General features: G+C 50.8%; 2 protein-coding genes across 2 annotated transcripts; both read left to right on the top strand.

The window, feature by feature from the left end:
- Window positions 1-10711: 10711 nt before the first annotated feature.
- SYT17 (synaptotagmin 17) lies at window positions 10712-49071 on the top strand (the record flags this gene model as incomplete). Its single annotated transcript, XM_082490811.1, has 8 exons — window positions 10712-10726; window positions 14142-14159; window positions 15542-15690; window positions 20797-20945; window positions 21373-21992; window positions 32998-33118; window positions 33908-34063; window positions 48875-49071. 8 exons carry the CDS (start codon window positions 10712-10714, stop codon window positions 49069-49071), a joined length of 1425 nt encoding a protein of 474 aa, XP_082346937.1.
- A 5464-nt stretch (window positions 49072-54535) lies between these two features.
- On the top strand, window positions 54536-62731 carry CLEC19A (C-type lectin domain containing 19A; the record flags this gene model as incomplete). The annotated part of the gene is made up of 5 exons (XM_082490545.1): window positions 54536-54626; window positions 60199-60364; window positions 60894-60987; window positions 61747-61879; window positions 62652-62731. The coding sequence occupies 5 exons, from the start codon at window positions 54536-54538 to the stop codon at window positions 62729-62731; spliced, it is 564 nt and encodes a 187-aa protein (XP_082346671.1).
- Window positions 62732-70231: the final 7500 nt, after the last annotated feature.

The raw sequence follows: 70231 nt of genomic DNA, 5'->3' as shown, positions 1-70231 counted from the left end.
GAAGATGGGAGTGACGGGGATTATGCTGTGAAGGTTACTAGCTATCAAATCAAGGATGAAAAATTACCCTTGTGATGGATCTGTAGTGGAGAAAGTGAAAGAGTTGCTTTGAAGAGTCTCGCTGTTCTGACAGAAACCCGCTAGCTGGAGAAGCAGAGGAAGAACAGGAGCGTAACCCAACAAGACAGCCCACTTCTCCACTGCTGTTTCAGTCCACTTCTTTCCAGTTTCAAGTAGGAGAGAAGAGAAACTTAGAGCTGAATTCACTGCCAAATTAGTGTGCATACTAGCCACGCTTCAGAGGAGGGCAAGGGAGAGAGTGACTCCCTGCTCACTCTTCCAATGTTTTATTCTGTGCAAAATTAAAATGCTGAAATACAATACTCCCATCAAGGGAGAGAGTCCTCGGGAACCATTTGCCCATCTGTCTCCTCTGCTTATGCCAGATGATCAGTTTGGGATCACTGGTTTTAAAGACAAGTCCCGGACGAAATTCAGCTAGGTTTACGTATGTTGGAAACTGCTCCTGATTTTCCCAGTTCCTGCTGGCACAGCACAGGGAGCTGCTCCACTGCCTGTGCGAGTGAAGCGCCGGAGCAGCAGCAGCTACAGAGGAAATGAGTCATTCTGCTATTTCTGTTGCAAAAGACTTCTCTGTGCTGTACAATGCATTTAGCAATGTATTCTTATGGCTTCTTGGAAATTCGCCTCCTAGGACCGCGTTTAGGCATACAAACATCAGTGTATTAACAGGCACATCATAGACCATCACTTGATTTTGAATAGGTTGTGCAGGCTTGGCTGCTGTGGGGAGGTGTTGCCCAGGGTCTTCCTCGAGCCGGTATTTCACACCGCCGTCAGCTCTGCGTCTGTCCGCTGGTGAGGGGCTGCTGCCAAAGAGGTGGTTGTAGGAGAGTATTAGTGCATCTTCTGAGCATCTTATTTTGTCATATACGCTCGGAGGCTTGTTTAAGTGTGTTTCAAAAAGAAGAAACTTGCTAGTCATAAGGACCGTGAATCACGGGCACTTCTCCAAAAAGTATTTCTGTATGGAGCCTGGAAGTGTTTTCCCAGAAGCTATTTGAGCTCAGCAGCCATTCAGACCCTACTAAAACTAATGTCATCTCCTGAATATTAAAAAAAAAAAAAAAAAAAGGGAGGGTGGTTGGGAGAAGAATAGCAGTAGACTCTGACAAACCAATAAACTGATTTCTCCCCTTTTGTTTCAGCGTGGTGGTTTCCAGAGTGCTGCAACTAGATGTTAAGCCGCCTGTTGGCAGGATGGCTGGTTTAAGAGGTATGGTGTTACCTGGTAAGAGAGCGTCAGCCCTCTCTCTATCTCCTCACTGCTGTCCTGGCAGGCGGATGACTAAATAAAGTGGACTGTCACTCAGCTGCAAGAGCGCAGGACATCTTGGTAAGAATTTGGCAAATTGTCTGTTTTCAAATCTCGCAGGAGTCTAACTTGCTCAGGAACAAAGCAAGTCTTGGATGAAGCTTTATGTTTGCCTGTGGATGAGTTTCTTCTAACAGTTTGCTCATCTCTTGGCTCTTTGAGTGGCTGCCTACCTTGAAGTGCAGAGTCTTTGGAATGTCCTGCACGCTTCCACTGGTCTGAGAGCGCTAATTCCAGCAGAGCAGCAGCAATGCATGGGGGCAACGCAACTGTCCCGTGGCGTTTACCCCTCACATTTTGTAGGTGCTCCTTAAAACGTTCCCACTTTCAGTATAAAGACATGGTGGGTGCCAGGGGGACGGAGCCTGGTAGCAAAACATGCTGACTTGTGTGGTTTTCTCCTTGGAAGCACTAGTAGCACTCAAACCGCGCAAATCCAGAGCTTGCGTGACCGCTGGTGTTTTGAATTTGCCTCTTGAAATCATTCTCATTACCCAAAATGTTTATAGGGGCACATAATGAGCTTTAAACACTCAAATAATTCCTCAAGGAAGAATCATTATGGTCTTCCAAAATGATCCCTGTGTTAAGTGGCAATTAAGAGCTAATTGTAATGAGATGCTGCGGGATGAAATTAGTATAAAACTTAGAGCGACAACAGAAGCATCCCCGTAGATAAGCTAGAGGGGAGATGGTGGGAGGGTGGGAGAAAGGGGAAAGTAGGGAGCACAGCGGCTATGCTGCATGGAGGGGCAGGTGCACCCCCTTGGAGCAGATGGAGACAGAAGAGTCAGCTCTCAATGGGAAACATGACGGCTTTTCTGAGGGCAAACTCTGGGATTTGCATGAACTTCTACGGCCAAAGCTTTCAGGGCTTGTAGCTTTTCTGGAAGAAGATGTGGTTTGAGCGCTGCTTTCTGCCTTGCGAAGTGTCAGCTGGTGAAAGCACCATTCACCCATCTCTGGCAGCTGGGTATGATGTCTGCTACCTGGAAAAAGGCCGTTTCAGTGGTGAAATTCGTCTCTATGGCTGATAGACCTTTATAGTGAGACTTCCATATCAAAGGGCTCTGGGAGCGCAAGAGTTTGAGTATCTATTTGCCTGACTGCTGTTGGAGTAGCTGCATGTGAAGTGTACAGGTATTTTATTTGAATAAAAATTCTTGCCCTCAGTGGTTAGCAAACACAGCTGCTCCAGAAACCTCCAAGTTGCAGAGCAGAAGTTAATTCTGGGTGGATAATGTGCAATTCTGATGGAACACAGGAGCCTGCACATGCTGGGAATCGCTGTCCCGGCTGCTCCGGTATGTCTTTGCCCCTCGAGAGCAGCTAGAGTTTATTTTCAGCAGATTTTCCCCCTCCGTGATGGGACCGGGCTTGCAGAGGAGGCAGGCCCTTGCAGCAAAGGGAGCGGATGGATAACTCCGTCCTGCGTAGTATTTTCATAACCTTTCAATGGCATCCCGGCGGAACGGGGACAGGATGGCGATCGCGCTCTGGCCACTGCCGCGCTGTTTCTGCCAGTGGGGGAGGAGGCCAGAATGAGATCGGATTTACTTTTTTTTTCCGTTTCTGCTTGGAAACTTATTTGCGTTGCTAACAAGGTCCCCAGTTCAATGCCTTAACAGGGTTGCTGCAGGGAGGGGGGCAAGTAAGCTTCCTCCCTTGGTAAATGCAGTCCTTGACTCGTATAAACTGCTTTTCCGAGGTCAGTGGGCATGCAGCTGGTGGCCCGTGATGGCAGGTGGTGCTGGCTGAGCTATTGGCACAGTGGGATGAGGCGGCAGATAGGGCTGGACCCGCACCAGGACATCACTCCGGAGCAGAGACGTCTTCCCTGACGGTGCTGCTTGATCAGCTGGAAGTTGCTGGGCGCAATATGGGAGAAGGAGCATAATGTGCTGCTCCCTATGCAATACAGGGAGCAAGCCCGAGAGCAAACGTATTACTGTCTAATCGATAAGAGCAGTTTTCTTCAGTCAGATGCCATGGGGAGCCCCCAGCGGCAAGGAGGAATTTTATCACCTGGATTTGAGCAGACTTTTGCATATGAGGTTGGCTCGGTCTGTGCTGAAGACAGGTTTGCCTTCCAAGTATGGCTCTCAATCTGAAGGGCAGAAAGCACAGTGTGTTGCTCTGTGTAGTGATTTTGGTTTCCATTAATGTCCTGAGAAGACATTCCTCATGAGAAAGAAATTTTAATTTGGAAAGGACTTGGTTTATTTATCTTGCCTGCATTTAGCTGGATTTACAGACTCCGTCTTCAGCAGAGCTGCGTCCTAGTAAAAACACTGCAGGGTAAACACATAGGAATGGGAGCAGGGAAAAAGAATCAAACAACAGAAACAGACGGGTGAAACTGAGGTCCCTACGAGGCAGAAATATTCAGCAATTCCATGTATTTCTCAGCTAGAGGACTGCAGTGCTTTAGAATGCAAATTACCCCTTTAACCCACCCAGTTTAGCTCTACTGCGTAATACAGTATTTTGCACATCTGCTTAATGAGATGGCAAAACCAGATGTAACGGTCTCTGCTGCTGTGAGGGGACGATTGGAAACGGAGCCTTTTGTAATAAAAATAGTCCTGCCCTTTAGAACCCGTTGAATTCTGAAGTTGACATGGGCAGGTTTTAGCAAATGATGATTTGGTATTTGCAGCTGAATGATCCTAAACTCATCCCCATAGCTGTTCCTTCGCAGCTCTGAAGCGGTTTTATTGCTGTTGATACTGTGTTTTTTTTTTCAAAAAGCTTTAAGCAATCTTTATTTTTCTGTTTTGGTTATTTGTTTCATAATTTAAAAGCTTTTCCTTACCAGCCATATTTACATGGGCTTGGATAACTTTTGGTACACGTTAGAGCTGCACAGCCCGGGGCTCGGTTAGAGCCCTGCTGGTGTCGATGAAGGAAGTGTGCTTGACCACATCTGTTTCTGTGTTAACTTACGCCTTTAGGCCACTTCTGGAAAGGAGAAAACTGTAAATGCCAATTCCTCCCCCTCCTCTTTCTAGGTTTGATATAGGTTTTAATGTTCACATGAATAGGAAAGGAGCGTTTGAAAATGTGACTTATTAAATCAGTGTGAATCAAATGGGAAGAGTCGTAGCGCAGTTATTCGAACAACTTCCAGGGGATGTGGCTGTTCTTCTAAAATAAGTCACCTGTGGGTTTGCAGTGCAACCAAAATTCTCAGCATTTATCCTACAATTTTATCCTTGAGTCTCAGAGAGATGACCTTGAGTGAGTGTGAGACTGAGTTTGCCTTATTCTATAAAATCCCCCACTCTGACCTTTTTAGGAGATATCTTCTTACTTTTTAAGATGGGCACTGGAAGTATCTTGAGTATCTTTATCTCTAAAGTTGTGTCACTTTGGAGACCTGGGTTCTGTCCCCCATCTGCTCAGCTCCCCTCGCCGGGGTCCTGCTGCATCCCCCCGGGGCTTGGGAAGCTGTGTCTGCAGCTCCCATCCAGCTCCTCTGGGTGGGAATGACTCTCCTGCTGGATTTTTCTTCCTGAGAAAGGGAGATACTACTTCTCGGCTTCAGAGAGGCTGATGTTGCTCAGTCATTAGATTAGAACAAATACTAAGCAGGAATTTTCTACAAAAATAGAGCTCACTTCCTTAGGTATTTGCTTCAGTGGGGACTGTGAGAGATTCTCTCTGTAATGATTTATATTACAAAAATAGCTCTGCCCTATGTCTGCAAACAGTTAGAAATGTGAGCCTGGAAAAGAAATCTCGCAGCTAACTCCTCAGCCCTACAGCTTGAATAGACCAGTCGGAAACAACATGAATTACAAAAGCAACTGAAAAACTGAACTGCCCCTATAAATACAACGTTCTCTCCTCGGAAGTCTGAAAATACTCCGGCTTTTTAGCATGACCCAAAGTGTACAGTATCCAAGTTTTTTTGGCCTCAAAGCAGGGAGTGAGTTCCAAAGCAGAAGAGCCCTCCTGGCAGTGCCGTGCCTTCTCCGGGGGACTCTCCCGCTGCTGAGATTGCACCGAGTCAGGGGGGACCCTGTGAGCAAGCGAGTCCTGGGCCACAGAGGTCCTGTCGTTATTGCAAAATTAGGTCGTCAAAAGAACATGGCCTCAAATTCATATTTACACATGACCTAGCAGTCACTGGTTGCCTTCAATACCGTCGGTGGCGCTCGGCTCACACTAGTGACACCGCGTAAAGCCACCGAGGGCTCTGCTGGGACGGGACTAGTGCTGAGACGTGGTCAGCGTGTTGGAACACCGCACGACTTAACCGGGCGGCGACGGCTCCCTCTGGGCACGGGTTTCCTTTGAGCAGGAACTTGGATTCGAGTGCTCGCTACAATAATATGCGGTGCCTGCTTCCTCGGAGGCTGCGTGCCCTTTGGCTGTGGTTTTTATCTCTGTTTACTATAGAAATAGCTTTAGTAGATTGTGCTGTGTCATTCAGTTCCCTGCCAGAATGTATGTTAAAGACAAAATAGAAAGCGTGCGAGTGCAAGAGAGTAGCTGTAATTTTTATGGCACGAGCAAGGCCATTATAAATTATATGAGGCAATGAGGATCTGAGGATTTTAGATCAGATTTAGCCACTTTATCTGGAGACTTAAGAAAAGAGAAAAATGTGCTTTTACTGCTATTGCCAATTAGGGAGCTGCCAGGTGGCCAGTTAATAATCCAGATGCGCCACAGAAGATGCAGCATCAGCAGAAGCTGTTTCTGAAGTGAAGCAGAAAAGCGCTTTCGAGGGCACAGCGACAAGGCGGGGGAGCGCCAGTGCTTTCCTCCAGCTACGGGCGCGAGTGGCGTACGGGGGATGTGACAAGAAGGAGATCCTGGGGTAGGTAATGCCAAACCAGAAAGGGCTAAGAGCTTAGAAAAATTGCAGAGAAGGAGGATGTCATACGATACGGCAATGTAATACAGAGAACAGTTGGCTACTGAAAACGCAGAAGCCTGGGAAATCGTATCTTGGCTTCACATCGGGCAGATTCACAGGCGTCCACGGAGTTGATGGGCTAATGTACAGATGGTTGAGACCGACGGCTGGATGAGTCATGGAAATGGGTTGTAGCACCTTCCCCTTTTGTCACTAGCTGGAATCAGTGTCTGTCACACTGATGTCAGCCCAATTCCTGCTGGAAACTGCATCATCACTGGCACAAGCCGCGCTGCTACGACCCTGGCATGCCGCAAGGGGCCAGAGCTTGGGCCAGAGGTGCTGGGGGCCCGGGCTCCTTGCTGACCCCTGGAGCATGCCAGGAATGATCTGGGAGAAGGGGATAACCTTTCCCGACTCCAGAGCAAGCTGTCTGGGCACACTCCTGTGTGGGAATTCAGGAGAAGGGATGGAAGGGATCAGCACGTGAGCCCGGGCGGGCAGCCGGCGGGGTTTAGCTCGCACCTTTGCCATCTGCAGGAAGCAGAACTCCGCTCAGATCACGTCAGGCATTTTCTGCACTTGTAACAAAGCACAACACAGACCCTGACACCACCTCCATCCTACCGCTAGAATCAATAGTTTCCTACGGCTGATCCTTGCTGCTGAAAGACTGTGAGGTGTGGGGCCATCAAGGCAGAGCCATCCTGCCCCAGAGCAAACGTCCCTCTCACTCGCACTGCGTGTCCGGTCTCTGCTGGGACATGGCTGTGGGTAAAGACAGGTGAGTAGAGTTTGCTGCTTTCTACTTCGCCAGCTGGGGTACATCTGCTTCTGGCAGCCTGGCCTGTGCTCACAAATAGGGCTATTTACCCATTTTTTTCCCCTGTGTGTCACTCCACTGCTCAGGGTCTCTGTATCAGTGCCCACTGGCCCTTCATCTCTCCCAGGTGCAGGCTGCAGGGGACAGTCCTGCTCCGGTTGCCCAGAACCTCTTGAATGAAACCTCATGAACTTGCCTCTTTAGGGTACAAACCCAAGGTGGAAAAAGGCCTGAAAAAACACAGAGGGAAACTGCATTTCCATGAAACCCGCAAGGAGACAAGCACGTTGCTGGAAGAGTGAATTGGAAGAGCGAATTGGAAGAGCGAATCAAAGATGCCTTTGTTGGAGGGATGATGCTGTGGGGGAACGAAGCTAATCCTATAATGATGAGAGAAGCTGGACCTTTATGGGCTGCCAACAGCAGTGGGGAAGCACCCGCTCCCAATGGCTTGCCATTTATAAAAACATCTGGAGATAAGAAGCTTATTTTTAGGCAGAGAGGTAGCCAGCTATTCCAGCAGGCTCAAGTGACGATGATAAGGATTTGGTGTATGAAGAACAGAGTAAGACATCTCATCTTATCTTGCACTGCTACTGTTCTCCTTGCTTTCCCCCTTGTAGCAGACAGCACTGCCAATTGCTTTAGGAGGATTCAAATGAAAATCCTTCAAAATAGCCATCAGATTTTTTTTTTCTTTCCTTTCTTCACTTTTCAGTGATGCTTTTCTCCCTTAACTTCAAGGCAAGAGGCAGCTGAAAGGCTTTGATGAGGGTTTGGAAGACACCTGTGGACATGGCATTTTGAATACGGGCAGCCCTGGTTTTGGTTTGTCTGAGAAGCTGCTGAACTGATTTGCTATGCTGGAGGTAGATTTTGCTACTTGCTGGGCTGGTTGTAATGATTCAAGCGCGTGCTCTGGATGTGGCTGATGTTATTCCCAATGTGGATTAATATCAGTAAGAATAGAAATCTATCATAAAATCACATTCTGCAAAAGCAGCGTTAATCACCTTGTTTTCTGCATAGAAATTTTGCATTTGCAAGCCTCGCCATCTGCATCGCAGCCATTACATGTGGGAAGTATGGAATGTGTCTTATCAGACACAGAGCGTGCACAGCAAAGGACATCCAAAGGTTATGTTGTCATCATGTCAAATGGATCTGTTTATTCTGAGTGCTGTAGCAGAGCTTAATCAGAGCATCAGCCATATGCAGATTTGAAATTAGATTTTACAATAACCACCTGTCTGCTGTTTCGGATCCATCATATTCTTTGGGTTAGAGCTGTGTTTGCTTAGTGAATATATTTGCTGAGAGACCGTAATCTAAAAGCCTTCAAGCAACAGTGTAAAAGGCACTTAAATGCATGTATATGTATGAGCGTGCAAGGGAAGCACTTCTATCTTATGGCTTTGTACTACAGTCTGCTACTAAAGCATGGGGGGGGAAGGCATTTTTCCATGTAAAACCCAATAGTATTAGCAAACCCCCCTATAAGACTTCTTTTTCTCTTCTTTTTGGGTTCATAATACTTATATGTGCCAGCCAAAAAAAATAGTCAGTGACAACTGATGCAGCATTGGACCTTCCGTTCTCTGTCCAAAACGTTTTTGAAGGAGTAAGTACAAACATGCACATAGTGCTTATAGAGCGAGGCATGCCATAGTTTTCATGACTCACAGCATTCTGCATTTAAGGAGTCAAAAAAATCTGTCTGAAAAGTTTAAGCTGCTCGCCACTACGTCGTAACACGGAAAAAGAAATCCATGTGCTCACTTATTGCAAGCTGCATCAAGGCAGTGGTGAGTCAAGATGAAAAGAGCAACGATATTCAAAGTAAAGGCTGACATTTTAAACACTCGCACTTGGAAGGAAGTGGAATGAAAAAGAATTGCAGAGCAAAAATTGACAAACAGCTTGTACCACAGTTTAATCATATGCTCAAAACTGCCTGAAACAACTAAGTACTACGGGGGTTTTTCTTGCTTATTGCCAATGTGGTAATTATTCTTCTAAAGCGGTCGCTGCTCTCCCGGGGGAAAAAGAGAATTTATTTTTTTAACTTCGAGTATGGCCCTTCCCACGGAAGTCAACGGGAGTTTTTCAATGAATTCAATGAGAACTTAAATGGGCTGTTAAATGCCATCAGTAATGCAAGAGCTTCCCACAGCCATCCTGCCCCAGAGGCTCCCTCCTCACCACAAGGAGCAGCAGTGACCTGTGTTTTCAGGCTGTCCGGCACCTGAAGCGGTACATATCCCCTTCTCCAGAGCAGGAGATGGTTTTGCCATTCACCACAGTAAACTGGAATGTAACGGGGCTGGTGTGAGTCAGGGAAGTGCCATGTAGCACTCAGCTGCTGACTGTCCAGTGGGGCTGAGCTGTAAAACGCTGCCTCTTGCCTCTCCGCCTCTGGCCAGGGTTTAGTGTAAATCCATGTGCCAGGAAGGTGCCAGAAGTATAGCTGGAGAGTTTTGTCCAAAGCTGAGGGCAGGAGCCTTCGTTTGCAGCAGCATGTAGGGAAGCCTGTAATTTGTGTGGTACCAATGTGGTGCTAAAGAGGAACAGCCCCAAATCTCCACCTTTCCTGTGCTTTCCAAGAGTTTGACCTCAAAAGAGACCGCTTTCCTACTTGAGTTCCCCAGGTCCAACCACCCATGCGGTGGGATTTGCCTGAGAAGGTCCCATCGCTGGTCCACATCTCCTCTGGCTAGGACCTGAGACGCCAGCACGAGGACGTGAAGCCAAGCAAGGTGACGCTCAGTGTGGTCTGCGGGTTAAAAGCTCGCTCCTTACTCCAGCCCCTCATCTTCGCTTGGGGAGATGCGACTATATACGTTTTAACTTTGTTCATAAGCTGACAGAACGGCCGCATCCCTGTTGAAACTCTGGTGTGCGTAGAGCATCTCCTCTTGCAGTGAGCTCTTCGGAGGAAAAACTGCTGTAAAAACTGCTTTATCAGCCCAGGCCACCGCTGCCGCCCCGCACGGACCCGGCTCCGCTCCCACCGACACCTCCCGCGCTGCCGCCGGCTCCGCGGGGGCCGGGCTGGGCCGTTCCGTTCCGCGCCACCCGCGGCGGTGTCCCCCGGGGGCCCGGAGGGGTTTCCAGCCCTGAATTTCCGCGCCGGGCCCTCTGGAGGTCAGTGTTCGCCCGCGCTGCAGCCGACCTGTTGCACCCGCGGCTCACACCACACCGCGCCGCGCCGCGCAGCCCCGCGGAGGCTCCGCGGGCAGAGCCGGACCGGGCAGCAGCCGTTCTGCTCGGACCCTCCGCCGCCCCCCCCCGGCCCGTGGGGCGCAGACCCCACGCGTGTTTTACCGACCCCATCCCGGGGGGGGGGGGGGGCGGTGAGGCGCGGCGGGTCTCCCCGCCCTGACGGTGCCCCCGACCCCCGCGGTGCTTACGCGGCCGCGGAGCGCCGGCGGAGACGCTCGCTCGCCCGCGGGGTGCTGCGGACGCCCCCCCCCCCCCCCATCCCCCGTGTCTCCCCCCCATCCCCCGTGTCTCCCCCCCTTCCCCCGCCCGGGGCGGTGCCGCACCGCGGGGCGTAGCGCGGCGCGGGTGGAGCGGAGCGGAGCGGAGCAGCGCGGCGGGAGGCGCCGAGCGCGCCCCACGGAAGATGGCGTACATCCAGGTGGGTGCGGAGCGGCGGCGCGGCGGGTCCCCGGGACGATCCGCGTCCCTTTTTTTTTTGGGGGGGGGGGAGGTTCTCGTCTGGGGCGTGTGCGGGGGACGGGACGGGTGGCGGTGCGGCGGCGGCCCCCCCCCGCGCTCTGTGCCCGGTGCGGGTGCGCAACTTCGGGTTAACTTCTGGGGAGGAGTTGGCGGCGGCGGCGGCAGCCCCCGGCGAGGGGCGCAGGCGGGGCCGGGGCAGGAGCGGGGCTGGCGGCTGCGGTGCCCGGGGGGGCGCCGGGGGAGGAGCGGGTCCCCGCGGGGAGCGGCGGGCAGCGCTCAGCCCGCTCTGCTCTCTGCCCCGGGGGGAGCGGGGTGGCCCTGGGTGCGTGCGAGCCCCAACAGGGGCTTCTTGGGGGTGGGGGTGGCGTAGAAGATGCTGAACCCCGCGGGCGGACCGAGATGCGCTGGGGGCTCTGTGTCCCCCCCAGCCCGGGCAGACCCCGGCGGGGTGGGGGGGCACAGGCGCCCTGGGCTGCGGCCAGCCCCAGCCTTCGGCGCGATGGCTGGGACCCCCCACCCCAGCGATGCGGGGCTGAATTAAATTTGGGGGCCGGTTGAAACCCGGAGCGATTTTCCCCTCCGGCCCTGCAGTTCCCAGCTGCCTGTTTTCCATCCGTAGCTCCGAGCGCTGCCGCCCAGTTTTAAGATAAACCCCCGCGGAGCTTTTCCAGCTGCGGGGGGAGCCCGGGCGCTGGGGCATTGATGGGGATACCCGTTATCGACGCCACCCGTGCCCCCCCCGTCCCGCGGCTCCGCCTCCAGCCGCCCCGCCGTGCCCCCACGGCCCCCTTCCTACTCGGGGCAGAGCCGCCGAGGGGTGGGAGCGGGGAGCGCTGCCCCCGGGGGCCGGGCTGGGGCCGCCCGCGGGTGAACCCCGTACGGCCGAGTGGCTGTGGGGCCCCCGGGGACCCCCGGCTCAGTGGGGACCACGAGTGGGGCCGGGCGGGCCCTCCGGCAGCGCCGCCGTCGGGGCCCCTGTGTGCGAGGTGGGGACACCCGGGTGGGGGCGAGGGCAGCGGGGACACCCCGTTGTCCCCACACTGTGGTGTTGGTCACGCTAGGGTGGTGGGAGGCCAGCCACGGGTGCGTGGCTGGGGGGGACCCCACTGTCCCTAGGCTGCGGTGTCCGCTGTGGTGGGGCTTGTGAGCCTTCCCTGGGGGTGTAACTGGTGGGGCACAACATGGTCTGTCACCAGTGGGGACCCCCCGTGCTGCAGCATCCCTGCAGACATGGCTGTGGTAAGGTGTTGTAGATGGTCCCTTGGCCTGTTTGTGACCATGGCTGTGCTGCTTTGGAGGGGGCAGCCCTCCCCGTAGGCCCGGGCAGACTGGGGGGACTGGGCCCCCTCAGCAAGGTGTGAAACGGGGATGCAGCCTTGCCTTGCACCCGACTGTGGGCGAGGGGGGATGTGCCTGGGGCGGCCGCGGGCTGCCTGTGACGAGGGTTCACTCGTGGCTGGAGGTTCCCTGCTGAGTTGTCCTCTGCTCGGCCGGCTTGGGATGACATGGCAGGGCATGACGGTGTCTCTCCAACACCCAGTTCTTCTCCTGGGTGTGCTGAGCACCTCGCAGCAGCTTTGCTCCCCGGGATGCCCCCGCGCCTGTTGCATCCTTCCCTAAACCTCTGCCCTTCCCCAGCCCCGACCCTGCTGTGCGGTGTGAGCCAGGTGGATGCACACAGCTGGTGGTGTTCGCTCTCCTGTCATGGGTGCCTGCTTTTAAACCTGCTATAGCCCTGGTTACTCGTTACCTCTTCTGCACTTCAATGTTTAGTTCTTATTTCTGTCCTCCTATTATCTGGTGGAGATCTGTGGGTGGTCACAGAGGCGCTGTACTACGGCGCCTGTTGGAGCACTGCGTGTGCTCTTGGAGCTGGTGGCACACAGGAGTGGTTTTACGTCACCAGTGGCCGATTGTAACCAGGAGGGCCGCTTGACACAAGCCTACCGTGTGTCCCTGCGGGCTGTTGGGAAGTGTCACTTCCCACACACAGCACGTGCCACGGCATTCCATCGTGCGGCACCGGTCCAGCTGCTTCACTTTAGTGCAATTTAAATACTCTCGTTGCAGCTTTGCTAAACCACTGTAGCTTTGGCTGCATCTTTGCATTAATAGGGAATGATAAAGCCCTTTAAACCGTCTAGGATTTTCTTAAACAGTCGGTCCACGGGTATCTGGTAATCACCGTCTTGTCACATGGCACTGCAGCGTTTCCAGTCTCTTAAATTGTGTTTGTAACAAGTGGTGGCCTTTTCGCCAAGCGCTGCTTTCCGAGAGGTTTGAAAGGGAGGCTTCCACTGGAACGTGGTCCATGGGAGACTTCTTGGAACTAAAGGCAACTTCTGTGCCCCAGCTTCTTTATAATTATAAAGGTGCTCTTGTCCTTGTCATGAGCATAAAGCTAGAAGCCAATTTCTACAGGTGGAAAAGTAGAGAAGAGTGGTTTTTTTTTTGGTGTGGTTTGTTTTTTATTTTGTTTGTTGGTGTTTTTTGGGGGATTCTCTCTATAGAAAGACAGCCAAGACAGCTGGGAAACTTACACATTAGACAGAAAACGATAGGAAAGCCTTCAGCAGGCACCTGAAATGCTACTACATCTCCAGTTACCAATGAAGCGGATCCAGTAGCATATTCCAAGGGTGGCTTTGTGAATAAAACGCTGGCTTGCGATAATTTCTTCCTTTCCTGTAGATTTTCTCTGTGGCTTGGGGGAAGTGGCTGTAGTGCTGATTTTTGAATTGGCGTGCGCGACTCAAGTTTTAAGCACTTAACTTCTATTTTTTTTGTATTCTTCAAGTCACGTGTGAGGATGATACTGAAGATGCCCAGCTACCTCGAGTGATGGGTACATAATGGAGAGTATTCTGAGTCTGTGCCCCTTCCTAGAAACGTTACTTTTAACAGATTGGCATTGAAACTGCATTTATATGGGCTGAATCTGGATGAAAGCCTTTTGTTCCACCATGGCATCTAACTGGAAAATTTGGATATGGTTTGCTGTCAGCAGCAAGTAGTTGCTGCAATTAGAGACAGGTTATTAAAGAAAATAAGTGGTTGCATGTGATACCCTATTAGCAAGAGGCAGTGAGCGGGATTTTCATGCCCCAGGATGGGTTTGGGAATTTGGCTCCTGGGGAAGGAGGAGCAGAGGGAGCTTGGTGGGGAAGGACTGGAAGCAGCAGAAGCTGGTGCTTGGTCAGGAGACCTCTCCTTCCTCTAACATCTACAAGGTACTGTCTTGCCAGAAATCCAAGCTCATCCCAGGCCGGGGCATGTCATGGCAGAAAATTTAAAGTTATTTGAGCATTGCTAACCTGTTTTTGTCTTTTTCATTTTGTTCCCCTTTGCTTCATCCTGGATGTCTAAAAGGACAGTTGGAACCAATAAACGAGGTGAGTTAATCTGATGATTCACTCTCCGCTCTGTCTCCTTGCTCCATCCTGAGGGGATTGTCTCGTATTTTCTGACTCTTTACTGATGTCCTAGATAGAAGTAATGCACCGCATTTTGGGCTAGTAATTTTTTTTTTTTTTCTTGCAATGTTCAGATTTTGTTTATGGAAAAAAACTGTGTTGTTTTACTGGAGCAAAAAGAAATGTTCCTGTGGAACCTCCTCTGCAGATCTGCATTCCTCGGAGGAAACCCCTTTGCGTGGTGTGATAGTGCCCGGTGGCTGCACACTTGTGAATACTGCGAGTGTCTCAAGTGTTTTGGGCGGAGAAGATCTCACATTGCTTTATTTCTTCAGCTTCTTAGGAACATTTCAAGGTCACATACAATCGTAAAGCGATTTGACCCTGGATGCGCACGTGCTGTGCTCTTGCAGCTGCGTGTCTCCCCCCACCCCGTGACTACGGAGCGATGCCCTTTATTAGCAGTGCCCTTGTGCTGCTTAATGAGCCTTCTTACGAGCCGCAGAAGTTGGAGCTGGCGTGGGTGGGAAGTGGGCTAAGATTTGGTTTTCTGCTCCTCTTGAAGCCAGCAGAGCTTTGAAGTGGAGGGGCGGTTGTAGGGTCGGTGTGGAAATGGGGCAGCAGCCTGTTGCCCCTCCGCTGGGGGGGTTGTAGCAGCAGAGGAGCGCTGTTACAGGCGATGCTGCCAGTGCCACTCTGGAAACCGAAGAAATGAAATACTTTTCTGGGTCAAGTTACTTCTTTTATTAAAAAAAAAAAAAAATCATGGAAGGTTCTTCGTTAAATTAATCATTGTAGCAGAGGGGAGGCATGTGGATAGTGTGCTTTTGCTAATCCATTTAAGTGGCAAGTTTGTTGGACTGTGATGCTGTGTGTGTGGATCATACAAATACGACGTGCTGATACATCTACAGGGACAAAATGTGTTCTCGTTGCTGTGTTAATTAAATAGACCTTTGCCGGATTAAATCGGAGCTTTCACTTACCTTCTCTTTTTAATTCCTTTTGTTGTACATTTGCCGATCTATTAGTTTGTTGATGTGTGTGAAAGAATAAGCATGTTTCCACTCTAGCATATTGCTGTGCCATAGTGTTTTGTAAATCACCCTCTTGCCAACCTACATAATAATACATCGCTACTAGAGGGAAAATACCTGCGGTGAATGCTTATTTTCCTGCCTTGTTATGGCATCAGTGAAGTTGGGCTGGTAACTGCATAGCACTTGTCTGTTGATATAGATGGAATAAATATAGTTCTTAATGTTCTGTTGCAGAAACCCAAACATAAATACAGCTGAATGTTATTTCTCAATAGCTATGGATGGGTTGTAATCTTGTACTTTGGTTTCCAATGGCTTCAGGGGCTGCTCGCTAGAATCTCGGATCTCTTGCTGTGCCGGTGGACTTGTAGAAATTGTTGTCAGAAGTGTTTCGACTGTAGCTGTTGTCAAACAAATGAAGATGAAGTTGAAATCCTGGGACCTTTTCCTGCTCAAACTCCAGCTTGGCTGTAAGTTTAGATGCACGATTTCCTAGCTTTAACTGAGGAGTAGGGCTGCTCAGCTGCGATGGAGAGCATTGGTACGAAATGGGGATAGGACGTTCAGAGGATGCCATGTAGAAAGGAGGAACCGCCTGCTGAGGGTGGGAACGTAGGCTACTCAACGGCAAAGTGAAAAAGGGGCAGCCCTGTTAGCTCAAATGGTAAGGTTAGTCTTTGTAAAACGCTTTTCTCACGGGTAAGACAGAAGTTGTTTTGTAAACCAGCGTAGCAAGCCCGTAACTGGTTTCGCTGTGCGCCCTTTTCTAAAGATGCTTTTCATCTTCAGTCCTGTTTCCTCTTCAAATGGACCGGCCCTTTGGAGCACTTCAACTTAGCTGAAATGCTGATGAGGTTGTTTTGAAATATTTTCTCATGCTTGTGTGAAGGTGGTTATCATATAGGCAGATGAAAGGCGTACCTCCTGTGTGCTCTAAAGGGGAAAATCATTTAAAGTTTCATTTAGCAAGATTTGATCTCCTGCGTCATCTTAGTACTCTTTAGGTTTTCCTCTTGAATCATTAAAGAACAACAGAGGCAGCGCCAGGTTTTGTCTGGGGCTTTGATATCTATTACAACGAAAGTCAGTGAAGTCTTCCCTCCCTCTCGTTTGGGAACCTGCAGCACAGAGGTGACCCTGTGGAGGCGTCAGTGAAACCAAGAAGGGAGCAGAGGTCTCCTGCCTTTTAGTGGTTGCTCTGGTGGCTGAGCTGCCTTCTGTGAGAGCAGATCATTTGATGGACGCAGCTTCAGTGTGTCCAAAAGCTGCGGCACAGGCGATGCTTATTTATTGCATTGTATGATGCTCAGAAGTTGGTACCTAGGCACTGAGGCACTCACTTAATTTTATCTACTCCTGCGGGTACCTACTGTTACTCTGTGTCAGGTCTGGAAGGTCCATCTCTTGGTGCTGTGTGAAAGAAATTGTCTCATGTTTAAATCGCACTCTTGGCTATATACTCTTTTGAATCCAGGTAGACTAGGATGGTAATTAATACTGAAGCAATAAAAATAGAGATGTTCAAGATGTGTTAGAGTGGGTTTTAAATGTGGAACAGCATGTTTAAGAGTCTGATATGGAAATGAATCCAGAAATGGATTCACCTGCAATTAATGGGAAATGGAAACAAAATCAATGCTAAATAGGAAAGCATTGCGCGCAGGAGAGCACAGTGATGAGGTTGCAGTATCGGACGTAGAAAGATTGCTGCAGGAACAATTACATACTTGGGAATAAGTAGCTAGGCTTGTTGTGAGAGGATGCTTCAGGGTTTCTCTGGTGTGCTGAGGAGCAGAAGGGACATCATGTGTGTTTGGGGCTGTGGGGGGGATTGTCCCATGGTGTAGTTTTGACTGCTGGATCCTTCTGTCTGGCTAAAGGGGCTTTGTAAGCATTGAAGCTCTTTTCTTTTGATCTGAAAACTGGGATGTGTGGTGACTTTGCAGATGAGCTGGACTTTGCCACAGGCAGAGAACATGGAGACCTTTGGACTCATAAAATGCTCTCTCCAGCCTGTGTTGTTTTCCCCCAGTCCTGCTCCATCTGAAAGCCTCTACAATTAACTTACTGGAATGGCCATAAGCAGAAGACAATGCGCTCTTGGGAAAAAAAAAAAAAAAGCCCGGCTCTTCAACCATGTTGCGCTTTATGCTGCACCTACTCATGCTGGCAGGGTCCCTGGCACCCCAGCCTAGGTCACACATCCGTCATTCCTTCCAGCTTCAGGCGATCTGGTGCAGTTAGGGTCTCCCTGTTCTGCTCTAGAGCTGAGAGAAGGTGAGTTCCCAGAGGTGATGCCTCAGAGGGGCGGCAGGAACCGAAGCAGAGGACACATGAGAGAAGGAGCTTTGCTTGGTGACGAGCATGGGTGCTGCCATGCCTTAGGCTCACTGAACACCGTCTCCTCTGGCACCGTTGCAAATCCTGTAATCCGTAAGGACGGCTGTTGACACACGTTGATGTGGAAGCTGGATATCAGGTTTTGCTTGCTTGCAAAGGCTGTTGGCTCCTTCTCTCAAGCTGAGGTGGACCCAGGGTGGTGCCCGGGAAGATGGTGATGCTTTAAGCTTCCAGGGTGACTTTGTTGGAAAACGGTGAGGGAACCCAGAAATGAGTCAAGTGAGGAGGGCGCAGAGAGCAGAGGAGACACGGAGAGGAAAAGGAGCCAAGGGGATGTGATTGAGAGGAGAGGGAGAAAAAATGAACCTGTAGAGGAACAAGAGTCTGGAAGATGAAGAGGAAAGGAGAGTAAAAGGCAGGGGACAGAAACGGTGTATTTTGTTTGCTGGTCAACAGGAGGGCCACGCTCTTCGTGTGTGCAGGTTTAAGATGGAAGCGATCCCATGCAGCCTCTGCTGGCTCAGAATTCAGAAGCCAAAGAAGATTTCTGTTTTCGTTGTGTTGATCTTTTACTCTTAAATCTCCGTATGTGTTTTTGGAGGTAGGAAACAATGTCTGGAGTTAGATGTGCGAGCACAGTAAGAGTTTGGAATTGGTCTCAGAATAAGGTGTTTAATGGGTATGTCTTTAACTGCTCAGAGATCTGCGTATGCCAATTGACCCCTCATAATTTTTTTTTTATTTTATTTTTGAAAAGGGGGCTTTTGGATTGCGTGGAAACCCCTAAAATGGAAGATGGATTTGACACCACCATATTCTGCGTTTAGATGCATGCATTGAATTTGGGAGCAAATCGATTTATTGCATTCCCTGCTCGCAGCCTGGAAGTGTTTTAAAAATAGATCAGGTTTTTAGCTGAGATCTTTCCATCTTGCCACTTCTTCATGGCCCCAGGACACTGGTGTAACGCAGAATGCAATTTGTCCCTTCCTTACCTCCCCACCCAGTTCCCAGAGGAAAACTGCTTTTATCGTCTTCATTGCCTGTGCTTAATAATCCATCCTTTACTTTTTGCCCGTAGGTTTTCCCTTTGGCAGCTGTGAGACACCTCATTGTCCTGGAAATTCAGGAGGGAACGTTAAAACTGCAAGGTTAAGCCCTTCCTCTTGGGAGACTGTTGATTTTTCTCACTTTCTGAATTTTTTACATTGGCAACTTAGGAAAAAAAAAATCTAAACTGAAGTGAGTCTAATTGTGTTGACCTGAATGCATGGTGGCTTCTTGTTATTTCACGAGGAGCGGTTGCATCCTGGTCTTGGCAGAAATGGGCCAGGAGCGAGGGTGTGTGTCGGCGCTGACTGTCATTGAATATTCTACGTAAACCCCAAAGCTGGACCGTGCACGGTCTGCGAGACTGACTTGAAATCAGGACGCGACTCTCCTTCCCAAAGGTTCGGATTAAACAGAAACAGAGCTGCTTTAACCAGAGCCAAAGTTTATTTGAGGAAAAATTATTGTGGCTCAGTAGCAATTTCCTTACTAAAGGTCATCTGTATGTTATTAACTCACTATTACGTTTACCCGTTGTAGAACATCCGTAATGCCTCCCTTCCTGATTCCCTTTTCACCCGGCCTTCTCCTCGTTCTGTGCATTTGCTTCTCAAACACGAGTATATCCAAATGCTACCTGTGATTGTGTAGACCCACATTTAGGCATGAAAAAGCTATTTGTGTTCCAAGTACTGATTATATGTCAAACCACATGACTTGGACTGCCTTTAATGGGCTGCAGAGTTGTGCAAATATTGTATGCCCCTTTTAGCATAGGGTTTGGTTTTGATTATTAACAGGCCTTTTTTTTTTTTAATGTGGATGAGTTGTGTGACCGTGAATTGGTGAGATTTGCATGGATCCTGCTGTGAACTTTGTGGGTTTGGATAAGAATTTCCAGTTAACATCTATTTTCTATTTGGGGGGCCTTTTCTGTGAGTTTACTGCTTTTTGCAGAATATATTTATTGCTCTGCTCCAGTCATTGGTTACTAAAGCAAATGATTCAACATATTTCGTTTATACCCAACCGAGCCATGTGCGTAGAAAGGGTGAATCAGGAGCAAAACTCACACTGTATTCCCCTTTGCTTTGCTCATTTCACGCTGATGCTTTCCTTGTGATCTGCTGCTGTTTTTTGGAGTACTCTGTCTCACGGGTTAACCAAAAAGCTTATTTTACATGATGCGCTACACATCGCGTACCATTGTGCGATTTCATTTCCATCGGCAGCCGCTCCCCTCTGGACGTGCAGTTGGAGACTTTTATCTCCCCTAGTTGGTACCGTCAGCTCTTGCTCTTCTCTCGGTCAAGGCTGGGAGGTCCTGACGGCTCTTGAGGGCCACTGCGGCTGTGACACATTGAGGTTTTTAAACAGAATATTGTTTTATATGAAAGCAACGCACACAGAGATATATATAAAACCAAACTGGAATGGGAATTATGCGTAGACTTCTTTACGATGCCAGTCTTCTGTTGAGTCTTCTCAGAGGTGCTACAGCTCTCATCAAAACTTGCTTTGTTATTTAGATGCTGCCGACTTCCCTGCCCCCACCGAGACCCCTGGGCAGTAAAATTACTCTCTTGTGAGAATCACCTCTGGTTTATAGAAGCGGATAAAAAGCAGCCAGTTATTTAAAAAGGCGTGTCAATGAATAGCCCTTAACGAATTGTATTTCTGAGATCAAGTTTTGAAACCTTAGTGGTGTACCTGCAAAGCAATGTTTGACTGAGAGGGCTGCGCGGTAGGTTTGAGATGTCTGAGCACGACGGTTTCTCGTGCTGGTTCGTTCCTAGCTTCCAAAAGCATAGCTGTGAATTTACAGCAATAAGCTACTGTGTTTGGGTTTTGTGGTTTGTGGGTTTTTGGTTTTTCTTTCTTTTTTTTCTTAAAGACAAATATAATACTTCTGATCAAGGTCTTAGTCACACGTGCCCGTGTGGCCTGTGTCGTGCTCTAATACCGATATAACTGTTTGAAAGGCAGGCAGAAAGATAAAGAATCTGTTTTTTACATAGGTGTAAAGTCAGTTGCTCAGTCTTTTGCTTGCCAAATAGATGAGGAGATACCCTGCAGTGTCCAGGGATGCGCACCCAAGATAAGACCCAGAATATCAGAAGGCATTTTTATTCTGCGTATACTCCTTTTGCTGGGTTGAATCACCCAAAGGTCTCTCATTATAACAGGATAAGCAGCCAAAATGAGGACAAAGATGGAGACTCCGATAATACAATCAGCGAGCTGCCTCCCACTCTTCAGGATGTTTCCCCTGACAGACGGCGATCATCTTCAGATGCATCACGGTCCACTTACAGCCTCACCAGGCGGATTTCAAGTAAGGTCGTCCTTCCAGCTTTAATGTAATTCTTGTGGGGAAGAAAATCAAACTGTAGTGCTTGCTCTTTCATCTTTTAGACAGGGAATCAAGTCGAGTTGAAGGTACATTGATTAAAATCTCATCCTGTTCTGCAGGAACACAGTGGAAGGGGCCAGCCCAGTTTTTCTTGCTGAAGCGTATGCATGGTAATTGCACGTGAAAAGGGACGGGGAGGGAAAGCGTAGCTGAGCTTGCACTTCAGCGTAACTAAGGGTGCTATTAATTATTGGCGATGTAATGGTGAAAAGTCCCACTGGGGAGCCCGCTGTGCTGGGCATTGCACAGACACAGAATAGCTCTACCCAAAGAAGCACAAGTTGACTTGCACCTGTACCGGCTTCGGTTGAGTTTCTAACAATCCTATTTGTGCATTTCTCTCGTTTAGGTTTAGAGTCGAGGAGGCCAAGTTCTCCGTTAATTGACATCAAACCTATCGAGTTTGGAATTATAGGAGCTAAGAAAGAAATAGTTCAGCCAACTATCCTGCGAAAAACCTATACCCCAGATGACTATTTTAGAAAGTTTGAACCAAGACTGTACTCTCTTGACTCGAATAGCGATGATATGGACTCCTTGACAGATGAGGAGATCTTATCGAAGTATCAGCTGGGCATGCTGCATTTTAGCACGCAGTACGATCTGTTGCATAATTATCTAATAGTGCGAGTCATTGAGGCTAAAGATCTGCCTCCTCCAATTTCTTACGACGGTTCAAGGCAAGACATGGCTCACTCCAACCCCTACGTGAAGATCTGCCTTCTTCCCGATCAGAAGAACTCCAAGCAGACCGGAGTGAAACGCAAAACGCAGAATCCGGTGTTTGAAGAGAGGTACACATTTGAAATCCCCTTTTTAGAAGCCCAGAGAAGAACTCTGCTTTTAACCGTAGTGGATTTTGACAAATTCTCACGCCATTGTGTTATTGGCAAAGTGTCAATGCCCTTGAGTGATGTAGACCTTGTGAAAGGCGGACACTGGTGGAAAGCCCTCGTGCCTAGTTCTCAGGTAACAGAATTTATCAGATTATTGCCACAATTTTTCTCGCTGTTTTTTTTGTGCGGTTCCTTTGCTTGTTGGCAAGTAATGTGGTTTCTAATTAGTCATTGTCATCTTGTTAATACAGCATCTGCTGCGTTGAAATAATGTGGGCCTATAACTGGTCTTACCTAATACTGTGAGGTAGAGGAGCCGTCTTTTGTCTTCAAAGGAGGTGGCGTGACAAAAGATCCTATGTCAGCTTTAATGAGAACATCTCAAGACTGCTTTGGAAGTCTGCACCTTTTGGAAGATCTTTCTTGTCACTGCAGTGACCTGCATCCATTGCCAGACACTGCAGTGACACTGTCCTGTCGGGGTCACTCCTGCGGTTGTTAACATGACTGTGCTTTGGGGACATGAGGGGAACCACCGGTGCCAATTCAGTAATGATTTGATTCAGTGAGGTGCATAGAAGACAAAATCTCTACAGACTGGTGGCATAATGCGTGAGCAAAAAATTGCAAGGTAGAGGTAGATTTATTTTCATCGTGTCCCTGAAGGAAATAAACCTGCCATAGATTTTGGCTGATGTAAGTGGCACGTTGCACGTGTGCAAGTTTGAGCATGTGTTTTGGACTAGATCCAACCGTCCGATGGGACGGGAAGAGAAGATGCAGAGGGTCTGTGTGCTTCCGCGTTTGTACTCAGGACAGGGCCCTGGTCAGTGCCGCCTCCTTGCCAGCCAGGGAAAGAGCTGTTCAATGGGAAGGTCTGAGCTTTGCAACCAGGAATGGCAGTTGGCCACCAGATTTGCTACTAGCGGTATCGCCCGCATAGCTAGAGGCGCAAGACCCTGTAAAAGCCAAGCTAAGAGCGTAGCATGAGCAGCTTCTCAAATGGCTGTGCTAAGCCCAGGAGTATCACTCGAGGTTGGTAGAACAGGGTTGTGGGTTGCCTCTCCCAGTTCATTCCCAGCACTGGGATTGCAATTGACAAGTTTTAGAGCCTTTGCTGAGTCAAAACCCTTTGTGAACTTGGATGGTTCACATTTTCTTTGATTTTTATGTGTTCACGAAAGGGTGGCATAGCCAGAGGTATTAGATGAGACGAACAGTAAATCATTGACCTCACCGCTGATTTACAGTGTGGGTCTGAGAGTCTGATTTAGAGTGGAAACTTGTGATAGACACATGTGGAAGTAAAATCCACCAAGGAGTGTTTTTACATGAAGTCAGCCAGGTCTCTGACTCGGCTTTGCCCCGTCTCTGTGTGCAGAGGGACTGAGAGCACTTTTACCTCCTGCTCAGACCTTCTGCAGTGTGTAAGGGAGAAGATCAAGACCCCTGCTAACTGCAGGAGAGCCCGCCAGGTTTGCTGTAATAGAAGGAGGAGTGCTACGGGATTAGCCTGAATAGTGTTCACGTGAGAAGGAAAGCTTTGAAAGTTGTGCACAAGTCAAAATCACGAGGTCCCTGAGCGTGTCTTTATGTAGGACATGTCCTCATGACAGAGGGAGATCTGCTCTGCTTGGTGGAGTTGCAGTGGGGGGTGAGGGGACAGCTGTGTTAACGGAATGGTTCGTAAGTAAAGCGCACAAGGGCAGATATTCCTGGCTCCCTTCCCTGCCTGGGCCTTTCCCCCAAATGTCTTACAAGTGCCTGCAACATTTTTTTTTCTTTTTGGTATTCGTGGTTCATCACGGGCTCTGCGTTGTGTGTCTGAGGACAGTGCTCTCCTCTTTGCGTCCCGTTATCCTCCCGTGATTCCCACCGTGCAGCCTTGCTTTTTTTTCCCTCGCTTTCTCTGCTTTTGCATGATAAATACTTCCCTGTATTATGTATCTCTTTATTAGTAACATGGATTCGTTCCACAGCTAATACAAACCTTGATTAGACAAGATCATTTCTGCCTTCGTGTGCCAAGCGCGGAGCCAGCCCTTCCTCCCTTCCTCTCCAAAGTTTCGTTGAAAGCTGTTTGCAGCAGCGCTCTCTGCTTCCCCAGGGTTCAAGATGAATTATTTGTGCAGAAATTGGCATTTCTGATATTTATAAAAGGAAGGGGGAAAAAGAGAAAACTCCCTTTGAATGCGTACGCCTAACCTTACAAGCCTTGCTATCGTATAGAAAAACTTAATTTAGGCAAAAAAGCCTTCGCACCTTGATTACTGAAGTGCCTTGTTGTGGTCTTCTCATCCTTCCTTCTTTTTGGCTGGGCCTTAGCTGACAGACTGCAACTGCAAGAGAACAACGGTACTTGTACTAGGATATCCAGGGAGGATGTTTGGCATCATCTTCCCATATTTTCTCAGTGATGAGATTTTCAAAGTTCACTGAATGAGGTGTATTTTCTCTTAGTAGTGATTAAAGTTGATCAAAGGGTTGAAATAAATCCTGGAAGAAGGAAAACAATAAAGGTTATTACTTTGAAAAACTGTATTTTCATGTCTTTCAATAACAGTGATGCTTGTGCTGGAAATTTGTGAGGTTTTTTTTTGATTGCTAGTTGGAAGATACTGCCTGTGGAACGATAGATTTGACATGTTGACAACGTTTTTTATACTTCTCGCTTTTTTGCTTGATTAGTTGAGGGACAGAGAGCCTTTATGAGTTTTTTGTTGAGTTAAACCTGAGTCGGTTCTGATCATGAGTCGATGAAAATTTTGCAGGCTGGGTTGGCTGCCCCGGGGCTCCAGCACGGAGCAGCAGCTGGCAGCAGCACCCCCCAGCGATAAAGATCGTGGTGGAGAAAGTGCTTGAAGCAGGTGCTTGGAAAACCAGTAACAGGCGGGAGAGAAAAAGAGGCAGGCGTAGATGTGATATATAAAGATGAAAGACACAAAATATGTAATTTTTTTACTGTTTGTTTTTTTTTTTTTTTTTTTTACTGGCATTTATAGACAGAGACATGATGAGCTGGAGAGATGGAGAAAAGTGAATCCAGATGGCAGGAGGTGTGGAGAAGGTTTTCTCTTCATACCAGTGGGAGTGGGATGGGGCAAGGTTTGTGGAAGAGCAGAGAAAGTGGCCCCAATGATATTGGCTAAGATGAATATCTGTTTTGCACGTGTTGCGTCCGCTTGAAAGCCATGGCCATGCAGTGTGCTGATAAAGGCAAGTGCTGAGTCCACGTTCCACCACCATACTGTGCCCCATCAAGCCCAGAGCTGGGACGCTGTGCCAGCACGAGTGAGCCCCGCTAAAAAAAATGGGGGATGCAGGCAATGTTTTGGTGTGTGTGATGTTAACAAGGACGGGTGGGTTCCTCCCAGGCCATGACATGGTCTTGCTTCTGCAGCCAACAACCCCCTTGACTCCACTGGGAGCTGGACCGGAATAAGCTCCTTAGACCTGTGGGTGGGACGTACAGCTCCTCAATGAGTGAAAGCCCACTGTCATTAGTAGCAGAATATCTTCGTTACCACCTCATGGAGTTGCTTGTTAACTAACAGCCCGAGAACTTACCTTGGGTGTAACGAGGCAGGCTGTGCAGCATTGCTGTGCTCGTGGTGTCGGGAATGGGTGGCCGGAGAGAGAACCAAACATGGGTGAGCAGCGTGCTCTCCTCTCAGCCTTGAGAAATCAGTGCCGTAAAGCACTTGATGCTAAGCTTCAGGCAAAAGACTGTCCCTATGTATAAGTGCTTTTTTAATTTGGATCGTGCGTTGAGCGCTTAGGGTGGTTGAGTCCAAAGCGGAGGCACGGGCGAGCTGCCGTCCAATGTGTCGTCAGAGCCAGCAGCTGAGCAGAAGGACTTATTCCTTCTAGAAAATGTCAGTGCAGGTGTTGCCAAATTCTTTATCCCTGGTAGTTCTGGGAGGCTTTTTCTTGCAGGGTAATTAATGTGTTTCTGAAGCGCAGTAGCTGCTCGTGGAGTAGCTCTTGAGTCCAGTCCCCATAGGAACACTCTGCGCTCCTTAAATATCCCCTTAAATGTGTGTGGCTTTGCTTAATTACCATGAATGAAGTTGGCAGGCCTTGCTATAGCTGGGCTCAGATTCGCACATTTCGCCGTTAAGATTAATTCCGAAACACATGTTCAGGACCCCAAGTTTTATTGACATATGATTCATTTCTCTTTTGGCAGATTTGAGTGGGCAGGAATAAATGTTTTAGACCAGCAGTAATGAGAGCTTGGAGATCATTCCGTAGAGAAAAAAAAAACCTGCCCGGTCCTGGTGGGAAAATAACATAAAAATTCCTTCTCCCCTCAAATTAAGCCATTTTTATAGTAAAGGGAGTATGTATTGGACTTGCTTTATTAACTTTATACTATGAGTGCACTGGAACGGCAGTCATTTAAGAAGCTGACAACTCTCTATGTTCAAAATCATATGTGCTCCGCAAACGGAGTGGCTTTGCTATGGCAGCTCTCTGCAATTTTTGACTCCTATCTCAGGGATAAGCCTACAGCAAGTACTGCACTGTTGTTCGTACCGTGCCTTGGTTGGGAAGGAGAAAGGAGTTTGAAATGCAGGTAACGACCCATTTCGCAGCATTCCTCGTGGGTACTCCATTGAATTCCGCTGTGCAGCCGGGTGGTCATGGCGTGTGGCTTGGAGGCCTCCAGCTGTGTGTGTACCAGGTTTGTTCTTGGCACCCCTGTTCCTGGGCTTATCCGTTGCAGCCCTGAGAAGGAGCCACCCTTGGGGAACGTGGATGATGCTTTGCATTTGGTAGCACAGTGTGTTATGGAAAATAATGCCAGCACCCATCTCTCCCTCTCTCGCATGGGCATAAAACGTGGGACAGGCGGAGAGGTGGTTCAGAGAGTTGGCACAGCAGCTGCCTCAAGGCTGTGTGCGTCACTGCGGAACGGGGTACAGGTTCGTGACGGTCACGGGAAATCAAATGTGAAAGTGAATGTTGTCAGGGTTTTTTCCTTCTCTCTTTTTTTTTTTTTTTTTTTTTTTTTTTTTAAGTTGTCCAAAGGCTTAGCGGCCGCTTAATTAAAGGAATGATGCAGAATCGCTGCTGATGAGCGTGGATTGGTTATGTGGGGCTATGCTCGCTCATGAACAGGGTGTTAGAATCAACCTGGCAGTTTACCTGTCTCCGGCGGGAGAGATGCCTTGGGCAAAGCCTGGCTGGAGGTGGGATGCCACCGCCCTGCAGGTCCCTGGAGTTGAGGGGACTATGATGGGTTGCCGTGATGGATGCTTGTCTGTCATGATGACAACATTTTTGGCTCTTAACCTGTGATTTGTTGTCATATTTTGGCTTATGACATTCTGCCATCTTTCTTTCACTTTATATCTTTATTTTATTTCCCCAGATTCCTTTCAGTGTTTTTTTTTTTTTTTTCCTCTTTCCTTTTCCAGTCTTAAAAGCTCCAGCACTGAGAAATTTTTCTTCTTGATCATTTTCTCTTCTTCATCCTTATCTGTCTTTTCTGCCTCCAGCTGTCAGCCTGGGCACCTCATCGCTTCCCCTCTGGGCTCTTCTCTCCTCGCCCTTTCTGCGCAGCACCAGGATGCTGTGGGGTGTATTCTGCTGAGGAGGAGCCCAGAGGAGGGGGTGGTGGGGATGGGGCAGGACGTCTCCGTAGGAAATCTTCTTCCCAAAGGTGTTTGCACAGGAGAGGCTTTCTCATGGCCGTCTAAACTGATGCAAAACCAGTTAGACTTTAGAAGGGATTTTGTGACTCTCTTCATCATGCATCTACTCCGTATCTGTTACGGAGGTAACACTATTCTTATCCATTGGTAAGTTTTTGTTTTTTTTTTCAGGTTCTGGTCCTTAATAGCTCAGCCTTCCCGAAAGGATTGCTGTGTGTCACAGGATGCTGTAGAAAGCCTGTTAGAGCAAACTGTTCTAAACCATCAGTTTTCTAATGTGCCTGGAGGTACCATCACAGATAACCTTGAGGAGGAAAATCAATCTGAAACTTCATTAGGAGCGTTGCATAGATGTCTGTGCTGATGTAATGTGCTCTGGTTCCCGTCGGAAACCGGGGAGGGTTTCAGCTGCAGAATTGTGCTGGTGGTGTAGCAATGCACGGCGAACAGTCTGGGGGGGCCATGAGGAAAGAATTGCCCTGATCCAAACAAGATGTGCAAATGGCATTAATTAAAAAATCCTCTTCCCTTGAGGTAGCCTTTTTGTGTTTCCTAAAAGAAAAAAAAAAAAACACCACACTTCTTATATGTGTCTGGTTCAAGCCAAACGGTGACTGCAGAAGGTTCTGGATCACAGGCGAGCCCAAGGCTGCAAATCCAAACGACTGGCTGTGTAATACGGCTGTGGAGAGGAACTGCCGGGAGTGAAATGTTAATCGGAGCTTCAGGAGAGTCTCGCATATCCCAGACTTGGTGTCACTCCGGCACCTCATCAAACAGGAAATTGCTTTTCCAGGGTCATCTGGGATCTCTGCACAAATCAGCGCGTCATCAGCATAATAATGATAACTAAAATGATGCCTCTGCACAGCGGTGCCTGAGGGGCACCTCTGCACACTGCGTTCTGTGAACAAAACATTCAAGGCAAAACCAACAGCGTTTTACTTTCCTGATGGAAAGTAAAATTGAGGCACTTCCTTTCCCTACAGTGAACGATGTGCCCATGACCCCTCTCGTGCGTAACCTTGCATCCCTCCTCTCAGCTCAGCCCCTGCGCGAGTCTGAGGTTTGGGGAGGCTCCAGTGTGTGACAGAAGCCATGCTCTGTGCCTGCCGTCCCCCAGCGACACGTGTCTTAACGCCGTTGATGATGAAGGTGCCCATAGACAAGGTGATGGGCATGGGGGTCAATGGGTACGGCAGCACAGAGTGTTTCCGAGGTGCGGGTGAGCTCAGGGGGTCCGTGGGCTGGAGGAGCAGCCTGGGCAGCTCCTGTGGCCCCACGAACCGCCTGAGACCTCTGTGGCCACTTGTCCCTCCCTGAGCTGAGTCTCCTGCCTGATCCCCGACAAGAAGGGTCCTGTTTCTCCATCGCGCAGTGGACCCTGCTGTGCTCCCCGCTTAGCTCCGTTTTGCCTGCTGAGCCAGAGAGTCCATTAAGCCGCAGCTCCGTCTGCATCCTCATCTTCACCTCTGACACGAGCTGTGCCACCAGCGTGTCTTATTAGCAAGACTACCACATCACCAAAGGTACGCCGTGGTGTGAGCTTGTCAGGGAAAGCGTGGGGAACTAAAACCTGCCTTGTGCCTCGGGCTTCTTGGAGCAACCCGTTAATTCCTTGCTCCCTTGCTAATGATGACAAGTGACCAAAGAGCAGGAGAAAGGTAGCAAGCGTGTTGCAGCACAGCATGGTGGAAGCGGTGCCGGTCCGACATGCTGGGGAGGAACATGAGGTGGCCACTGGCCACGTTTTCTCAAATGCTTGACATCCCCTCAGGCCCCGTGGCAGGATTTGGAGCGTGTTTCCTAGATCCTCGCGGCTAAGCTAGAAATAATGCATTTATAAGATCAGAGGCAGTTCACTGCTCGAGTTAAGTGCCTTGAAAAGGCTGAGTCACTTGTACGGGGAGGTGAGCTATCCGGGGATCTGGGTTTCCTCCTGAAAACACCTTTTGTTATTGCTGCGAATGCGGCTGGTGCTCTGCCCGCAGCCGGGCTGCTGCTTTCTTGCTGGCTGTGAGCACACCCATCCTGCCATCGCTTCTGTGGGTTGGATTGTACGTTCCTTCCCTTAAAATAATTAACAGGAATCTGGGCACGCTTGAAAAGCATTAAGGGGCAGAAGGTGCTCTTGAGATTTGGGAAATTAGGCCTGACCTGAGACTCGTTAAAGCCGGGGGTAGTCTGTCTTCTGACTTCAGTGGATCACGCTTACAGAGTATAGCATTTTATATCTCACCTCACTCAAATTTAAGCTCAGATAGTCAATAAGATTTTTCTAGAGGTGCCAATATCCCTGTTAGGTTCTATGGAAAATCAGGGATTTAGCGCTACCTTTACCTGTGGAAGGCACGTGGGTTAGGCAGCAGCGTGATGGTTACGTTATACTGGTTCCTTCAATAACCTCTGTGGGGGTTGTGGGCACGGTGCTGGGGAGGGTTCAGGTGGGGGAAGATCCCGGGTTCTCCTGCCTGTGCCTCGGTGGGTGTTACGTACCCTGTCTGATTTGTTGGTGTGCAATGTGGGGCATTTTTTTATTTTTTTTTTTAATGAAAATGTGTGGTAAGCCTGAAGATCTGCCTTCCCTTGCTGAGCTTCGCCGCTCCTCCCCGACCCAGGGAAGCCCCTTAGTTCCTGCAGGTCTTGGGTAAGGTCAACAGGTTCCACCAACGGACAAATGCGGAAGTAATTACCCCAAATCTTAATGTGGATTTTCAGCACTCTAAGCTGGGGGTGGCTTGAATGGTCCTACATCCCACCCTAGTGCCAGCCTGCCTCCTGGCTCTGCCGGAGTTTGGTATTTGCAGCCGGAGCTGTTTGATTGTCTCTTCCCAGCAGGAAATAACATCACTAATTAGTTTCTTAATTTGTGCTCTCCAAATGTACCTGAATTTCTAGGAATTAAAGCCTGCACGGAACCCAGCGCAGCAGTGAATGCAAGTGGAAGTAGGACTGGATATGTTAAAAATGTTGTTGATAGGTTGTACAAAATGAGCTGGGGTCGAGGGGGACCTCGGGTGGGCGCTGTTGTCGGTGGCGTTCTGGGCGCTGCGGTGCTTCGTTACTGTCCTAGTAATAGATTTAGAAGTCACTGACGGTTCTTGATGATAAACGTGCCTTCAGGCTGTTCCAGCCACAGACCACAGAGGAGTGGTTTTGGGGAAAATCAAAGCAAAGATGATAGTTTAAATTAGATAGATGATGTTTAAATCACCTTGGATGTGAGGCTCTCTTAGATCCTGACGTTGTGCAACTGTTGGGCACAACGGTGTATGTAGGTATGGCCTGACCTCGCAAAAGCCGTGAGCGCCGTGTGCGTATTGGGTCAGGTTTGTGTTGGGGAATGGCTTTCTGATGGAAAGAACTTAAAATATCATTCATTGAGCAGAACTGTGGTATGGGAGTCGGCAAAAGTTGACAGCAGAGGAGTGCCTTCTCAGTGGAGCACAAATACTGTAGCAACAGAAGAAAACGCAGGTGGTGAATGTGAGCGTGTGTGCTGCGTAGTCGTATGCTGCCGCATAATGTGGCCCAAGAGATGCTGTGGCAGGAGGAGTTTGGGGTAAGAAATGGGGCAGAGGGGCTGTGGGGAAGACCAGGTGGAAGATGGGTGAGCTCGGGGTGGATGCTGCCAGGGTGGCTCTGGAGCTGGCTCCTGGGGCAGCGGAGGGTGTGAGGAGGGCACATGGCTTTGCCTCAGCATCTGTGGTGTAGATCCACGCTCTTTGCCCGGGGGCTGAGTCAGGGTGCTGCTGTGCCTGCAGCCTTCGCCCTCCTGCCCGCACGGTGCTTCCCTTGTCCTTTGCTCATTAAATGTGCGGGGTTAAACGCAGAGGGGTTGCTTTGGCAGCTCCTGAAATCGGGCAGCCTAGTGCCATATTTTCCGTGGAAAGCCAAAAAAAAGAAAAAAAAGGGGTATTGAATTAAATTGGATTGTATTATGTAGCGTGGGAGGCGCGGGAGTTCCTCAGCCTGCCACCTGCTCCTGCATGCCACGCACGTCCCCCTGCCTTCGCCGGGAGTAGTCAACAGGAACAGGAGAGGAGAGAAAGTGCCTCAGGGGAAACTTTTAATACCATTACCTGACGTCAGCTTTAGCGCTTGGCTCGTTCGGTGAGGAGCCGAGTGGCCTGCCCTTAGCAGGAGCTGGTCTGTGCCGCCGGCCAGCCCAGCGAGAGGTGCTGTGCTGCTCCTGGCAGAGGGATGGGGCTTTTCCCCGAGAGCCTCCTTGGGTTTGGTCTTCTGGTTCATCTGTGCTCGGTGAAAATTTTGCTTGTCCATCTGCAGCTGAATAGCTGTGAACTGGTTGGGTTTCCCAGCAGTTTCCCCAGTGCCGTTGATGGCTTTGCCGGGGATGGCTGCCTCGTGTGCTGGCCCATCTGCTGATGAACCTGGTTCTTTGGGTCAGTTCGGGCTGTGACTGTGTCTCAGCACCTTTTTCTTTATTGTCTACCCAGTTCGTTAGTCTCTTATTTCTAGAATCTAATATTTGGGGCGTCAATAAAGATATTTAAGCCTTTTGTTATGATCGCAATACCACTGCATCTCCTTTTCCTTTTGGGAATGGGCTATGACCATCTGATCTAGGCATGGCTTTGAGCTGTTTGGCTATTTGGGATGAGGAATAAGCTCTGCACTCCTGCGTGGACCCGAGACGAGCCAGACGGCTCGATGCCCTGCTCGGGCTGGCTGGTGTGGTTTCAGTCTCCAGAGTTGTTTCACTGTGTGTATTTTGCATCTGAGAATAACAGCATCTCGGAGCCGGGTCGTGCTCGGGGGGAGAGGTTATTTTAAGCTGTCATGTCTGAGGAGCAGTGATGTCAGCTCTTTTTTTTTAATTACTGGTTTTAAGCATCATTAAGTAAAAGGAATAGAAGTAATGGCTGAGCAGCTACGTTGAGGTGAAGCTATGGCCGTGGTACAGCCTGATGAGCAGCAAGGGCACAGTTGAGCTGTGCTGTGGTCTCTGGGTAGAACGGGTGGATGCCGAGGGGATGTCTTCTCTGAATTGCCTTCCAGGGATGCATTAACCCTCTCGTGTCTGAACTTCCCAAGTGGCTGCTGTGGTCCTTGGGGGCTGGGAAGGGAAGAGGATGAATTCTCCAATGGGTCTGTGTTTTGTACGTTAGTAAGGACGTGAGGTTGGTAAGATCAGAAGCACCCGGAGCTGTTCAAAATGGAGCAGGTAGAAACTACTGACCTTGTATTCATTCCTCCTTATAGGTCCTCTTTGCATGACTGCTGAAAAGCTGGCGAAGGATCAGCAATTAAAGAGCGATCTTCACCTGGAGATAGTATTCTTTCTTGTTTCTGCTCAGCATGAAGTACCGCCAGATGGTTCTTGGTTGCGGTTTAGAGCATCACTAAAATGTATTTTTCAGGCACTTAGAACAAATGGGATTTATTTAATTTCTCTTCCCGCTCTTCCCTTCCCCTCTAAGCTCTGTTGTGAATTTCCACATTCCCTTTTCCCTGCAGAATGAAGTGGAGCTGGGAGAGCTGCTGTTGTCCCTAAACTACCTACCGAGCGCGGGAAGACTGAACGTGGACATCATTAGAGCAAAACAGCTTCTTCAGACAGACATGAGCCAAGGTTCAGGTAAAGGGCAGTGCGTTTCTCACATTACTCATGCTTCTAAAGCAGATCAGTGGTGAGGCTGCAGTTTGTAGGGGACCCAGGGGGATTTGGATGCTCAGTTCCTCTTAACACGACGCTCTGGATATTCATTTTATATATATAGCCAACAATAGCGAAAGTACTTGGAACACGTACCCTGAGATAAAATGGAGGGTGTGAATGCCTTTGCCATATTTCAAGTAAAAATGTCTGAACCAGGGTGAGGTGAGGAACCAGGAGCTCTAAATTCCCCCCGTGTTGGGTTGTGTTCTGTAAGGCAGCCCGTTTGTGGCTGCGCTGTGTTTTGCCGATGCTGCGTGCTGCCTGAGTCTTAACATCCCAGCGGTTTCTTTACGCGTATCTGGCTGCTCTGTGGATGGCGGGAGGTTTTCCCAGTGTCCGTGCATTGCTCCCTGCCGTTTCTGAGCCTGCTGGTAATCGCTTCATGCGTATGTCCTCAGGTGTTTTTCCCATGTTCCCTGCCCCAGCCACTGCTCCTGCCAGAATATCGGCATTTTCCAAAAAGAGCAGTCTGCTCGGCCTCTATCAAGGCTGTCATTAATTGTGGTTTTGGCAGGGAGCGGTTTTAATCCCGCTGGCTGACTTTTGTCCCCACTGCAAATCCCTGTGAGCGGCATGGTGGAACAAATCCCAGTCGTTTCCAAACGCCATTTTCCAGCAGGGTCCGTCCTTGCGGTGCCCACCCTTCCCAAACCAGGGTACCGACATGACACCTGTAACGCAGAGCCTGTGTTTTGTGGTTTTTGTCAGATCCCTTTGTGAAAATTCAGCTTGTTCATGGATTAAAATTAACAAAAACCAAGAAGACCTCCTGCATGCGGGGGACGATAGATCCCTTCTACAATGAGTCCTTCAGCTTCAAGGTTCCACAGGAAGAACTGGAGAACGCCAGCCTAGTGTTCACAGGTAAAGGTGGTGGTGTTACTGACTTGGCGTGGTCGTGGTTGCCTCCGAGGTGAGCAGAGCAGCAGTTGTGGGTGTGCAGATGAGGCTGTGCAGGATGGCGGCTGCCCCAGTAGCTACTCTGCAAGGGGTGACCATCGCTGGGGTCTCCAAGGAAGCTTAATTAGCACTCTGTCCTCTGCAGGAGCTGTTCCCAGCCTTGCCACCTGATGGATGGAGCTGGCTGGGAGCACACCTTGCCGGTCCTGTGTTTAATTGGTGCCACTGGGAACGCTTTTGTGCAGAGGAGGAGGCGGCATTAATTGCACTTCTCAGCGGCAACCAACTTGGGCATAAAGTCAAAAAGTAGAAGAACGAGAGGGAAGTATTGAACAATCCCGGAGCCCAAACACCGGCGAAGATAACTTCTGGTACTTGACAGAATTTGCCGGTGAGGTGATGCAGCTATAGGTGTTTGACACTGACATCACCTGCTCTGTAAGCAGGTTTGTTCACGCCTTCATTTTCAAAGGTCTGGGACTCGGTGCCAAGCGCTGCGTGGCACGGGTGAGATAGACCAAGACACAGACCACGCAGGCTGTGGGCCAGGAGGACTCCCGGCGCTAACCTCGCTCGAGAGCTTTGTCAGCACTGGAGATGTTTGGCTGAGATAGGAGTTCTTATTTTCAAACAGTTTCTGAATCTCCTATTTTTGTTCTCTGGGCATGAAAACAGTCAGTAGGAGTTGGCAGTCGGGCGCGCTGCGCGGAGCAGCAGGGCGCAGGGATGGGTCCCTGCCGGTGCGCTCGCCTGCAGGCTGGGCAGCAGCAGTGATGCTGAACTGTGGCATGGACCACTGTGGCTGGTGGCCTTTTCCGCTGTTCCACAGGAGCTGCAGAGACCCCCAGGAAGCGGTGGGTTCCCGTCCCGTGCCGTGACTTCACCCAGCCTGTGCCTGCTGTGGAGCTCGGGCACCATCAGGAGCAGGGTCAGACCTTCTTGCCCTTTGGAGGTGCAGAGGGGCTGTGTGGTGGGACCCACGCTCTTCTGCCACACTGGGCTCCCGTGATTCACAAATACATTTTTTTTGCAACTTTCCACCCATTACTTACTGTCTTTTGATGAAGAGAAAGGAATCTGCATCTGAAAGAACATATTTTGAAATATTTTTTAATTTTATTTCTTACATGGCAGGTACAGGTGTCAAAGCTGGTACAAGGAGCCTAATTCCAACGCATTAGTTTGTTTCCAAACATGTTATAACAAAAGTGATGTTGATCAGCAATTTAAATTTTGCCCTTCATGCTCAGAAATTTCCTCAGCAAAAAGTCTATAATTAATCACTGCTTTGCATGCATGTCACCCTGACTGTACCTTGCATGTGCAATGATGAATTTGTTCTTGGAAGCTTCCATCAGGCGATCTTGCGACAGGCGTGAAATACTCTTTTCTTTGTTTTCCCCTTCTAATAGAAGAAGAAAAGGCAAACAGAGTAGCAGCTCTGTGCAGTCAGAAGGGTGAGGGGAATACGCTGCTCCTCGCTGCGGCTGATGAAGTTAGCATTAATGAGTGGATGTCTGATTATTTTTTCTGTGCAAGTGGATGTATTCTCAAATAAGTCAAGGAAGTTAGCTGATTTATAATCATACGTAAAGCAGTCGCGTTTCAGTGGCACGCCTTTTAAGTGGTGCTTCGCCTTCTAGGTGACGTGTTGCTTGCTTTGAACGTTGCAATAAATAACCCCAGGCCAGCGGTGTCACCAGCAGCTCCAAAGCTGGGAAGGAGCGTGCAGAGTGTTTCGGAGGAGCGGCGGGGCCAGGTTCTCGTGGCCGCTTTGGGAGTGAAGGATGACGTGCGGCTCGGGCATGGCACTGCTGCGGGCATCGTCGGGCTTGCTGCTTCTGCTGTGGTCAGGGCTCTGTTGTTGGAGAGATGTGGTTTGTGCGTGCAATATATAGCTGGAGCCAGAGGTGTTGGTCACGTTGTTGTGTGTACAGTCTTCTGCTGGTTCGGTGCTCGCACTGCCTCCCCTTGTTAGAGGAGCCAAGACCGTTACAGGAGCCAAGAGCCCATCTTGTTGCGAGGACCTTTGCATCAGGACTCCTGCACGGGCATCTGCGGTGTCACAGGAGTGAGGTGGTTCAGGGGATGTAGAGGTGGTGAAGATGCTGAGCCACGTTCGGTGTTCACCTAAGTGATGGAGATGCTCCGGATGTTGGTGGAAGCGTCTCCCCAGCAGGGAGTGCAGCACCACTTTCTTTTTGTGTGCATCTATGAGGCTTTAATAAAATGAGTATCAGCATGCAGCTTGGCTGCAGTTGTGCGGTGGGGACGGTGGTGTTCCCCATATAGCTGCCTTCTCGGTGTGTTAGTGTGTTGTGCAGCTTAAAAGCTTAAAGGGCTTTGGGATCTTCTGTTAGAAGACAATAGTGAGCAAATGGTTGCCAGCATGGAGAAACGGTACCTCGCAACGCGAGGATCTTCTTATTATTCTGCATCTCTACAAAGCAGGAACATAAGCCACAATTTTTTCTCTAGGTTTTTTGTTTTCTCTTGGTGTTGTTTTTGGCTGCGGTGGTGGTTCTTTCTGTTATGTGTTTTGCGGGAGTTGTTTTTTATTTTTATTTTTCCAATCCACAGCTCTAGTCCATTAGGTCAGTTAATTAAATTTGCCGTTGAGTCAAAGTCCAATTGAAAAGGAAAATAATCCTGCTTGAAGGGTGGGTGACGATGCTTTGAATGGAGAGAGAGCTGTAAAAGCAGTCGTGGGAGCCAGAAGTGAGTATATCTTCAATAATTTAAAGGAACCTCTTTTGTGGCTCCATATTTTGGACCTAGTCTGCAGCTGTCTTTACATTGGCTTGGCTTCACTGGAAAGCAGTGGAGCTGTGCCAGTCCCTATCGGCTGAGGCTCCTGGCTCACTCCAAAGTGAGGCACTATCTAGACAAAGTAAGATCAATTCCACCACCACCACCACCCCCCCGCCGTGGGTTTTTCTCCTGTGCATCTTGAATCAAGCTGTCTGGGTTTAGTGCACCGCAGTAAGAATTTATGCACCGTTTTGCTGCGACTTTAACAAGGAATGTGTGCGCAAACGCTGCGGATGGTTTCCTGTAAAGCACCGTTCTGCTCCCTGCTCTCCTGGCGATGCTCTGGAGAGACGGACTTCGGGCCGAGCGCGGGGTTGAAGTGCAGCTGGACTAGGAGGTGGGCACTGGGTGCCTCCAAGATGGGGTGCACAGGGTGAGCTCTGCGTTAGCCAAGATTTGGGGAGGTTTGGGCTGGTTTTTAGATCTCTCCTTCTCCTTAGGCATATTAGGATTCAACACTGCAAATTATTGGCATTTACAGGCCAAAATTTTGCTTCTCCTTCCGCATTGGGGCAGGAAACCTTGTACAAGCTGTTTTTCTGCTTTCCCTTCTGTTCCTACCTCAAATGCTTACTGGTGCTGTCACTGACTCACGTGTCCCAGTTTAGTGCCTAAAATGGGCTGGGATGAGCTCAGATGGAGATGTCCTCTCCAGGAGGAGGCATCCAGGGTCCGGACCGCTGCTGCAAGTGTCATCTGTTCACAGCTTCTCACCAAAAGAGGCTAAAACCAGGAAAGTGAGATACCCATAACAAGTCTAATGTGTTGACAGAAAAAATGATGAGTGAAGCAAGTGGAGATGTTTGATTTTCATTTACTCCATCCATGTTGTCTGGGTAATGAGCATCCGTACACATACTGTAACAGAAATGCACTTTTTTGGGTGGTTCTTTTTCCCGCTTTTTGTTTTATGGCAACTTCAGGCACGCTCCCCATGTGCCACCTTCTGCTCGAGTGCGAGTCGTGGGTTCACCTCTTGCAGAGAAACGGGGCAGGCTTTAAGAGACAGTATGTTCTCCTAACCACGTATACCTGTGAAAAAAGGTGTTAATTATTCTTTGTACCATGGTAAGGGGAAGGTGGAGTATTGGCCCCCACAGCAGGGCTGCCAGCTGCTGCCCGAGGTCATTTCCAAGCAGAAAAAAGGGTATTTAAGGTGTGACTGCAGCCTCTGCGCACGGGAGGGCTGGATGCAGGGTGCCTAGAGACCAGCACCAGCTCTCCCCGCCGATGGATTTTGGGGCAGGCTGTCCTCGAAATCCCAGCCTAACCTTCGTAACGCCTGGGCTGTGCGGCAGGAGATGAGACGACACCTGAAATCCGAGCACTATGGTATTTTGTTAATGATTATAATGTTGTTAATAACAATCGTGGGTAATGCTGTTTGCGTTGCAGTAAAGCCCAGATGGCCCAGTAAAAAACACCAGCGCTCCGGGGCAAACCGCATCTTGGTGACTCGTTAACATCTTTTGATCACTTACCATAAAAAATACAACCTGCAGCGCTCAGAGTTAGGGAATATATATCTCCCCGAGGTCCTGCGGTGACTGTGTGTGTCTTTCTCCATCTAAATAAGCTCTTGTACATGTTTACATGACAGGATCCTTAGGGCTTGTGGAGCAAGCAAGGTCCCCAAAGAGGCAAAAATCATTTTCGTGCTCTGGGTACCGTCTGTGCAAACGGAAAGCCTGCTTTGCCCTCTGACCTGGCCCAGAGTGTAGCCGGAGCTGGGACAAGCATCGGGGCTGGTGGTGTCTGGAGAGCAGTGGTGGGACTCGTCCCATCGCATCGTTCCCGTGTGAAAGGTGGCCGTGGCTCCAGCAGGACAGGATGCTCTGCCCAGGGGAGGGAAGTTGGGGCCGGGGCAGGGTTTGCTTGTTGATGGAGAGATCGGCCTCAATACGCGTGTGACAACTGCCGAGATCTTCATCGTAAGTACTGGCTGAGGAGGCAGCTCATAGGCACTCTGTCTTCTGAACCATTCGCAGGATTTTTTTAATGTGATTCTCTTCACTCTTCAGTATGTTTTAAAAACAGACCATGTCTCTGTTTTCTGTAATGATTTAGGACCATTTTTTAAAATTTATTTTTGTAAGAGTTCCTGAGGGAGCGTTGTTGAACAGTGAGACTTCGCACACCTCCGCCCGTGGTTGCAGTGGCTACTGCACGGGGGCAGACAACACCATCGAGTGTCTCCGTGCACCGAGTGCTGTAACAACACGTGTCTTCAGACCCTCGCATCGCTTTGTTGCTTTATCCCAGGGCTCTAATCAACTTCCAGTTAATAGGCAGTACTTGATTAAAATAACAAATCGCTGTTCTGTAGCGATATACCTCGTTCCTCTGTTGGCTCCTTTTCCCTTTCGCTTGGCCTTTGAGAAAATTTAAGGACCGTTTAATGAAGTTTGAATTTTTAGGGGGGGGGGAAGTCATTGGTGGTGTGTGTTGCTAATGGTGCAGTTCTGGGTAGTTTAGTTTGGCTTGCTTTCACCGAAATATTTTCTGTTTGAAGAAATACTGCCTGTTTGAGCATATTCATTCCTTTTGTGGCATTACAGCTTGAGAGGCGGGGAGCTGGGTCTTCCTTGAAATCCTGAGGAATTGGGTTTTCTGTGAAATCCTGATTTCTTGTTGGAGGTGGATGTTTTGAGCTGTTTCTGTATCTGGAATAAATGGTCACTAATGGCACAGACAGCCCCTGGTGAGCACAGCTCCGGCCCGCTGTCACCCTTCCCTCCCAGGGATGTTGGAGATGCTCTGGTACAGACCAGTTTGGTTTCGTATGTTGTCTAATGAGTATTTTTTTTTGATGTTTGATAGAAAATGTTTTGGGGTGCTCTTGATCCAACAGTTTCCGGGGCAGTCAGTGGTGGTGGAGATGAAGGGGAGGAGAGTAGCCCTGACTTGGCAGAAAAGGCTGTATGGAGATTGGCCAAAGCTGAAGGTGGTCATCAGCTCCAGACCTCATCTTCCAAGTGAGCCCAGGTTAGGCGGAGGGGCAAACTGCTGCGCCAAAGGCTTACAGCAGACTGACCCACACTTGCCCATCACGACTTGGATTTGTTCTGGGTGAGTCCTAAAGTTGGGCCTCCAGGTGGCTTGAGTCCTGGTTGAAGAGAAGACAGCTGAAGCTCCTCAGACCTTAAAACAATTCTTTTTTTCCCTGACAGCTCTGGTGGTCAGGCTTTTGTAGACCTTGGAGACAAAATGATGCTTTTGGCATTTGCTTGTGCTGCACAAGATTTGTAAAAGTCCCATGAATGGAATGCAGAGATAGCGAGGCTTTTCAATAGTATTTTTTTAATTAACAGGCTGTTTTCCAAATGCCCCAATTAGCTGAGCAGGTTGAAGGCTGATAATGGTTTTGTCCTCGGGCTTCTCCGGAAATACATTCAAATTTTGATTTGCCTGCCTGTGTGAAAGCACGACCTTCAGAAGCCAGCATCACCTTTAGGTGTCCTTTTGCAGGGATGGAAACCATAATGTGTTTGGGGTCATTACACATCTACATTTTGATTTGCTGCTTCAGATGCTCATCTCTCCTTTCTCCTATTGCTTCTTCTTTCCCACAAAATATATTAAGGCATTTTATCTTTTTCACACTTATATGAGGGAAAAAAATCTCCTCTAATGTATGAGGCAACTGAAACTTTTTTTTCCTGTGCTGGAACAGGAGGAAGAAGTGGTTTCTGTTTTGAAACACTGTAACATCTCTTAGATGGACAGATAATTAGGCAACTTGCTGCTAGAAAATCGTTTCTTCTTGTCCATTAGACGTGTGTTTCTGAAGTATTGGCCTGTCTGTATATTCCACATATCTGGAGCTCAGAAGTGGAATCTAATCTGTGCTTAAACCTGTGTAATCCTATCTTAGCCAAAGGGGGAAAAAAAGAAAAAAAACATTGATGTCGGCACTGGATTTTCTGGGGATTTATACCTGTTTAATTTAGATCAGAATTTGGCCTTTGTGTCTGGTGTTATAAAATACTTCATGTATTTATGCACCCGACGCCATATGGTCTGTGCTCAGGCCTGGGGAGAGCAGGGTGCTCCCGGCCGGCGCCTGCCACGGTCCCGGCTGCTTTGCTCCAGGTCCTGTGGCCACACGAGGTGACCCAGCAGGTCTTGTGAGGACATCTCCCGCTCTTGGGGCGGCAGGAGAGGGGCACAGGGAGATGCACTTGCAGCGGGAGACCTTGGCCTCCTGGAGACCGCCCTGCCTGGCCGAGCCTCTCCGCAGCGGGTACGATGCGCGGGCCTTGAAACCCTTCTGGGAAGAGGAAGGTCCCCACTGCTCTTCATCCTCCAGATCCCCATCGGTGGCTTCCCGGTCTCCGCAATAGGTGCTGTTTGTCAGCCTGGAGCAGGTGGCAGCAGAGGGGACAGCGCAGGTCAGTTGGAGAACGCTGAGCAGGGTCCTACAGCCCCAGTCCTGGTTCGGGGTCACTCAGGGAAGATGCTCCAGGGATGGATTTGGCTTTTTGCAGCAGACTGGCTGCTTAACGAGGAGGAGTGAAAGACTGTTAATCCTGGTGAGCGCAACAAGATGCTGACGCTTCCTGAGCCAGTCTGTTGCTTGCTTAGAAGGCAAAATTAGATTCTTCAAGCGGACTGACTTAGTTAATAACAGTGCCTCATTGCAGACATGGCAGAAACCGCTTGTCTTGGAGGTCTCTGGAATTTTTGGGGAATCTTTTTCTCCTAAATAAAGGAGCAAACCCGCCTCTCTCCAGGCTGATCGTCAGCACTTGCTCATTTTGCCAAGGCCATTAATTTAAGCGGTGTCGTACCTCTCTCGACCTCAGTGTTTCATCTTGTCTGCCTCATGCCGTGGTAAAAGAAATTGTTCAAACGTCTCACAAGGCCATAATCTTTCTTGTATCAAATGAGGAAAAACCTCGGTGGCAGTAGCTGCGCTGGGCAGCAGCGCGCTGTCTGGAGATGGAATGCCCGTTCTGTCCCCGTGGCTGTCGGGGGAGAGGCATGAAGGCGCTGGCGGAGGCGGCCTCCCCCGAGGGCCATCCCTGCCTTGGCTTACAGGTGCTGTACAGCGCCGGTGTTGGAGCCCCTTCGGGTGAGGTGTATAAATATGCATGAAGCTGTTCACGTGCTTTGTTGGCTCTGGGGCTCATAGTGCAGAGAATTAAGATGCAATTAAAAAAAAAAAAAAAAAAAAAAAAAAGAGGAATTGAAGGTGGAAAAAGCCATCTGTAGATACTCCTTTGCAATATCCTCCGGGCCGTTGCCGTAGATGCATCCAGTCCGTTATTCCTGTTTCTCCTGATGAGATAATTTCATGAGGTGTCATCCCTGCGTGTCCTTGAGATCTCTGCGAGACACACATGTGCGTTGGCGTTTCCCCTGCTCCCTGGGTTCCTGCTCTCTCCTGCGGGAGTTTCCTCTCCCTTTCTGCGGCCAGACCCCGCTTAGCCAAACGCCCGGCTCGGGGCGCATCCACAAGGTCCCCTTCGCAGGGTCCCCTTCCCAAACTGCCCCAGCCGGAGCCCTTTGCGGCAGGGCGAGGAGGGAAGTGGTTTTCCAAAGAGACTTTCCTTGGCGTGGTGGTGTTCTGCCACGTGGAGCGGCAGCAGGACGCTGGAGCCGCGGTGGGTCAGAATTTGGCCACGTGCTCAAGCGGTTGCGATTCCCCCTGGAGCTGGGCAGGCGCAGACGCTGCAGGGAGCAGCCTCACGGAAGAGATGCTGGGAAGTGAGTTTTACATGCGCGTCAGAGCCTGGTGGAGATTAAGTTGATGAATGTGAAACCACTTCTCCTGTGCTTTTCTGCCTTCTCTGCTAAGTATTACAGGCCATGCTCCAGGAGCAAGGGGCAGAATTTGGTCCATACCTGTGACCTTCGCAGTGTGCACCATTAGTCCTGCTGCTGTGCGCTCCTAGCAGCACCCTCTTTGTGCTAAACAGCTTTTTAATATTGATGTCAAGCAGTTCAGAAGTAGTTTTCAGCCCTGCTTAACCTGACAGCTCGGACCCGCTAGCTGGTGGCAGAGGACAGGGGCGGCTGGGCACCGCTTTCTGCCTCCAAACGACGGGGGACGAAGTGTGGCCTGCGTGAGCGGTGAGGCTAAAGTGGGGAAGCACAGGGAGTGTTGATGGGTCAGTGCTCACGGGGTTGTGGTTCCTGCCAGAGAGACCCCCCCCCAGTCTCGTGAGACCTGTGTCCTCGGGGACACTGCCACTCCATTGCCTGTGTGCAGCCTCAGGCACGTCTTTGCTTATTTTTCCCTTTTCCACCGGTTTGGCTGTAACCGGAGGGTGCTTCTGGGTGCAGCGTGCCCTGCGGCTGTCGGAGCAGGATGCTGCTGGCCGAAGGTTTCTGGGTGTGGGTCTTGAAGCTCGCAGCAGGCACCGCGGCACCCAATATTCTCCTCTAGACCAGCTACAAAAAATTAAGCTGGATTTTCGCTGTCTACTATTTCGATTGAATAACTTTATCCTATATTGGAAAGGAAAAGGGCAGAACCCTCTAATGCCTTGGGGGTCTCTTCCCCCGGGGAGCTGGTCCCTGGGCTGCGTCTGCTGTGCTGGGAAGTGTGTCCGTCCCGTCCCCCCCGCGGCGGGCTGGCTCTGTCATCGCGCCGGCTGGCACGCTGTGCGGCAACGTCGTGTGGCGGAGGGCTGCACGTGAGCCGCGCCAAGGGCTGCTCAATTATTTATGGCATTTTAAAACATGCAGGATGCAGCCAAATTGCATTTGAAAACAAACAAATAAATAAATAAATAAACCCCAAAACTTTGGGGGCAATTTGTTAGAGAGTGGGTGATGGTATGCTGTAAATAAGCTAATGGCAAACTAGTATAAACCGGGTGAGGGTGTTCTGCTTGATGTCCAGCCTGAGCGAGAGGGCAGATGAAAAACAGAGGCACATTCCTGCTTGTTATTATTCTTCTCTGTGAGTTAAATAGTTTTAATTGCGCTGCAGGTAACTGATGTAGGTGGCTGAAGAAGAGTTAAATTATTTGTGCCAGAGCTCCCACCCGCTCCGGTGCGCTGAGATTTCTCTGCCCGTTACTCCGGGAGAGGCTGCTGTAAGTGCTCCGGCAGCTGCAGGGGGGAGCAGAGGTGCTGTGCGGCCGTAACTGCTGGGCACATCTGGCAGATGACTCACAGGAGGTGCAGGTGGTTTGTGGCCCCGGCTGAGCGAGCTGCTTCTGCGTAAAGCTCTTCCGCCATCACATAAATGGTACTGATAGCCTTGAAGTTAGCTTGAGGAAATTTTCTGAACTAGCGCTCCTTCCTGATCATTTCAAGGCTGCTAATATGCTCAGTCAAAGGATGAATTAATATTTGAAACGCCAGCTTAAATTCTACTACTGCACGTAAGTCATAAATGAGGGTTACTGTGCAGGCGTGCTCTTCACGAGTACCCGCTTTGCACGTCTCGGTGTAGAGACAAAGGGGAAGGTACAGGGCGTTTGGGCTGGATCTGGTGCCGGGGCTGATGGGTCAGAGGCGAGTGCCAGATCGTGTAGCGACAAGCAGAACTGTCAACCGGTGAAAAGCAATTCTACGTGACCAGGGTTGGTAGGAGATAAGGGAAAGCTAAGGAGTTGCACCTGGAGCCGAATGTTGGCGCTCCAAGTCCCGTCACGTCTCCTGGCAGCCCCTGCCACCCCGGGGATGCAGCTCTGGGCTGTGCAGTGCCTGGTACCCGCCGTGCTGTGCTGCTCAGCCCTGCGGGGACCGCGGCAGCCGGGACTGCGTGCCACCCAGCCAGCCCTCCCGCGCAGGAGCCCCACGGGGGACGTGGGCCCCTACCCCCAAAAAAAGGTTTCGTGTAGCACCCAGGCCCCCATCAGTTTGATACGGATCATTTAGGAGCACTGTATCAATAAGTATATAACATAAAAATGTTTTATTTACATCGCATTGCTTGTCCTCAAGAATTCAACCCTTTAAATGGACATAAGCGAACCCAATTTTCTTTTATATTTCAGCATTTCTATAATAAAGATATTTATTTTTTTTTAAGAAGCCTTTCTGTTTCCAAATGCATCCCTCAGTAAAGAGCAGCTGCAGAAGGAATTGGTTTGACCTCTGCTTCCTTAATTGCTTTTTGCTCTCTGTTGGCCTGGAAATGGATGTTGCTATTGTGTAAATTACTGCGATGGTGGAAAAAGAGCTCATGAGATCAGGTGTGTAGTTTCTGTCAGGAAAATAGGTTTCTTAAATGGAAAGCAGTGTCTACCTGTCCATAGCCAGAGTCTGGATCAGTCTGAAAACCCCAAATGATAATTACCTCATTTTCTGCTTCTGAGCAGCTCCGCGGAGTTACTGTTTTTTGTGACCAAGAGCAGATTTAATCTGAAATTTACTCTGAGCTCCTTTCAGAGTCTGGAAGGGGATGCTCAGACATCGGGGAATACAGCTCAATCCGCTTGTGCTGTAACCTGGGCTTGGAGCGTGGCACAGCGCCCAACTGCTGTCCCAAGGGCTGGGCCAGAGGGGCTTCTCCATCTCTACCTCTTGTGTAAGAAGCTGAAAAGAAAGAGCCAGAGCTTTTCTCCTCCTGAGGCTGAAGGCGTGAGCTTGTGTGGAGTTGGCTTCGCTGCAGGTGGGACTATAGCCGTGGTACGCGGGTGCAAAAAGCAGAGGGGCTCTGGCAGAGGCTGCCCACCCCTAGGCTGGTGGCCTCTCCGCAGCTCTGCGGGGGTTTGCTGCTCAGAGGGGCTCCTGGGGCTTCCTGTGGATGCCTGACGTGTCGGCAGGTCCCCCTCCGGCCAGGGCAGGCATCAGCCCCACAACGACGTGCAGCTCGCCTTTTACCTTGAAAAGTCATTTTGGGATCGTGCCCAAGCACCCGGGAGTCCTGGTCAGTACGTGAGTGGTACATGTGGGGTCTGTATCAAGAGCGGGATGTTCACCACTTCTGCTGGCTTTGGAGCAGACCGAAGCGTCGGACGTGAGCGTATGAAGTGTAATGGCTAGTGCGTGCTCGTTGGCATTGAAGGAAACAGTTCCTCGTCTGAGAAGAGAAGTGGTTGCTGCAGCAGGGGACGGAAGGGGGGAGAGCTGCTCCCTGTCCCTGCCCAGGACGGGAGCCCGCCGTGCAGAACGTCTCCGGCCCGGTGCAGCAGCACAGCCCACCAGGGCTTACGGGCTCCTATGGTTTTCCTTTCCGAGCCGTTCTTGGAAGAACCAGTGACAGCAATAGGCAAAATCGTGCTCCTGAATGTGTGCAAAGAAAAGGGTTTATTTTCACAACACTAACTTTAGCACCTTCTCCTGGGTAAGGTCCACGCAACAGCTCCGTGCGCCTCAACCATCAGCAAATTTGCTCAGCAAATAGTGGCCATTTTAAGAGTGGAATAAAGCAATTAGCCTCCGAGAAAGGCATGTCCTTGAGTTTTAAAGGCTCGGGAACTGATGAGTGAAGCTGAATTTTTGGCACGCGAAAATCTCTCATCTTTTGAGAAAGCTGCTGCGGTGAAGCTGCAAGTCTGTAAACCTGAGGTCGAATCTAGTGCCACCTCTTACCGCCTGTGTGTGAATAAGCATTTTGCTGTGGAAAATGTCTTCCCTGTTCTTCAGCAATAGGTCTGCCTCTGTGCTATCTGAACTAGTTAACGATAGAAGCAACAATGCTTGCATAATTCGTCCATTAATACCCTAAAGGAATCAACATGCTAATTACCTGACACGATGAGATTAGTAAGACACCTTATACGAATTCAAAATGCTTGGATCAACAGTAAAATAACAGGTCCCCTTAGCTAGCACACCTACTTGTTTTACAATCCTGACAGGGATTATTTCTGAGGAATTGGTATGCCTGGAGTACTTCCCCACTGTTAATTTATCCTGTGATTAATTGATGGCCTTTAAGACTTCTTGATTTAAATTACTTGGTATTGTCTCCCAGGATTGGGCTTCATCTTCTTTCATTCTTGGGAAAAAAAAATGGGAAAAAAAAAAAGCCAAAAAAACCCACCCTATATAAAAAATTAGGGAGGCATTTGGTTTGAGGGTATTTTTATGTGATTTTATCACAATATTTGTTTTCTCTAGGATAATAAATCATAGCAGGACATGCAGCACAGCCATGCTGTCTACACTTGTGATCCATTGCCTTGTAGGAGAACTCGTTAATAACTCTGGCAGGCTGTGTACTAGTTGGCGATGGACGGCTTCACATTCTTCACCGCATCCTCAAAAGGTGGCTTTTCCAAATACCACCAACCCGGCCTCTTGACAGGGGCCCTTCCTCGGCGGCACGTCGCAGAGAGCTGATGGCATCACCCCTCAATAACTGATGGCGACAAGCAGGAGGGATGCAGTCTTCCTACGGGGAGGATGTAGCCCCAGTTAATTTCTCCCCGTAGTTTGAAGGTAGACTTACAATGCTCTGAGTTGCTGTGTAATTTTTTTTTTAGTGCAATTATTTGGAGAAATGGTTGGGACATTTGAAGGTCTGTTATTAACAAAAATATCCCCAGGTAATTCGATGTGGAGAACTGTCTCTGCCCATAAACTGTGTGTCCGAGCTGTCGGAAGGTATAAAGTGAGACGTATCCTTCTGCAGCTTTATTTTGGGACTGCACTGGCAGGTGGCACCTGAGTCACCCAGAGCAAGATCCCATACTGGTGCAGTAGCTGGAAACCAGCCTTTGCAGAGTAGGGAGATGGTAGAGATACTCAGCAGCACGCTAAAATATTACTAATTAATTGCGGGATATGTCATAATAGGGAATACACAGCCTTGACAAAGGTGCCTGGCTACAAGGGAGTCGGAGTGCTTAGCGCTGGGTGTCCTGCCTGCCCGGAAGGGCGCGCGCTGCATCGGGTGCTGCTGCCGCCAGGGATGCCCAGGGCGGCTTTGCTGCCAGCGCTGGTTTCCAGCAGCCCCGGAGAGCTGGTGCTGCTGTGGGGCAGGGCAGCGGGGGCAGCGCTGGGCTCCGCGCCAGGCTCTCGGCTCCCTGCCAGCCTGCGCTCCCCCTTTGAACTCGCCTGGGTGGATTTGGAGCCCCTGCGGACATTTGTTCTGAAAAATCCCTCTCTTTCCCGGGGAGGTTCTTTAATCCTTAATATTCCAGGCAGTGGCCATAGATATTCAGGCTTCAGCTTGCGCAGACTTTTTGTTCAACTTTCTAATGAGCCGAGGCAGGGCTTCAGTTTGCAGAACACAAAGTGCTTTTGCTGCTGTCCGGCGGCGGCGCGCGGCCTTTCCTGGGATCAGGCCCATCATTAGAGTTTGCTGCTGTCTGCGATCTTTAGTTCCAGGAGACTGGGCTAATCCAAAGGACCGGGTGTTGGGTTGATGTCTCTCCCTCGGTTGCTTTCCTGGACTTTAACAAGGAGCCGCAGCAATAATTATGGCAAATTGTTTCTGTACAAACATCCCGCTGACAGCCTGTACGTGTGTGATTCCTGTCTCCGAGTCGGGAAGGCTGTCGGTTAGCACTGGTGGATGGACATTTGCATTAGGAGGAGGACAGTTTGAGATGCTGCTTGTGCATTTACCCAGGTGGGGGCTGCTTGCCTGCTTTCGTCATTTCACGATGCCCAGGCAGAGCTTTCAGCATGTCTTTACACGGTGTAATTCTACTTCAAGGCCGGGTCGGAGGGGGCTTTGAGTAACCTGGTCTGGTGGGAGGTGTCCCTGCCCGCGGCAGGGGGGTTGGAACTCGATGGTCTTTCGGGTCCCTTCTAACCCAAACCATCCTGTGAGTCTACTTCACCTGTTCTTGCTAAATACCACGGTAACTGTGGATTTGTGTCCTGTTTATTTGCGTTGTATTTCTATCTATGTACAGCTTATCTTATGCCTTCCAAACTCCCGATTCGGTCTCTAACGTTTTTGAGGTGCTGAGTTATACGCCAAAAACGCTGGTGTCCGGAGTGCTGCCTGAGCGGGCATGGGCAGGACGTTTGGCTTTCCAGGGGCAGTGCTCCGGGTGGACAAGGGATGCTTTTGCCTCAACCGGTCTCTGTTTCTGCTCTCCCCAGTGTACGGGCACAACGTGAAGAGCAGCAACGACTTCATTGGGAGGATCGTGATCGGGCAGTACTCGACGGGCGCCCCCGAGTCCAACCACTGGCGCCGGATGCTCAATGCGCACCGAACGGCCGTGGAGCAGTGGCACAGCCTGCGGTCCCGGGAGGAGTGTGACCGCGTCTCTCCGGCATCCCTGGAGGTGACATGAGGTGGGGGACTAACAGCAGCCAGACCAAGCAGGCGGACGAGGAAAATAAAAAACAAACCACCGACCAAAACACCCCACCTCACACCCTCCACACACCCCACAGCAGCTCCGTTGGATTGAAGGAGCTGCCGGCACCCAACCGGCCATGCTGGTCTCTGCGAACCATGTCCCGCCGGGTCCCGGCCATTCCCCTGGGGCCACCAGCGGCCCGGCCGGCCGGCCCTCTCGCTGCTCGCACCCGGCACCGCTCGGCTGTTTGCATCCCGTGCGGCGGAGCGCGTGGCCGGGCGGCGTGGGCTGTGCTTGGAGGTGCCGTGGGAAGCGCTGAGCGGGTGGAAGAGTTGGGAGTTGCCTGCGCTGTCCTTCCAGTCCAAATCCATGGCTCATCCGCTTGGAGATATAAGTACCCGTGTGCTCTCGTTGGTGAACGTGGTAATTAGGCTAGAATATTTTTTTAAACGGTAGAACCTGTGGTGAAATCGATTCTGACTCCAGTTTTGTCCTTGTACTAGTTTTAACAGAATTACGCTCCTGTTAGTACGTACGCGTGCATTTGTGTGCCGGGGCATGCCCGTGCGTGTGGCCGTGCAGCCCCGCGTCAAACGGATCCGATGTCACGTCAGCGGTGAGACCTGCCACTCTCGATAGCAGTCTGTGTGCGTCCAGTAGATGCAGTGATGATATAGCAAAGTAAACATTTCCAATAGCGTTTGTACTGGGAAAGCCAGCTCATGTCTTTTCAAACCTGTGTTCTGCAAAAGAAACCTGATGAGGGGAGACTTTTGCAGTTCAGAAGACCCAAAATACACAATTTTAATTCTCTCACAGACTGCAGTGGCTCTTTCTGTGTTGTGTGTGTTAACCCAGGTAGTTTTCCAGGTCACCAAGTGAACTTAGCTACAGTCAAGCTGTCCTGTTGGTTGCTTCTGTACATTTTATTTTTCACAGCGTATTGTCTGGTATGATGCAGATTGTATATTTATTGAAAATAAAATTCTATTTAATTGTGCCACATAGACTGGGGTGGTACTTGTTAGCAGAATTCAGCTTTGTGTTGAGTTCCATCAGTTATGTTTATGGCACAAGGAAAGCCAAAACGTTGGTGTTTACCCCCTTGTTACTCACTGCAGATGAACCAGGAGTAATTTTAGAGAAACTGGGGGCCTGCTGATGGGGGTCGGTCAGGAGAGGGTGTTGGTCTAGCCATGCGTGCTTCCATCCAGAAGATACCCAATGCGCTGCGGGTCGGACAAAGTCTCTGCACGGGGCTCTGGGTGTTGGTTCTTTGCAGGAGTTGGCCCTAAATTATTATTGCTCTGTTTATCACCATTGAGACTGTATAAAAATCTGTATCTTGCTTACAGCCCGTTCAAAACATCAAGCAAGCGGGACGTGGCCTTGAAGAGAGCTGGACCTGGCCCATGGCTTTATTGTCTTTCCATGCCTTCATTTTGGAGAAGGCAGGATGGGTCCTGTCTCCAGCAGCGTTTATCTGCGTTGGACTGGAAAGCCTCAGGGTGTCATGGATGGGTCAGCTCTGCCGCCACATCAGTGCTGCAGTGACCAAGCAGAGGAGGTGGGGAAGGGCCCCGGGATATGGCCGTATCCTGCTCCCCTGGTCACCTGTGAAATGCTGGGCAGTAGCCTTTGGCCCCTGCAGTGGTCCCCAGGGTGCCCATGGGCTGCTTGGGAGAGCGGCGAACCAACGCGCTCACTGCCTGCCCTGGCTCAGAGCAAAGTCCCTTTTCACTGGAAGGGGGAGAGTTGCCTTGAGCAAACCAGAGGCGTTTGGGGCAGGGGCCTGGGGCTGGGTGCCGTGGGAAGCTTTGCCTTTGCTGCGGCCGCTGTGAAACTGGAGGTCAGAGCGATGCTCATCCAGAGCTGGCATGTGGTGGGGCAGGCAGCAATCATCTCCCTCCCCTTTGGTCATCAAACGCAGCCCAGAATGAACCCCTGTTACCTCCTGTGCTTTTAGTATTTTGATTTTTAAAAAGAAAACAATGCATGTACATGCCTATTTCACTTCCATTTTTTGTTTGGGACAGGTAAGTCTTAAAAAGCAAAAAAACCCAAAAGTTGAATGCTTGTTTGGGCAGATGTTGGTGTGTTGATCAATAGTCCTTGCTGTGGTCCAGGGTGTTTGTGCTCCAGTGTGAAGGTCTGTGGTGTAACTCTGATACGAGCATCCCTGCAGCACACCTTCGATCCGGGACCTGCTCCTGTTTACATTGAGTTGTGGGTGTTTCATTCCCTTCTGCTCTCTGAGCATCCCTGTGCGTGTTCTCCATGTGACAGCCAAGTCTGATACGGTGACCCTGCCATCGTGGAGGAGGGAATGCAAACCATACAAGGAGGCTACCAGAGATAACTCCTCTCTTCGTCCGGAGGCCGTCTCTCAGCAGCCAGGGGAGAGGGACAGCGCAGACACCCTGCTCCCGAGCCGAGTGTTGCATGGCCTCGGACAGAGGATGGCAAAAAAGGCCTGAGGGACCTTGTTGCTGAACCATCGCCCAGTTGCTGTGGCTGGGGGTGAACACAGGTAGGAGCTTACCCTTGGTGTGGTCGTGTTGGCTGTCCCCTGGTCAATGCCTTCGCTTCTTACTGACCACTGTGTGTAGCTCCCTGCTGCTCTCCAGCACCACTGCCCTATGTTAGCAGAAAGCCGTGGGGATCGTGGTTGCCGCAGGGCTGCCCACGGGCATCCTCTTTCCAAGCATGGTGTGGACGGTGGGTTTCAATTCTAACCTGCTTCTCTGCAAGGTGAATTCCTCCTCTGTCCCGCAGCGCGGTCAATGGCAAATCTCTGTTCTCCAGCTTCCTCCTGGTTTGTCTCATCAATAAATCATGGTGGAGAGGGAGCCCACGGGGTGTCCTGGACAAACACGCACTGCGGGAGGCTGATCTCTTCCCGTAACTTGAAAAGGCTCAGACGAGGAGCTGTGGTTTCAGCAGTCACTGCCATCAACATTAATATTCTTCCACGTGGGGGTCTGGGCAGCAGCATGAGCTCTGGGCATCCACTGAGGCTGACCCAAGACCTGCCATGTGCGTTGCTCGAACACTGGGGATGAAATGTTAACACAAGGCACTCTCGCCCATGAGTCTGGCCCTGGCCCGTGCGGTCTCTGTTTCCCAGGGAGGGGGGTGTCATGTACATACACTGCCAAAAATTGTCAAGGGAGCCCCGAGGAAAGGTCAATAAATGACAGAATCACAGAATGGCGGGGGTTGGAAGGGACCTCTGGAGATCATCTAGTGCAACCCCCCTGCCAAAGCGGAGTCACCTACAGCAGTTGCACAGGAATGCGTCCAGGTAAGGTTTTAATTTCTCCAGAGGAGACTCCACCACCTCTCTGGGCAGCCTGTGCCAGTGCTCTGCCACCCTCCAAGTAAAGAATTTTTTCCGCATGTTGAGATGGAATTTCCTGTGTTCCAGTTTGTGCCCGTTGCCCCTTGTCCTTTCCCTGGGCCCCACTGAGAAGAGTCTGGCCCCAGGATTGAAGCCCACCGAGGAGCTGCCGGCCTGGAGGGCAATCAGAAAATAGCCTGGGGAGGGGGAGGGGAGCAGAAGGGCTGAGTAAAGGAGAGGTGGCTGCGCTCCGGGGGCTGCACCCAGCAGGTAGGACACATCTCATGCTTTGTGAGATCGGAAGGTAACCCGACGTGCGGCAGCAACTCCAGCCGGCTCCGCGTGCAGGACGTGCGTGTACTTTCCCAGTACTGGGAGCCGAGCCGGTGCCCAGCTGCCACGCCGGGCACGGAGCCGCCGGCTCAGGGGGCAGCACGGGGGGCTCAGTGCTCCTGCCGGCACTGCGGGGGGATGCTGCTGCGGCCGGTCTGTCGTTAGAAACAGGATTAAAGTTATCCTGCATCTCTGCTCTCTCTTTAAGTATAAACGTTTGTGCTTTGGGAGTTGATTAATACGCTCGGAGTTTTGTTCCGTAGTTTGCTGATAATTGCTTATAGCACTGGCTTTATCTGGGGATGGTGCGCAGTGATGAAGGGAGAAGGCATGCCTTGGCTTCTAATACTCTTGAATTTCTTCATTTTTAGTGGTCTGATATACCAATAGACTTTTCCTTGAGCCATATAGTTTCAGACCAATGTATGGAAATGCAAATGAAAGGGGGAGGGGAGTTTTCTCAATAGGTTTTATTTAATGCGAAGAAAATAATATATGAAAGTTGATTGAATGAGCTACTGTCTCTGAGTAAGTCTGGATACTTTGCTATACTGAAATCTTTATGTCACCCCAAATTGTTTCTATCTGGATCTTGCCTGTAAAAACAGAGGTCATCCCAACTCAAGTCCCAGAAAAGACTGAAAATGTTAATATGTAGTTAAAAATAAAAAGGGAATAGAATTGGCTGTGTTCCCAAGCAGCTTGTTCAATGCTGTTTTAAGGCATAAATTCAAAAGGGAGCAGGACCACCAAAATTTCATAGCATTTGTGCATATACCGTTTCCCTACCAGTGCAACAGCTAGGAAAGGACTTTATACGGTATTTTAAAAAATCTGAAGTTTATTTCCAAAAAATGTTTGACCAGGGAAAGGAGATGTGCTAGATAATATTGACTGTTAATAATATGGACTGATGCTGTTACAGGGCTGCATGGACCCGGCAGAGAGGCATAGTGTGAGTTCCTGGAACAGCCTCGGGCCCCCGGCACAGCTGGTGGTTTCCCCTTCCAGGCTGTTTTAGTGCGCCTGGTTAAATCACCAAATGGGGCAGTAATGGGTTAAACCCCACAGTTCCGGGCTGCAGGAAGCCTGGAACAAGGCAGTGCTGCCCTGCAGCCCTGGGGACCCTCTCCACCTGCTTGCCCCAGCTGCAGCCCGCCTTTCCCGGGGTGCCCACGCTGCGCAGCGGCCGCGGTAGCACAGCCCTCGCCTTCCAGCTCCTAACTCTGCCCTGGGTTTGAAGGGCTGCTGGCCTTGCAGAGCGGGCAAAAGAGGCACATTCTTCAGGGACCCCAAGGTCAGGGTCTGCCCCGAGCTCCCCTCCGCGCTGATGCCCGCCGGCATCCCTGCGGGGCAAGGCAGCCAGCACAGGGCACTTGGGCACTGCTAAATTGGGGACACAAAATGTTTCAAGACGCAACCGGAGGGGGTAGATAAGGGATTTCCTTGCTTGCCTGCAGCCTCCGTTGTGGGACAAAGGCTCTCCAGGAGGAGACGCGCACCCCCCCGGAGGCAGGCCCTGGGCAGAGGTCTGGGCGCAGGTCCCTTGGGGTGGGATGCAACGAGCGTGGCCGGGCTCGGCTGGCGGCGGCGGGTGGGGAGGTGTGTGTGTCACTGGGATGGGAGAGCCGCTGCTTTTGGGGGAGGGAGCAGCACAGCGCCTATATCCACCTCCGCGCCGGCAGCCTCCCTGGCACAGCCGGGAGGTCCCGGACCGAGCAGTGACCCCTGCCACCGGCTGCCCGCAGAGCCGGGGGAGCGCCCCGTCCTCCCTCCCTGGCGATGGGCACCGGCTGGGACGTGTGTGCGCTCCTCTCCGCGGCGTTGTTCGCTGCCCAGGCTTTCCCCCAGACGAACATAAAGATCAGCCAAGGTGAGTGCAAAGCGTTGATTGCGACTGCGGGTAAAGGTAATCCTTAAACTACAGCAGCACTAGCAGGGAGAGGAGCGCGCGGACCTCCGGCAGGGTCAGCAGCTGCCTCTCCCCTTTCTCCGACTGCTCCAGAAATCTCTGACTTTCCTTGAAATCAACTTTCTTCTTCCTTTGGGGAGACGTGCCGAGAGCAGCCCCGGTCTCTCTCTCCCGGGATATTGAAGCTGTCTCTGCTCTGGCTTTGTTGCTGTGTGTAAGGCAGTGATTTTGCCTTCAGCGGTGCGCACTTGCGTGGCACGGTGCTGTGGACCTTCAGTCGTCCCTACCGTGCGTCCGGCGTGGACGGCAGGGGCAGCGGGTAGAAATAACTGCTGGGAGGCACACGAGTGAGCGGTGCAGGACTGCAGGCACACAGCGCGGCAGGATGGGCGGGGGGGGCACCGTGGCTCCCCATGTATTTATTCGCACTTACTGCACGTGAAAAGTGGCCACAAACAAGCGATTGCCCCTTATTTCCCCCCTCTTTTTTCCCCCCTGAGCTGGTGGTGATGGCAGCTGCTTTATGCCGCTTAAGGTTCTTGCAAACTTTTTCATGGGGCTGGCGCGAGCGAGAGTCGCTGCTCCAGGCTTCTTTGCACCCTGTTAGATTTGTGTGGGAATGTGAGCAGAAAGGGGCTCCTTAAGTGGTGTTCAGTGAGTTCATGAGAAAAAGAACACAAGCCCAGCTTTCCGGCCAGACACCTACTCCGTGGGAGCTTCGCCAGAACTAGTTAAGGAGGAAAAAAAACCCCTGCAAGATAACCCCTATCTGTTAGTGCCGGCTGCAGGAGGGCTGCTGCTGGCATCTGCCGAAGCCTCACAACTCCAACCGTACATGGCAGAAGATTTGAAGCCGTAAAACCAGCTTGGGTTTGTCACAGGATTTAGAAAAGCAAAGCCCTCTGTGTGAAGGAATGTCACTTCCAACGTGCTTCAACTGGCGTTTAAAATTTTACTTGGAAGTTTGTAATACGCACTTTAAAAACCACATCAGAGTGTGTAAAATCTTGCCCAGTTATTAAATGAGCTTTACATCCACCAGTGGACACCATCCCCTCCAGCTCCATACATCCCACTAAACCCAGACACACAGACTGAAAACCCTCCTGTGGTCTGCTTTTTTTGAAGGTGGGTGCTAAGCATGAGACTTTTTTGTCTGTTAATGAAAGATAAATATTGCAAATGACACGAAGGTGAGATTGTTTGTCTGTCATGACTGTGGTCTTAGGGCTGAAGGACATGCTTCTAAAGGCACGGGTGATGTGAGGCACCTCAGCATCACACAGTGGCACTGTCTTAGCTCCTGCTAAATGCTCTTGTCCACCAAACCTCCTTTTTAATGGTTATTTTTGGGGTTTATTCAATAAGGAGGATGTGGGCTGGTGGATGTGTCAAGGCTGTGGTGGGATGGATGTCTGGCTGAGCTGGCACTTCGCATCCCCCTGTCTCGCTGCAGGCTCCTTCTGCCAAAGCTGTCCTGGAGGGTCCTGCGGCTCCCCTGTCCCAGTCCTGTTGTCTCACCCATCCCTTAGAACTGCCCATTGCTCCGGCAGCACCCACACAGGGTAAAGCCATGCTGCTGGTCTTCCCCATGGCCCCGAGCTGGTAAGAGGTGACTCGGTGTTGGTGAACACCAGAATGCTCGCCCTGAACCCCAGTTCTGACCGCTGGCTGGGGAACACTCCTCAGCCCTTGCTCTCGGCATCGCAGCCCTCAGGTACCAGTGGAGTGGCTCTGCCCTGGGAGGGACCCAGCCTTGCATGTGACAGGGATCTCCTCAGCTCTTCTCCATTGGCATCAACTGCAGACAAGCCTCTTGGGCGTTGATGGAAACACTCCAAACCCTGGTGCTTGCCAAGAGCAGAAGAGGTTCACTTGCTTTTTCAGGTCAGATGGCAGCATTAGCTTATGGATGTGCCAAGGGGGGTGTTTCAAGACCTTTCAATGCCTTTCAGTGAGGTGTCTCCTAACGTCTCTAAGCTTTTTGGTAAGTCACCAGCTGTTGATGAAATGAAGCCTTTCAATGCCCTCCAGCAAGAAGAGCATCTGCTGTCCAAAACCCTTTGATGAAGCTGCAGTCCCCCCCCAGGAGTCTTCCTCGCATGGGCATCTCTTGGCAACCTTGTTCTAGCCCCAAACTTCATATCTCAAATCTGCGGATCACTGGAGGTGAGGCAGCATTGCACCTCGGGATGAAGCTGGTCAGGGAAAAACCTCTCTTTGCCGGCTGAGTCAGTGGGAGTCACGCAGTTGTCTTTTCATCTTTTTCAGTAGCATCCTGGAATAAAAAAACCCCAAAACTCGTGGATCTGGCTGGGGTTTTCTCAATTAATTATTTCTAGTTGGAAAGTGGCCACTTGGGGAAGTGAAACTTTTTGGCAGAGCAGTGCCAGCTTCTGCAAGATTTTGATAAGTGGTTTTCCCGGCTGTTCTGCAGTGGGTCTCAGCTAGTAAATAAATAAAAAGGCACCAGTTTTGTTGGCACAGAGACAAATCCAGAGAGTCTAAAACTCTTTTTCTGACCCAAAATTCTTGTTTTCCAGCTTTTCTGAGTTAGTAACATCTGCCTGATATGAACCTTATTCGTCAACCAAATCTGGACATTTATTTTGTTGGTGCTGCGTTAAAACGTGGCCCTGACCTTACAACTGTTGCACTGTAAATAACCAAAGGGAGGAAGGATTCTTGCCATCATTTTTGACCTGGTATTTGGGGACAAACAGATGAAATGACTTGGGGTCGGCAGGAGACCCCGTCCCACGGGCAGTGGCTGTGTTGCCCCTGCCCTGTGCGGAGCAGCTGACGTTTTGCTGGGGCGCTTAAAAGTGAGGATCTGGTCTACGTAGCCCCAGGATGCTTCCCCTGTCCCCTTTCAGAACAGAATACCATCAGCAGCTGCTGGCTTGGGTTATGAGGTTCTCCTACAGAGCCATGAGTGGGCTCATACACTTGCAAACATGCATCCCATTTCTTAAGGCCTTCCTGCTAAAAATAGCCCGCAAAGACCCCAGATAAAAGCAGCACCCCCGGTTGTTCCTGCCTGTAAAACTGGGAGCAGTAGTTCTCCTCCAAAGAGATTGCCAAAGCCTCTGATCCTGACCTAACAGAAAAGATGCTAATTAAATGCTGACCTCCCATATTTTCCTTTTCGGTATGTTTAACCTTAAATTCCTTCAGGCACCTCTGGTTCGCTGAAGCTCGTCAAATTAATGCTACCTAATGGGAAGCAGTGTGGAACAACAAAGAGGGACTGTCTCCATCTCTGACTTGGTTTCGGCTGCTCTGAGTGAAAGGAGGGTGATTTTCCTGGGTGATCGGGGCGCCGGCGGACCCAGCTTGGAGCCAGGGCAGCGGGACGCCCGCTGCAATTAGCACTTGGGAACGAAGGGCCCCATTTGCCGGGGATGCTGCTGGGTTAGGCCCTGTGAATTTTGCCACCATGCTGCTAGAGGTGAAGAGTTTGTCGTGGTGCTTCACAGCCTCTGTAATAAAATCCCAGTTGCTGGGGGAGCTGGCGGCGCCCATCTGCCGCAGACCCCCGGGGTGCCCTCGGCAGGAGGGAGCAGCAACCTGGAGTCAGCGCGAGCCGGAACCAGATCCCATCCCTGTCCTGAATGGGGGAGGATGTGCCAGATCTGTGACCCAGCGGTGAAGTCGAAGCCTTGTCCCGTGGGTTGGACCCTCTGCCCTTGCTCTGCTTCGCTTTTGGTGGGGACAGGGACCCCTGGCCGGTGCCACGCAGGGAGGAGGGCTTCGCTCCCGGGAAATCACATCAGCTCATGGCATTCCTGGTCCTCCTGCTCTATTGCTATAATAGCCACAATTTGCAATTTTTAGGGCGATTCTAAAGTTTTTCCCAATGCAAGGATGGCTGGGTATGAATCAGAGCGCTGAACCTTGCATTGCCACTGAGCTGGCTGCCACTTGGTCACCCTCCCGTAAAGCTGTTCCTCTTGTTTCCAGCCCAACATGCCTTATCTTTTTCCCTCTGCAGCCCATAACTAGTGCCGATGAGGGTGGGAGAGCCCCTCGCTGCTCCCGGTGGGTTTGTGCAGAGCTGCTCCCAGACACGGCTCCTCCGGAGGGAGAAGTTGGGGGTCCCAAGGCAGGGTGATGGGGTGACAGCCCCGTGGGACTCGGCAGTCGGCCTGGGCTCCCCACCTTGCTCAGGAGGAGAAAAGGGCTCTTTGCCTTTGTGGTTTGTTGCCTGCGAGGGCTGTGAGCTGGGAGGGACCAGGGGCTGGCCGGCGGCTGTTTGTAAAATGCTCAGAGATCCCCATGTGGAAAGAGCTGATGAAATCACCGCCTGGAGCTGCCGGGGCAGGGAAGGATTCGGCTCCACGAATGCTCCCACAGCTGCTTTGAATTCACCTCGCCTCTCCTCTTCCCCATGCCGACGCTGCCCTCGCCGCTCCCGCATCCCTGTGCTGCCGCTGGCGGGGGTTTTGCTCTCCCCACCCTCGGGGACAGCCGTTGCCCCCAGCCCCTCGGTACCGCAGGCCCTGTAGCACCACCCTGACCTCTCCGGCCCTGAGCCTCTTACCTGCTTGGATAGCTTCATGGCATCTGATGTCTGCCGTAACCCCCTGCTCCCCCTACCCTGCCTGCCTCCCCGCGCGCTCCGGCAGGACCCCATGGGGATGAGGGAGCCGGCCGTTCCCCAAGGCTCAAAAACCAGCTGCTAAGAGAGTTAAGCCCATGTGCTGGAAGATCTGGGGGTCATGCGTGCGTTGGTGTTGGGTGGTGTGCGCTGAGTCCTCCCCACGCGCGACTGGGGGAGTGTGGCATGGAGGAGGTCGGAGGGAAGGGTTAATGCCACTGCAGGAGCGGCAACTCCAAAGGCTCCAGATATGCGTCCTGCCCCCAAAATGGCCTCTTTTGGGGTAACTTCCCCGCTGTGCTGAAAAGCGGTGAGGGAGGAGGAGCAGCCCTGCTGGCCCCACAGAGCTTATCTGGCGGCGGGAGGCAGATAGGCCGTCACCGCTCCCGGCCATTTATGGGGCCGAAATCCAACGGGTGCGTACGTGCACGGCGGCATCCCGGCCTGGGGACACGGGGGATGGCGAGGGGGTTTGCTCGGAGGGAGGAGGTGCAGGTTGGGCTTGCAGGAGGGCAGAGCGTGGCCCTGACCCCTCGGCCCCCGGCTGTCAGCTCCTGTCCCGGCATGGCGGCTCCGGTAGCGCCTGACGGAGGCGAGAGGAGCCCTTATCTCGGTTCGCCCGCCATAGCAAAAGTCAGTGTCTTTGTTTTAAGCACCTTCTGCCTAAACTGATGTCAAACTGGCGTGAAATGTCCCTCCTGATTTAGGGAGATGCTAAAACCGAGAAACTCGCAGCTTTTGCAACGTTTGTTTTGGCTCTTGCAAACTTTTGCAGGGCTTCTGCAGCAGTTGGTTTTTCCCTGCGTGTGTTTGGCGGTTACTCGGCCGGGTGCGGTGGGGGGAGCAGGGCCGGGCACTGCCACCTCGGCCACCTGCCCGGCCGCGTCGCATCGCGTCGCCCTCAGGGCTGGATGTCCTCTGCTCTGCCCTCAGCCATGCCGGAGCCCGTCCACGCCTACTCCTGCCCGCTCTTCTGGACTGAGTACGAAGGCCATTGCTACCGGTACTTCCCCATCAACAAAACCTGGGCTGAGGCTGACCTCTATTGCGCCGAGTTCTCCATTGGCATCAGATCAGCCAAGCTGGCCTCCATCCACAGGTGAGGAGCGCAGAAATTCATCGTCCCACCCTGGCACGGCCTGGGGAAGACGGAAAGCAGGGACAAATTCCCATTCCCATAAGCACAGCCTCTGTGCCAGCTGCAGGCTCCCGTCCCAGCCTCAGCATCCCTCTGCACCAGCCTGAGCATCTCTCTGCAGCGGTGACTGGGGCGAGTCCAATGCACCAGGCGTGCAAAGACAATGTAAAAAAATGACGTTTCCCGGGCTGGCAGGAAAACTGACGTAGCATTCTCTAAATTCCCCAAAACTGCATTTTTATACTTTTGAAAAAGGGATAGAAGTAGAATGTGGTTACATGGGCTTTTTCCCCTGCTGCCTCTCCCCTAGCTCTACACTACACACCTCTTGCCCACGCTGTGCACCTCTTGCACAGACCTGGGAAAGTAATCAATAGCAATTAGAAGAGGGGCCCCATTTGGCCATGCCGTAGGGCGAATCCTTAGGAGCATGCCTGACCATTTGCCTGACACACCCCCTCCGCGGCTCCGTACCGCTCTGTTTTGCCAGCTGGGAAGAAAACGTCTTCGTGTATGACCTGGTGAACAGTCGGGTGCCGGGCATCCCCACCGACATCTGGACGGGACTCAACGACCTGCGGCAGGTGAGAGGTCCCCAAAACCATGTGGGAAATTGCTTTTAAAAATGCTCTTCCCTGTGTTTTCGCCCTGGAAAGCCACTTGATTGTCTTCGTTGCTTTATCACCCCATTAATCGCGTAGGGTCTGTTGTGCAGCACACGAGGCAAAGCTGTAATTTCATCCCCTCCAGTCTGCTTTCAAAAGTGTTACTAGAATTAATAGATTAATAATTACAATTTTTTCACATCATATTCTTTTAATGGGTTAATAGAAAGAGTATTGTACTGCTGGTCCCAGAATAGCAAATAATCTGGAAATGTCCCCAGTGTCAAAAATCACCAAGTTGCATTGCCTTCTTGTGATACTCTGCAACTTTTTGAAGCTGACATGTTGGAAATACATAGTCTAACATGCAATAAAGAAAAATTGAGAGCATCAGGAGAACAGTCCCATGCCAGCAAAGTTTTTTGTAGATCTTGGGAAAGGAATGGAAAAGAAAAAGGAACACAGAATTGGGTGGGTGTGTTAAAAAACATATGAGTTTAATTTCTGGGCTTCCCCTGGTGTGAATGCTGTGAATGCTGGGGCTTTCCAGGGTAAGTTTTCAGCTGTAAAACCCAAACCTGCTGACTGGCCTTTGCTGAGTGGTGGGAGTCTTGCCTTGTGTCCCCGGGCTGTGTGGCACCAGGGATGGGGATGGGGACAGGGTCTGCACGGGAGTGGGACACCCCCCAGCAAACGCAGCTCTGCGATCGCGGCCGTTCTGCGCTCGCCCCACGCCAGGAGGGTCACTTTGAGTGGACAGATGGCTCCTCCTACGACTACCACTACTGGGACGGCAGTCAGCCCGATGATGGGATCCACTCCATCCCAGAGGAGGAGGACTGCGTGCAGATCTGGTACAGGCACAGCAGCGGTGAGTGCGCGCCGGGCATCCAGGGCACCTTCACTCTTATTTGCATGTCAATAAATTCAATCCACTGCGGCGTGTGCTTTTCTGAAGAGGTTGCTGGCAGGCTGAGGATTTGCATTTTCATTTTTTATTACTATTTTCTTTGTAGAGAAGAGAAGGGTTTTCTCTTTCACCACGTGGACACACACACACACACGCACACTCACTTTCCCTCTGCTCACAGCCCATCTCGCTCTCCCATAGCAGTGGCAGGAGGGGACCATCACCCACTTTGAAGAATTACTGAATTCAGCCAAAGGTCAAAGCTTCTGATTTCCCCTCCCACATGCAGCCCCTGGAAACACCCCTCAGTTTGCCAGCTTTCCCCTCCCTCGCTGCACCCAGAGGCTTCTCATGGAAGCAGGGGAGTTCCTGCTTGTGCAAAAATCTCACCTCCCACCCTCATTGCCAGTGAGACCAGTCAGGTGTATCCAGACTTCATGGACATACTTAACCACCACATCCACGGGTCACCTGGTGATACTTTGTGTGGTATGGAGATGTGTTTGCAGCTGCCTCCCTGCTCCCGTGTTCGAGCCGGGGTCAGGCTTCCCCACCGGCATCCCCAGGGCGGGGATGGGGATGCTGAGAGGGAGCACGGCTGGGAGCAGCCCAAATGGAAGCACATTCAGGGAAAGCCTCCTGCAACGGCAGGAGATCCCAGTCCCGAGGGCGGTGCATGGTTACCTCCTGGTCCCCTCTTTTTTGGCTAACACCTTGGTTTTTTGGGAGGTAGCGCTGCGCTCCTGGAACGACAACGCCTGCGGCAGAGCCTTTCCTTTCGTCTGCAAGATCCCCTCGCTGGCCCTGGACTGAGGCTGCCCGCGACCCCCTCATTTTGGGTCACCTCTCCAGCCGCGCCAGGGAAGAGCGGCCGGGACGTGGCATGGGTGGCGAGAGTCGCAGAGCTGCTCAGCGTTCCCAGCCAGACCCCGGCTGTGAAAATTCCTCCCAGGAGTGCTGCGGGGACGAACCCAGCGCTCACCCTCCCACAGGCAAACGGCGATGGGAGCTGTGTTAAATGGCAAAGGAGCCCCCAAGCCTGAGCTTTGGGTTCCAGGTCAACTATTGCAGCATATTAGAGGAAAACCGTGATTTTATCAATACACCAAACTGTTAGCACAAAAAAATAGCCGTGTGTAGGAAATTATTTTGCCCGTTGATCCGTGAAGAGTGGAGAAAAAGTGTTATTTTCTGTTAAGTTATGCAAAATGCCTCTTGTCTGCGCTATTTTTCTCTCCGCTACAATAAAACGGCAAACAGCAGGTGGAGGCTCCTCTGTCTTTCTAGCGCTCGAGTAGCAGCGACTCCCCGGGGACTTGGGGTCTCCTGCGAGAGGAGCTGGTTTTAGCCCAGTCTGCTCTGTCTTAGAAAGGCGCGCTGGGGGGAAGTGGGTGCCTGGGAAAGTTTATTTTATTGATGCCGGCTGTTTGTTGGGGTCCCTGGGGCAGCCGGTGTGCACACCCTGCCCTTCTCCCGGCCCCCGTCAGCCACACACGTCACACATGGGGTGTATGGGGCCACTCAGTACCCCTCAGTGTCACAGCCTCCATGCCCACTGCAGGTGAGCAGGGTTTGGCCCCGGCTGCTTTTGGGCTGAGCGAGTTAAGAAAGAAGGTGGGTGAAGGGCTGACGCACACCAGCTGGGGGTCAGCCCACCCTCACAGACCTTTCCTGGGTGGGGAGAGCTCATAGCTCTTGGTGCAGCCCTGTTTCCTACTGGGATGATGCTTTTTCCTGCAGCCGTTGCTGATATTCTCCTGTTCTGCACTGGCACCACAGAGGTACTTTTATCTACCAGGTAAATAATTTTGGGGGGAGGTGCGTGTTGTTGTGGCTGTAGCCCCAGCGTGCCTCGTTTGGGGTGCTCAGTGGGAGATGGGACACTCCTCCTTGCATGTGGGGGAATTGTGGGGACTGGTTGTAAATGGGGCTGTGGTGGTACCAGCTCCCAAGGGAAGGACGGTGCTATGGAGGCAAAAACGTGCGTCTCCTTTTCTGCCAAATGCCGTAAATCCAGTGCTCCCTGCAGGGTGACACCCCCCCTTCCCCCCTCCCCGCCGCTTTCCCCAGTCCCACACAGCCCCGTGGCATCCAGGTGGCTTTGCAAGAAGCCCTGTGCAGAGGGGGCTGCGTCCCTCTCCGGCCCCTTGCCCTCTCCTGGGGGCGATGTGTCGCTTTTGCCCCTGCTCTGGCAAAGCCCTGGGCTCTCATGGCTCCAAAGCAGCCGGGACAGCCCTTGGCCACTGCCTGCAAAGATGAGTAAAATCATCCTCATAAAATTGTCTGGTCTCCCTTGATGTCACTGTCTTAGAGACATAAACTTTCAAAACAAAGACTTTGCAGAGCAATGACACTGGATACAATGAGGTAAATAACGAAGGCTCTGCTGGGAACCGCTTCCTCGGGTGTCAGCACGGCTTTCAGCTAAAACACATTTCCAACTGGAGAGAAGCTGCAAAACTTGGGGGGGTAATGGTGGTGGTGTAAGTGGACCGTGTGTTGGAGCAGGTCATACTGTCATCCCTTATTATGTATTTATATCTAAATATTTTTAATATAATATATAAAAATGAATAATACATATAAATGAGAATATATTTTTTAACAGATTTTTATATATATATATATATATATATATATACTATCCATATGTTTATATGGAAATTAAGCAAGTTGCATAATTTTCAGTCCTGGGCAGAAGACAGTGTTGAATGTGTTTTTTTGAGGCTTTTGCTTCATCTGAAAACAATAAATTACGCATAGAGGATAACTGTATGCAAAGAAACCAGCTGTAGAAAAACCCAAATGTTCTTGGATCCAACAAGCTAATAAAATGCTGATGTGTAGGATCCGATCTGTGGCAGAAAAAGGGCTTGAGGAGCCATTTGGATCGCTGCCATCCATGGCTGTGCCTGCTGCTAGGTCGGGCATCTGTGTGGCATGGGACGTGTGTCTGACTGGCTGCTGGGGCTGAAGCATGGTTCCATCACCGTAATGGAGCTCAGCCGCACCGCGGGGGCCGGGAGCCAGCACACCCTGCAGAGCCGTGCCCAGAGCCTGTCACCCAGCTGGGAAGGGTCGGGGTGCCGGGGGGGCGGCCGCCCCGCTGGGTGACGCTGCTGCACGGTGCCAAGCTCAGCTCCGGGCTCCAGGCTGCTTCTCCCCAGTTTCTTTTCCCTGCTTCTCCTGTGTCCCCCGCTCAGAGGAGCCGGGATTTCCTCACGGCTGGGGCTCGGTACGCCTCGAGCCAAAAAACCTCTTTTTTTTTTTTTTCCCTGCCAGTGGCATGAGATGTTTCAAAAGAAAGGTTAAAACCTTCCCTTGGGAAAGCGTTTGAAGGCTTGGGCCCTACTGCGGCTAAAAATATTGCTAATGGGGAAACCTATGAAGGCTGTCGGCTCCAATTAACATCTTCATTTCCAGGTAAAAAGAACTGAACATGCGTGACCTGAAAGTCAGGACCAAAGTTAACAGGGGCTTTGTTTTGCAGCCGCCCCTCGGCTTTCTCCCCAGGCTCCAGGGTCCTTACTTAAAAAACAACCCTCTCTCCTCACTGGTGTCTTCTGTTTCACAGTAATCAAATAAAATTCAGAAAACGACAGGAGTTTTCACCTCCCTAATGAACTTTTAGTGGATCTGGCGAGGTCAGTGCTTGGTGGAGACTGGACGTGCCCTTTCGCTTGGCACGGATGGTCCCGGGCTTTGGGTGGCCGGGAGGAGCTACAGCTCTTCAGGCTGAACTTTTTTATTTTATCTTTCTGTATTCCTTGTCCCATAACCCCAAACTCCCCTCTTATCTTGAATTTCACCGTCCTGCCTTGCCGTAGGGTGCAGGCAGTGGGAAACCTGGCAGTGGCAGGACTCTCCCACACCCCTCCTGCATGTCACCTGCAAGCGACTGATGCCGGAGAATCCTTTTATGTCTCTGATTTTTTAGGAGCTGAATATCTTCCTTTGTAACGTGTGAGAGTTGTGTAAGCGTGAACAGTGTGTGATGTAGCCTGGGAGCGGACAAAAATAATGGTCTCTTGGCGACAGATGTCTTTACGCTCCTACACCCCATTTCTTGGTCTGTAGAGAAAATATTGCCCCCAGCACGGGGCAGGGTGGCCCCGGCGTGGCAGGCGGGAGGGTGGGCCTGCCTGCACCATTTGCCTTTTGATTCCTTTTTTTTTCCCCACTAATGTTATCCTTTATTTCCTGAACTAGGCTGCTGGATGTCCAGGATGGGAAGGGAGGTGCCAAGGCAAGTGCTGTGCTGTCAGCAGCTTGTGGGGCTGCGCTGGTGCTGTCGGCCTGCTGGCTGGGCTGGGCTGGGCTGGGCTGGGCTGGCCTTTCCTCTAGTAATTCAGTAAGATTTTTTCCCTCTGAAAATAAGTGGGAGGGTAAGGCCTGCACAGCTGAATCGTGAGCTTTTTCTGCTGCGTCTCCTTTTGCCCCCCTCCCCGCCGGTTTCCCTTGGGTTTAATCCCCTGCCCAGCCAAGCAGCTCCTGCCCCAGGGCGAGGATGCTGCAGAGCGGTTCCCTTTGACAGCGAACAAAAATATCTCAGGGCCAAAAAGAAAAAAAAGGTTTCCGGCATCTCAATGGGTAAATTATAGACATTTACTGGCTGTGGCAGTGGGGCCCATCACCAAAAAAAAAAAACCCAAACCACAAAACCGTATGATAAATGTTGTTACCTGTCTATGCGATGGTGTTAGCGTGGAACCCCCCAGCTTTGGTGCATCCCAAACACGTGCTGCAGGGAGAGATGGGGCAGCAGGGCACAAAGAAGGTGAGAGCAGGATTTGCCCCCGTGCTGTGCGGGTCCCAGTGGACGTTGGCTTAACTAAGACGTTCCTCCTGTTCTGAGGGGGAGGTCCCATCCCACCTGGCACCAGCTGCTCCCTGCCACCACCAGGGAATGGGTGGATGGTGGGAGACAGCGGGGACAAACCTGCTGGGAAGTGCATCTCCTGCTGAGCCCACCCTTGTGATGTCAAAAAAACGAAGTTAAGAGTTTATCAAGAAGTTGCGATCGGAGTCATGGTTGAAGCATCAAGGAACATACTCAACCATGAATAGGATGTGAAACAAAACAACATGTCTTACGTGTTCTTCTGCAGTTGCTGACTTAGACATAAGATAGCAAAAATACAACTTCTGGACCAAATTCGAGCTAAAAGTGTATCCCAAACTACCCTTGGGTAATTATAATGCTAAAATACACACCCCTTTGTGAATAATGAGCATGCTAATTGGGTACCTCCCTAAATGTTTTAACCATGAGCTTAGATGCATATGTATAGTTAGGAGTGGCGAGTGAATCATTATTAACCAATCAATCAGCTGTATTTTCTCATTATAAATATTGGGTGGTTTGAAAGGTGAGGTGTGCTGTCTGTTGTTAAATGCCCGGCACCCGCTTCTACGGAATTGAAATAAAACCGAGTATCTGGACTCCGTGTGCTGACGGGCTCTCGCCCACCGGGTGACGAACCCTCGATTAGGGACATCCCTCGGGCAGACAGGGGCTGGCTGAGACGGCCATCAAGAGAGGGGCCGGAGATGTGAGCAAAGGCACGTGTGTAAACCATGCAAGCTGCCGGCATGTGATGGCACATTAATTAATTGCAAAAGCAGAATGGAGCTTCAAGCGGTGCTGCTTTTCCTCCAGGAGAGGCTCGTTGCTGCCAGGGGCTCCTCCAGCTGGGGGGACGCCGGGACAGGCTGGCTCAGCACAGGGGCTGCCTCACGCCGGCACCAGGGCACCTTTTTGCTGTCGATTGCTCCCAAAAAGTCTCCCTGTCTTTTGCGGCCAAGGATTTCCAGTCTTCCTGCGAAAACTGCCTCGATGGGGAGCGGTGGTCCGTGGGTCAGCAGCCCTGTCCCCCTTTGGCGCAGGGCTCTGGGGCACAGCCACCTTAAAAGGGTGACTGGGATTCTTATTGACTGCTTTTGCTTTGCAGGGGCGCCGGGTAACTTGGCTGGAAACTTTAATTCGTGGGTGCAAACCGTCAGAGAGGCTGCCGATCAGACGTGAAGCGCCGATCTAACGAGAGAGCAATCCCCGCTGCGGTTTCTGCTCGTAAAACCCGTCAGCCTTGAAGGGCACAGAGCCAAAGTGCAGGTGACGTGAGAGAGGAACGAACCGCGGCTGGCACCGCGGGCACGAATCCCCTGCAGGCAGTTGGCTGGGGCGGAGCGTTTTTGGGCAGATTGCGGCAAGAGCTGATGCTCCTCAGCAACACCTGGCCGGTGTCCCCGAGTGAGGTCCCGGGTGCCACGTTCCTGCTGCGTCGGCAAAATGTTGGTAATCTGCAAAAAAGTCTAGTCCAGCTCTTGGGGTTGCCATGGCAACTAGATATTTGCTCATTTTGTATATCTTGACAATTATGCTGTGCAGTTGATTGCATCGTTTGTGCAGCCCTTTGTCGGCAGGCCGATAGAGCGTTGTTTGTCAGGGCTGTATGGGAGAGACCGGCGCTGTGATTAAGCAGATTTCCGAATGGGAACTTTACTGGAGAGTGGTGTGTGCTATAACTGCATCCCTCCCACAGGAAACCAGTAACATCACCCTTGGCCTAGGAAGCGTGTGCTTGCTCTGCTCATCCCCTCTGACATCCATCTCTACTCGTACGGTTGCTTGGGATAACACAAAATCCAAGTGAATTGCTGTGGGAAACCTTGCTAAGGACGGGAGAGGGGAAGGCTTGCAGGAGAAGCTTTCTTCTTGCACCTCCTCAGCGTGGAGAGGACTCGAATAAAATATCCTCCTTTGGCCGTGCTTGGAAATCTGCCGTGGGGTAGGAAGGTGAGGATGTCTAACTTGAAGGGAGTTTGAGGAATCGTCGTCTCCCCACGCGATCGGGAGAGGAGGGGAAAGAGTGGTGCTGGAGGGGCCGTCCTGCTCCCAGGGGAATAACTGCCCCCTTCTGTTTCCAGAGCGTGTGGAGACTTTGAGGTTTGGGGAAAAGCCATCCTAGATTAAATGCTTTCTAAGTTTTGGTATTGCAAAGCTGGGACTCCTGCAGAGCACTGGGAAAGGATGGTGCTGCCGGGCTTGAATTTTCAGAGATGGCTGTAGAAGAGGATAGGGAAGGGTTCTTTTTTCATATATACTGAAGACAACATTAATTTAATTTGGATGCTGTTTAGACTCGATGGCAATGGGTTCCCAAAAGTCAGTTGACTCACAATCCAGCGGTGGTTTAAGAGCTCAGCGTTCATTGTCAAGTATTTGTTTAACAGCGAAAATCCACTTGCCACTAATTCCTCTTTTACCTTGTTGAGATAATTAAATTAGGAGGCAGGACATCGTGGCAGGTCTGCAGATAGATCTGTTTTGTGCAGCTTGTCCACGTGAGGATGTAACACCTTCGCAGGTTCCCGGTCTGCTCATCAGTGCTGCCACTAGTGCCCATGTGGAGCATGGGGGCTGCTGGACCTCATCTCCTTCATAGCAGCCACCTCCTCTGTCCTCCCACCACCGGCCACGGGTTGCACCCGGCGGACACTGAACGTGAAGGTCACAGGCAGAGGGAGGAGAAGGAAATGGCCGAAGTGAGGGTTAAAGCAATTAAATGTGGTATTTTATCAGTGTGGAGAGTGAGCGTTTGCAGGAATGGGCCGTGGCCTTTGTTCATCTCCAAAGCATCACACGACGTCATGGTCCAAAGTAAAAGATGAATGGATGCTCGCAGTTTCTTCCACTCTTGGTTATAGCATACAACCATACAAGGCACAAAAAGCCTGTCAGGGTGGGGTTTTTAACTTTAAAATGCCAGCGGTGACTCTCACTGCTCATATTATCTGGCAGCTACAGCCACCACATCCTCTCTCACATTACGTTCTCCATTTTTCTGGTTTAAACTGAGCAACCCCCAAAAAAGCTGCTGTTTTGTTCAGACGGCTCAGCGCAGTGAATGACCCATTTTTCTTCTTGGATGAGTCACGGATCCTCCTCTGAAAGATCTCATTATTAATATGCCATTTGGGGGATATGTCTGAATTTTCCAGCAGTGGCAGCAGCCTCGTCTGCGCTTGCTAAGGGAACCTACACAATTAATGGCGTATGCCAACTGGCTGCACCCTAATGCAACGGATTTAGTATCTATGTATTTTCAAAGGATATATTGCTTTTTTTATGGACATTTTTAGATACAACATGCTAAACTCTTTTTCCTTATTAGAAATTTGTTGAAATTCTTCTCCCAAGCAGGGGAAGGGGATCCCTCCCCAGATGGCATGTGTTGCAAAAGAGAAGAAGAGGAGGACGGGGGGCTAGGGTGGGGGGTGTTTTCATGTGCAGGATGGTCACAGAGTTGGGTT

This window comes from Vanellus vanellus (assembly GCF_965231255.1).
Source record: "Vanellus vanellus genome assembly, chromosome: 14".
In the NCBI taxonomy this organism is placed as follows: domain Eukaryota; kingdom Metazoa; phylum Chordata; class Aves; order Charadriiformes; family Charadriidae; genus Vanellus; species Vanellus vanellus.
This window is presented reverse-complemented; position numbering and strand designations above follow the sequence as displayed.